At 36.7% G+C, this 72,089-nt stretch overlaps 3 protein-coding genes, 1 non-coding gene and 1 pseudogene across 4 annotated transcripts; 1 reads left to right on the top strand and 4 right to left on the bottom strand.

Annotated features, from left to right (window-relative positions):
- Positions 1 to 5,925: 5,925 nt before the first annotated feature.
- On the top strand, positions 5,926 to 12,851 carry LOC122279107 (WPP domain-associated protein-like). Its single transcript, XM_043089447.1, has 6 exons — positions 5,926 to 6,167; positions 6,548 to 8,990; positions 9,483 to 9,609; positions 11,220 to 11,321; positions 11,909 to 11,987; positions 12,189 to 12,851. The coding sequence occupies exons 2-5, from the start codon at positions 6,619 to 6,621 to the stop codon at positions 11,969 to 11,971; spliced, it is 2,664 nt and encodes an 887-aa protein (XP_042945381.1). The 5' UTR covers positions 5,926 to 6,167; positions 6,548 to 6,618; the 3' UTR covers positions 11,972 to 11,987; positions 12,189 to 12,851.
- A 1,084-nt stretch (positions 12,852 to 13,935) lies between these two features.
- Positions 13,936 to 27,725, bottom strand: LOC122279108 (N-acetyl-D-glucosamine kinase-like). Its single transcript, XM_043089448.1, has 7 exons — positions 27,429 to 27,725; positions 24,868 to 25,015; positions 22,434 to 22,625; positions 21,911 to 22,039; positions 20,644 to 20,813; positions 20,031 to 20,161; positions 13,936 to 14,240 (listed from the first exon to the last, which is right to left on the bottom strand). The coding sequence occupies exons 1-7, from the start codon at positions 27,667 to 27,669 to the stop codon at positions 14,163 to 14,165; spliced, it is 1,089 nt and encodes a 362-aa protein (XP_042945382.1). The 5' UTR covers positions 27,670 to 27,725; the 3' UTR covers positions 13,936 to 14,162.
- A 12,965-nt stretch (positions 27,726 to 40,690) lies between these two features.
- On the bottom strand, positions 40,691 to 44,969 carry LOC122278507 (annotated as a pseudogene).
- Positions 44,970 to 55,875: 10,906 nt separating this feature from the next.
- On the bottom strand, positions 55,876 to 55,984 carry LOC122280193. Its single transcript, XR_006229780.1, has one exon. It is a non-coding gene; the product is annotated as a small nucleolar RNA R71 (small nucleolar RNA).
- A 2,738-nt stretch (positions 55,985 to 58,722) lies between these two features.
- Positions 58,723 to 60,053, bottom strand: LOC122278061. Its single transcript, XM_043088136.1, has one exon. The coding sequence runs from the start codon at positions 59,952 to 59,954 to the stop codon at positions 59,016 to 59,018; it is 939 nt and encodes a 312-aa protein (XP_042944070.1). The 5' UTR covers positions 59,955 to 60,053; the 3' UTR covers positions 58,723 to 59,015.
- Between the last annotated feature and the right edge of the window lie 12,036 nt (positions 60,054 to 72,089).

Raw genomic sequence — 72,089 nt, forward strand, 5'->3', positions numbered from 1 at the left:
GTTTTTTATGCATAAAAACAGAGTATCCCAAAGCCATCTAAAGCCCATGGGAAACAACAGGCCAACGGTGCCTTTGCACCACCCGAACAACCATGTTCAACCAACCCCCGCCTGTGAGCCACAAACCAGCCACGACGTCGCAACCTGCACAAAAAGTGCTATTGAGCACCTCTCAGCCAGCTCTCATTTTCCGTTTCTCTCTCTCTCTCTCTCTCTCTCTCTCTCTCTCTCTCTCTCTCTCTTAGTGATCAACTACCTAGCACCGCACTCGTCTCCACCACTTCGAGGCTGTCCTCACGGTAAGCCTCCTTCGCATGACCCTGGTCTTGTGACTGTATAATATCCTTGCAATCCAAAAACAAAACAAAACTTGGGTTCTAATGTTTTCGTAGAGTGTCTTACGTAAAGATGGCAAGAAGTCTTATTTTTGTTAAATTACAACTTTGCCCTCTGTTTTTACAAACCAAAGCTTGAGTTTTTTTTTTTTTTTTAAAGTATATTTCAGTCACTCAGTGGATAGATTTTTTTTTTTTTAATAACATTGAGTCAAGTATTTTTGTAGAAAATTATTGGATTTATTTAAGTGGGCTTGTTTTCTACTTGGTTTCTTTTTTAGTTTTATTTTTTAGTTTTTATTTCAATGGGTGTGTTATGTTAAGTTATTTTGAAGTAAAATATTTTTGGGTTGAGTTCGGGTTTGAAATTATTTTGGATTGGGTAATATTTTATTTCAGCCACCTTTCATTTTTAAATGGGTTGGGTTTTGATTTCTTAAATAGACTGATGTTTGTGTTAGAATTAGGTTAAGAATATTAAGTGTATAATTGATCGTTTTGGAAAATGATGATATTTTAGGAATTTTTGAGAATTTAGGTTCTTAAGGAATTAGAATAGATTATTTAGGCATCTTAGGCTTAAATATTGAAATACAGGAATTACGTGACTATTTTATAGGTGAAGATTAATATTTGTTCGGCATTGATGATGAAATTTTTGAAAAGCTAAGAAGTTCAGGTAAGTGGGATTCCTACGCTAGACTTTGCATAAAAAGAAAATGAAACGAGGTTGACTTTTAAAATATGTATCTTTTGGTTTTTTAAAAGAAATATGAAAAACAACCTCAATTGTTTGTTTCAGCATTACTCATGAACTCTGTATGAAAGAGAGTATTTTTGTCATGACTGGTGTAGACATGAGCTTATTTTCTGGTATTTTGTTTTCGAACTTGTAAAATAGAGAGAATATGAAATTTTGTTCATAAATTATATTTTCATGATCTGATTCTGTTCTATTCTGAAAATGTTTTGTATTCTAATATGATATGATGTGATTTCTGAAAACTTTTGACATGACATTTTGAATCGTGATATGGATTGTGCATGGTGATCTGTTTGAGCTACCAAAGGTGCTAATAGTGGCTTCTGTTTGGGTTGGTATCAACTTTTCTATTTCTGGTGCACTCACTTTGGAAGTAAAGTGGTTTTCTGCGTGGTCTTTCCAGTGTGCACAATCAGGCTCCGAGAATAATAAGGGGAAGATTCATATTCTGTTTCTTCTCGATTGGTCACCATGATTTGTACAACCCTACCACGAGGGTTAAACATGGAATTATGTTATGATGTGATGTTTCAGTTATGCTGTGCCAAAGGAACTTTGAATAAGAATATTTTTTCTTAAACTTTCGCTCTAATGTTTTTGATAATATGTTCTGATTCTGCATTTTTAAAATAAAAACCATTTTGTTATGCATTTTGAATTCTGTAAATGCTCATGTTTGCACAATAGTATATATTCTTTACTTACTAAGTTGTTGATAACTCACCCCTTATTTACAAATATTTTTTAGATAGTTTTGATGGTTCAGCTGGAGAACAAGAGTAGGAAATTTTATCAAGGTGTGATGATTGAAGTGTAATAAGTGTCTGAGGGTACAAGTGCTTATTTAAGAGTCGTAGTTAGTACATTGATTTATTTTTGGATATTTTTATTTGATGAGTTAAGGATATTTTCAAATTTTTTGGGAGTTTTTAATTTATGTTATTGAGAATTTCTTTGTTGTTCCTATGAAGGAACATGGATATTTGGGTTGAGTGAATAAATCAATATCTTATGGAGCTATCTGGATTTTATAGTTGTGATACTGAAGTTAATATTAAGTAATAAGAGCTAACTCTGCGGACCTCCAGGAACGGGACGTTCATGCTGACTCAGTGGCCTCTCTGCTGGCAGGGCTAGAGGATGCTTTGTTACGAACGCACTGGGCGCAGATTTGGATATCACTCGTTAGACAATCACATGCACAATCATTACCCGTGGTATGACAAAGGGAGGTAGGGTGTACGGATGGTCCTTAGGGGAAATCATGGTGCATGCATAATAAATGGATATGTTTGGGCCATTTTCTAGGAAACTGGTGGATTGTAATAAATTGATATGTTTGGTTCATTTTCTAGAAAAATGGTAAATTGTAATAAATGGATGCGTTTTGGGTCAAATAAATTTTTGGCGTGTGTTGGTAAATGTGTTATTTTCGGGAAAAATGAGTGGATTTGGTTCTTGCATGTTTTACTGTGTGGCTGTGGACATATTAGTTGTATTGAATCTAATTTAGTCTCATGGATGTTGTTTGGTTGCTTACTTGTTGAGATTTCATGATCTCATTGTGGTATTCCTACCTTATGAAACCGTTGACTTTAATGTAGAGGAAGATGTTGAGCCTAAGGAATCGGCTCCGCTGGAGGAATGGCTTACTGATGTTGCTTGGTGTTTGTGGGATTTGCTTCCCTTATATTATGTATATGCCTTTTATTTATTTTGGTCGAATGACTGTATAACCTTTTTGAGAATTTTCATTTTGCTATACTGTTTTAAAATTATGGTACTTAGATGGTTACCCTTTATTTGTCTGTTGCGATTATTATTAATGCACACTTAATTGCATGTTGCACACACTCTGAGCACTTGTCATTGGGGTGTGTGACCCATGTAGACATCATCCCTGTGTTACGACTTCCACATGTTCGTACATGGGGATTGAGGGCACCATGTATATCTTTATTGGTTTTGACTTTAGCTATAAACTCTAGTTTTAGTCAAATTATGAACTTGGTAATAGTTAGGTCATTGCCAATTCTTACATGCTCCTAACTACAGAGGCATTCTATATATTTATTTAAAAAATTAAATAAATGATAACAAAATATAAGCCTAGTTTGATTTGGTAGATGAGATGCGATTTTAATATAATAATTACAACTTTGTCAAACTCCCACATAAAATATAATCAACAATTTAACTTTTTAAAAAATTTTAAAATAAAAATAATATTAAAAAATAATATTTTAAAAATTTTTAATTTAATTTTTAACTTCTATCTCGTCTCTTCTTATCTCATCTGTGTAATCAAACAAGAACTAAATATACTACAAGACTACAAATCACCTTAGGGAAAATGGACAACATAGAGGAATATAAGAGTTGGAAGGAACGCAAGTGATTGTAAGATATAATACATTTTGTCTTCTACAAACGAATAATACTCTGGGAATTAAAAAATTTTTGACATGAGAATGGATCACTCAATTATTTATTAATGAATGTAACATAATATAAGGGTTCTGCTTGGATTCGATTCTTATTGAATCAGATGTCTTAAATGAGAAAATTATATTAAAAAAACAAAATAAAATAAATAAGATATAAATGAGCTAATTAAATTAAACAAAATAATTATTATGGGCCGGTTGCGATATATAAATGGTGAAGAAAGTTGGCATTCCGGGCCTAATCCAATGAAGCCCCACATGAGCCTGGTGAGTATAGTTTTGTTTTCATTATGTTTGTTTATGGTTTACTCCATGGCTGTACTTATGGGGAAAACTTTTATTTGCAGCCAATGTACAGGACACACTCTACTCGATGCTGGCATGTTAGATTGAAGAAATTTAAAATTCAATTTTTTAAACTTCTCATAAATTAGCTCCAACCATTAACTTACAAGCACTAAACCACTGAGGGTGGTGGCTCAGTTGTCCATAAATTTGACAGTGGGCATTAGGTCCTGGGGTCGAATTTCGCAATCGGAAGTGTTTAAGATTATTGGTGATCTATTGACTTATAAACCATTAATGCCCTCGTGGCATTGGGGTCAGGATATAGTTCAAGTCCGACTTATAAGGAGTGTCTACAGTTCTCGTTGTCTAGGCCCCTCTTGTCTGGCTCCCTAGCAGATTGGGTGTGAAAGATTTAATAAAACAATGCTAAAAAGGAATCCAGTAGCTTGCTGCTCTAAGCATATTTGATTGATATATATATATATATATATATATAGAGAGAGAGAGAGAGAGAGGTTACACACATATTGAATTGTTTACACAAGTACATAAAACTTATCTCTACATATACAAATATTAGATTGATTATAAGATAAGATAACAACTATCCTAACAACTAGCTTAACAACTAGCCTTTATCCTTATCATCAGTTTTGTGCTCATCTTTATCTTTATCATCAGTTTTATCCTTAACAGTGTGCTACTATGGTCACGTCCTAGTAGGGAAGCCATTTTTATTGTATCCTCCAACCCTTTTTGGCGAGGAAGAAAAAAAAAAAAAAAAAAACTTACAAGCAAAAATACTTCCTTCAGAGAGCTATCTTAGCCACATTTTACACATTCAACTTTGAATCTACTTTTATCCTCACCGGGTACTAAAGAAAGTTAGCATGCCTCAATACTATCTATGAACTATGAAGCTCGGTATCACTAGACTTGTTTCCGCCCTCTCAACTTGCATATTGCAATTAATCTTGGTCTATGAACCACACAACTTATGAATGAAAGATATTTACATTTATAATAATATGCACAGTTTAAACAGATTAGAAACTATATATTTAATAATTGGACTATATTATATAATTAGGCGTGTAAGCATTTTTGCAAAAATAAGAAAAGAGCAACAAATTATGAACTGTTATAAACCGATTTGTATGACCATCTTTAGCCATCAATTAAGACCATTTTTAACCATTAATTAAAACTATCTTTATCCATTAATTATGATTTAAACTTTACATAAATCGCTTTTGTACTCGTATATATATGTGTATTATTCCCTTTAATAGGATGATGTTTTCAATATTGAATAACAATATTTTTTCTTGTAATATCATTTCTCTTTTAGTTTCATAACATGAACACTAATATATCCAAGAGAACAATGGTTTATTAAACACATATGTTAACCAATTTAAAGCTATTGTTTTATAAACTTCATGACATTAATCTATAAATTTGGTTTTCTTTTTCTATAATTCATTAAGTCTACTTTTGAAATTAATTTGTTGGTTTGAGAAACAAAAAGTATTGTAAAATTAAAAATCCTTTATATCCATAGATCTATTTTTTTTTATAAAAAAAAAAACTTTATCTATTCCATTTAATTCATACGGAATAAGTTACTTTGTTAACAATTACTTTGTTTATACCTTTACGTTAAGTCATGCAGATCATCTATCATATCTCCAGAATATGACAACACAAGCTTTAGAAAAGGAACGAATCATACATGATTTTGGTACATATGTAAATCAACTTGGATAACAGAGTCAAAAGAAATTGAACGTACTCTCTATCCTCACCCGTCAATGAAACAACGACATAAACCGTTAAAAATCTTTTCTTATCAAACTTCCCAGTGTTGTAATTATATAAGTGGATAAAACACTGATTTGTATGGATCAGTTATTTCTGTTAACTTTATATTAGGTTTATTTAACTTATATAAATCTATGACTTGTTATAACTCTTTTTTTTTTTTTTCATTTTTTTATTAATTATTTTCTCATATTTTCTCATACACACACGATACAAACAGAGTGAGACAAAATATAATGCTTACAAGGTACATATCCCAGAAGTAAAATACTAAATACAGTTTGCTCGGGGGTTGATTTATATTCTCGGTCGCTCCCGCTCAGCAAGCCGCCCTACACCTCTATTTGACTTATCCAAATCCCTAGAAAGCAAAACTGAATTGTCAGTCAAAAGAATCAGGCAGGCTTTCCTGCCTGCAGCACATCTTCTATAATTTTCCTGGAAAAACTCTATCATCGAAAAGCCAATCCTACCGTCCTACGGTCTTCTGGGTGTTCATCTTCTTCGCTAGTAAGTCTGCGTGTTGTAAATTCTGTCTGCCTGTCTGTCTGTCTGTCTCTATAGCATGTTTTTTTGCAAGCCTATAGGATGGAGTAGTTAATGGTTTGAGCTAGATTTTTAGTTCATTTTGGAGTGTGGGTATGTTTGCTGAGAAAATGCGGGACAACAACAGTGGTAAAGAGTAGACTTTTGATAGCATGCAATAGAAGAACCGCCTTGGTTGCTTTATTTTTCTCAAATTTCTGTGTGACCCAAGAGACCTTGTGTTATTTGGCTCATGGTTACAAGAAATTTAGGTACCCAGTAAAGTGTAGAATAAGAAATTATGATTTATAACTGTTTCTGAATCTTTTTATAATGAGGTTCTTCTTATTGTTTTTCAAATATAGGTAGTTTTACAAGTCCGGTGTGGAATATCATCCGCGATTGAGCTTTTCATAATTATATATATTTATATATTATGGAGATTTCAAGGGTTATGGATGCTGGGGATGCTGAAAGCTGTGATGGGCCGGTGCAGCTTGGTGATAATTTTCGAGAAAGTGAGAAATTGGGTGATGATCTTCTTGAGGATTTGGAGTCATATTTGCAAGATATTAATGATCGGTTGACTATTTCGAGGATGGTGAGTGACTCTGTCACAAGGGGTATGGTCACTGCAGTTAAACAAGAAGCGGATCAGAAAATTGCTCAGAAGGAAGTGGAGGTGGCTCAATTAAAGGATATACTACGTCTTCACCACATGTGTGTGAATGAAGATGAATCCTTGGGGTCTCCATTGACATGCCATGAGGTAAAAGACTCGTGTCATTGCAGGATGTCTTATAACTTCAAAGACACTTTTGTAGAGAATGAGACAATGAGAGAATCTTTAGTAAGCCTTATAAATGATGCTAAAGATCAGTTCAACATGCTCAAGAAAGAGATTGATCGCACAAGAGGATTTAGTTCTATTAGGAGGATTGGTTCAGGTTCTGAACTGCTGGGATTGAGTGGTATTCTTCAAGATAAGGTGTCTGAAAGATTGACTGATGTGGATATAATTTTTGAAAGCCTCCAAGCTACATTAGACAATGTCTGCAAACAAGCGGAAGGTATGCTTCAGTTGTCTAACGTATCACTCTATGCATGGAAGCAAGAGCAACAGTTTCAATCAGAAATTGAAGATATGGTAATTAAGAGTTGCATTGAGAGTCTTCAAGTGAAGTTTGAAGAAAGACTTTGGGATCAAAATGCTCAACTTTTTGGTAATGAAAGTTTGAGTTGGCTTGAAAAGTTCCGAGATATTTCAAGTTTGCGGCATGAATTGGATGCCATTTCTAAATCACTGAATGTTAATGAAATTGGGCTAACTTCTCTTGGGTCCTTAGAGATTGGTGAGGAATGGAGTAACGATAAAAGGTCTGACCATTTCCACCGCAAGGTTTTAAGCAATCATGTTTCATCATCAACTTTGATCTGGGAAGGAAATAGAAAACATGAAGATTCAAATGCTAATATCCCAGAAAATTCAGATCCTGCCCAATTAAAGCAAATGTCGCAAGTTGAATTGATTGCCGAGATGACCAATATGAGGAGAAATCATGAGTCTAAAGTTGAAGAGATGACTGAAGAAAACTTTCGCCTCAAGCGGGAATTATTAAGGTTGAGGGAAAGGGGATCTTCTTTGCCACTGAAGAAAGATAAGGAGTTTGATATGTTGAAGAAGAAAATTTCCCATTTCATTTCAAGATTAGATGACATTCTCATGGAAAATGAGACACTATATGCATTCAGTGAAAATGCTGAAAATATTTGCAGTTTGAAGGACAGACTGGAATCCCTTGTTTTACAAAATCACCAGCTTAGAGATTTGCTTTCAGATAAGAAAAAGGAAGTCAGTTGCCTCTCATCACAAGTTTCTGATGCTGAAGATAAAATTCCAAAGCATCATCTTATTGAGGCAAATTTGCTATGTGCCATAGAAGATGCACATTTTAAAAACTCAGTCAGTGAGGATGTATATAAATGTGTTCTTAGGGAGTTGATGTGCCAGGTTAAATTTATCACTGAAGAATCAGATTTACAGGGTAATACCTTGCAAGAAATATATAAAATTATATTCAAAGAAGCTATTCATGGTGCTAAAATTACAAGCAAGTATGAATTTGCAGATTTAGATATGGAGTGTATTATCATGCTAGAGCTGCGTGGAATTATATTTACAGAAGCCTTGAAGGATGCTAGAGAGATTGTCAATAACTTGAATGTGAAATACACTAATGAACATAAAACACGAGTTTCTCTTGAGATGGAGGCACTAGAAAAGGCAAAAGCCCTAGAATTAGAGATTATGGATAAGAAAAGGTTAAAGTTAGAGATAAGCTCACTGACAACAGTAGTCGAAGAAAAGGAGAAGTTAGTACAGGAAACAACAGTTGCAGTGGTAAAAGAAAAGGACCGATTTGAACTAGCTTCACAAGAGCTTGAAAATTTAAGGGATCAGGCACATCGACAGCAGATCTTGTTTTTGGAGAGAAGTGAAGAGTCAAACGTCATAAAGGGCAATCTGGCTGAGGCATTAAAGCAAATTGTGCAGTACAAGGCAGAGATGTGGGAATTAAATCTGAACCTTGAACTGGCAACGGTAGACTTGCGGAGAGTTGATGACGAGAGAAGGATGCTTCATGCCATCACACAAGAGAAGCAGAAGGCTTTATCATTGGTCCAAGTTAAAGAGATGGAGTATCAAATGCAAATGGAATCAATAATTGCTCTTGTTGAAGGATTGTCAAAAGCAGTTGTTGGTTTTGAATGTAGAGCAACAGAGAATATATCAAATATCAGTCTGAGGTAGTTTTCATTGCTAACTTTTGCTTTATTGTATTAAAGCTAATAGTTACTGTTGGGTATATGTTTGGCTTATTTTTCCTCTGGCATGATAAGCAAGATTGTGGATAGCTGGTTAAATGTTGTTGGATATCTGTGCCTTATATGATTGAAATTATATGGGCAGGGAGTTATAATCAATTAAATGATTTATTTTAGCTCTTTTGGTTACTGGAAAGAGGTAGGTCTAATGAGAGCAATGTTATGTACACAACTGTCTTCTTCTGGAAAAGAACGATTCATTTGGAAACACTCTTTTATTAACCAATATACTGGACCTTAAAGAAACAACTCCCCATAGGCTGGAAAATCATGATTCATTTGGAAACACTATTTTGGATGGCATTACATGCATTTAGCAGTTGGTTTCATTTTATTTCTTCCTTTTGTTCATCTGCAATATTTCAGGTGAACTTAGACTGAAAGCTAATTTAAACAATGTGCCTTTGTGTTCAGGCTGGAAAATTTGATTTCTGCATATCATTTTCTTATCCCAAAGGCTGATATACTCCAAAGGACAGGGTTACTGTACAAGCAGAGGCTTGAGAGGAAATGTTCTGATCTTGAAAAGGCTGAAGCTGAGGTATGTACATCAGAAAGTTTACACTAGCACAAGGTTTTTAGATTTCGTGGAGATAGAACTGAGTCATGTCTTCTACTTCTGATAAAACTTTTTTTCGAGATTTGATTGTCGACAAAACTAAACAACATGATGTGGAAGACTGCATTTGGTTTCCACAAGATAGGTGACCGTGGTATACTATGGTTCCACAATGCTACATTTTACGATTGAAGTCCATATGTGATTTATGACCACATACTCTCTCATTTAGCCGTTGAGGTATTATTATTAGCAGCAAAAATTTAATTAGTTGTCTATACTTATAAACCACATAGTTAGGGGTCACTAGCTTTAACTTAACCAATCAGTGGATGAAAGCTAGGATAAGAAGGTTAGATCTCCTAATCTGTGATACTCCATATGATAAGGATAAAGGGAGGTGATGTATGGGATCCCACATTGCTTGGGAAGGAGAAGCTATTGCTCTTTATAAGGTTACAATTGTATTATTGATTAGTAATTTTGGAGTATAGGCCATGTGGTGGAGATTTCCATTGGGGCGTTACAAATAGTGTCAGAGCCTATCACAACCAGAAATGTGGGACTTGAGCCGTGCCGCCTACAATGAACTGACTCGACGAGGACGTCAGGAGTTTAAGGGGGGTATATTGTGATATCCCATATGGTAAGGAGGAGGGTAGGTGATGTATGAGATCTCACATTGTTTGGGAAGGAAAAGTTCTTGCTCTTTATAAGGTTTCAATAGGGCTCCGATTGCATCATTGACTAGTCATTTTGAAATATAGGCCATGTGGTTTGGGCCTTCCATTTGGGCCGGTACATAATCATTGCATCTATTACTCCATATTGAAGAGAGAGAGAGAGAGAGAGAGAGAGAGAGAGAAGAATACATGCAACTAATTGTCTAGGATTTGCCTTAAGTTTCATTGGATATAACTTAAAAAAGAGGAAAACTACACTTTGCACCCCTAAATTACCATCCTTTTTGCATTGTTCCCTCCAAAATTTCAATTTTGGTATTTGTCACTTTCAAACTGCCAAAAAGATCGCTATTTGCACTCTCTAGGGCCTGAAACATCCAACATGTGCCTACCTGAACATGGAAAAGACAAATGCATACTAAAGATACTTTGGAAATCTCAGTTTAGATGGGGGCAGTTTAGACATTTGTAGGTCTTTGAGGGTGCATGTTGTAGTTTTTTGGTAGTTCGAAGGTTACAAATACCAAAATTGTAAGTTTGAAAGCCACATGACAAAGGGAGTTGTAATTTAGGGGTGTAAATATAATTTCCCCTCGTAAGAATGTCTTTGAACTACCTCTTAAGGTTGATGACAAGTTTGTTAATTAATATCTGAAAGGGTCTATGTTTTCCTACTGGCTGGAAAATGATTAGATAGAGACGGAAAAAATGGCGTACGTCCTGGAAGTTAACTAGAGAATTTTTGTTAAACGTGGATTGAATATATCAAATCTTATTACAGAGTGCATAAGGGAGTATCCGGATGACCATCATTAATTTTGTCTATAGCTTTTATATATGATTTTAGAATTTGGATTTTGTTATCTTGCTTCAGTAGCAATTTTATTGGATTTTATCTTTGGATTTCAGGTTGATCTGTTGGGTGATGAGGTTGATGCGCTTTTAAGCCTTCTTGAGAATATATACATTGCACTTGATCATTATTCACCAATATTGAAGCATTATCCTGGAGTAAGATTTTTTTCCCTTTCCATTGATTACATTATCTTCATATTTTTGGCAGTCTTGCCTAGAAGATTTATTGTATGGAATTAATCAAGTTTCTAATTCTTGTTAGTGAAAAGTGTATTGCACTTGATCTTTTTGGCAGTCTACTATGTGTTTATATCTTCAATGGCCTTAAAGTTTTTATGATTCTTCATTATTGTAAAGTGTCGACAATGAGAGATATTAATGTAAAATTCATCGTATTTTGACCACCCTTAGTCTTTTCGGCATAACCTTCTAAAGACACTGCTAAAGTTTTTTTCTAAGGTTTTTGAAAATGAAAAATAGAACAGGCATTGGTGAAAAAAGGTTTCATAAAATTGTTTTGAATTGAAAAGAATCTCATGTCTGCATGGTCAACTTTCAAATACGTTTTTTCTTCATAGAGGAATAGATTATGCTTTTTGTGGTGATCGATCCATATTTCTATGCCTACCATTAAATTTCTTGTACCGAATATTTGTAATTGTTGTTGTTACTTATAAAAAAAAATATTTGTATTTTGTTGAAAAATCAGTCTAATTATCTCTCATTTTTTTTGCTTGTCACAGATTATCGAGATCCTGAAGCTGGTAAAAAGAAAACTTGGTGGGGAATCCACAAAACCAGTTTGATTTGTTCTTTCACTTGGTAATGATAACTAACTTAGTGGTCTCACGCCCATGACCCTTGGAAGTTATGAAACCTTTGTGATATATTACTTGGTTTTTTTGTAGGTCTTGGAAGAGTCTACCTTAATTTATTCTTTATGAAATTATTACTTCGTTTTCTTTTTGGATGCTCTTTGATAAGGATGCGTCTTAATGTCTACTGTTTTTTTGAACTGAACAGATGCAAGGCTGCCACATTATTCATTCCGGTCCCTGCTGCTGCATCTCTGGATATTGCAGCATTTTGTTGGAGACATTGGCGGGCATCCTTTGCCTTATCAAAACCAAGTGAACAATACAAGAACAGGCTGCCATAACTGAGCCTGAAAAGATGTCAATTTGAGATGTCCGGTGGGCTGGAGGATTTTCTCCTTGAATTACTTGATGTACACTTGTAGGAAACTCCTTGCCGAGGGCTTGTGTGCCCTCAGGATTAGTCGGGACGTTGTTCCTAGACACCCGGTACCAATTAAAAAAAAAAAAAAGAAAGATGTCCGATGGTTCTTAAAGAAGGATTTCTGTAGAGGGTAACTAAGATGCCCAGTAGCTTCTTTTTTTTTTTTAAGGTTGGGGGGAGGGTAACTAAGATGCCACATTATGGCAATAGTATTTGCAGAGCATAGCTTGACAATATAACTCGTCAAACTATATTCTTTTTGTCAAAATATTATTTTGTCTTTGGGGAGCCGTGGGATGTTTCCTGATGTCCAGTGAACTAGAGATACTTAGGTCTCTTTATTTACAGTTACCCTTCTAATGTTGCAATTTGTAACCTCGTTCATACACTTTCATAATCTTTAGTTATACATGGAGGAGAAGCCTGGTGGATACAAAAGTTATTTCATTTCCCTTGATATATCATTAGAAGACTGGCTAGTGGCTCCGAACATTTTGGTCGTTTATAAGAAGATGTGATGCGGATAAACCGCGTGTATAGGCAAGTCTGGGAATATCGAAGTATGTGTGTGCAAAACAAAAATTTCGCATATTTTAAATACCATACATTTTTTATTCTAAGGGCCTTATTTTTTTGTCTTTCTTTACAATTTTGTTTATTACATGGGGTGGGAAGTTCGAACTTAGTTCTCCCATTTAGAGACCAGGCCTTCGCCATTTGATCCAGAAGACCTTGGCGTCTTTCTTTATGATTGAGCTACATCCCCCGCCCTAAGTGCATTCAATCATCATGTGCTTGAACTCGACTCATCTACACGTATAATTCCACAATCGTATCGTTTTTCACTCCTTGTATACAATCTTTCTAGCATTAATCAGTTTACTTGGCTCCCTCTACTGCTAAATAAGTTTATAGTGGATGCATGTAATTACAAATTAGGTAGCCTTAATTCATATTAAAACAAAAAATAATTTGTACAGCCCTGTACAGGCTCTTTAAGAAAAAAGATCAACTAAATACAGTTTTTCAATTTTCACCATGGTATTCACAATAGAATTCGTAACATCCTATCGAAAGGTTGACCCATGATCACTTTATATTTGAGGAACATTATACCGTACACATGACCATTGGAAATTGTCTGCATAAACTAAAGCTCTAAGCTCAAGATAAGAACAAAGACTACACCATGATTTATTGAAGGGGGTAACCACAGCTTGTACCTCCTAACCAATACATGATGCTCTGTAGCATGCACCATAAACTATCGACATCGATACATTGTATCATTATGTGACACAATCTTAACCCTCAAATCTTAAAGGAGAGTGGTATTTAACAATTGGCAATATATATAGAATTGAATATGCAAGTTTTGACTAGAGGGTGAAGTGTAATTTATTCATTGTCAAACCAATGCATGAAAGCCAACTGAAATTCATATTCTTCGGACACTTTTTAAAGATGATAACCGGTGTAGAGAGGCACCGCAATCAGATACTACAGAATCATATTAACTGAAATACTAGGATTAAGAAGCTCGCTAATTATACGTGTAATAGAAAGAAATAAACCATCAGGATCAATTCTGGTGCATTTTACATATTGTATATTCATACCAATTATCTTTTCATCTTCTGTAAGCGGTATAGAGTTCCACAGTATCTTTTGCAACAAGCCAACACACAAAAGAATCACTGACAAGAACAATATTCTTTGAATATCTATTGCAGTAAAACAGTTGAAGGAACTCCTTTGTCAGCTATTATGGTGCCTTTCTGATTCTTTCAGCAAGAAATTCATGGCCAGCAAAGCTGCCCCAACGGCAGGCTCTACCTGATGGGTCAAATTGTTTTGTTAAAGAAAATCTTAGAAGAAAAAGAAACAGCATGCAGCAATTACTTAGTTTTAAGCATCCACAAGATAAAAATAGTGGATTACTTTTAGGTATGTACACTTTTTCTTTTTGTGAAAACTACTACGGACTAAAGCTCCTCAAACTTTATAGAGATTTCACAAAATTAGTAAGTGAAATGCTCCCTCATACCCCTTTCAAAAAAGCATCCAAAACTTTAACCAATACACTGGTGTGAGATACCACCAAAACAGCAATAGACTCATAGCAAGGGCAAGGAATGATGAAGATGATGTTGAAAAACAGTGGGGTGGACGGAACCCCTCCCCCATCCTGCAGCCTCTTGCCTGTACCACCAGGGTGGAGGAAGAAACCCCTCCTTCCTCCAGTACAAATACCTTGGGACCTCCATAGAGTGGGGGCAGGGGCCCACCCTGATGCACAGCCCATCTGTGTAGTGGGGGGAGCAAGATCAGGGAAGGTTGGCCCCACCTTGCGTTGTGTTTTATTTTTTGGGACAAATGTAACCCCACGAGTTGTTAACTACCATAGTGGCACGCATGCCAGCACTTTGACTAGGATTCTAGACAGAAATATGACAAAATGACCATTCTTAAAAATGCATAAGAGTGAGGGTGTGTGATTTTCACAAACACATCTACTTTTCAGAGAGAACCTTATGATTTTAAATTCCAAGTCTTCCATCAAGCATCTAACCCTAGGGGTGGGCAGCGGGGCCCCGGAACCCGCTGCCCCGCCCCGTTCGCCCCGCCCCCGCATAGGGCGGGGCGGGGCGCCCCGCACCGTTAGGGCCGGGGCGGGGGCCCCCGGCCCGTATCCCAACCCCCAGCGGAGGCGGGGGACGGAAACGGACCCCCCCGGTCCGTTTTTCCCCCGCCCCGCACCTATATATATATAATATAAATATATAATATATTATATATATAAGTTTATAACCGGATATATAAGAGAAACGGCGCCGTTTTGTGGTGGACAAAACGGCGCCGTTTCAATTAGTGGGTTTTATTATTAACCCACTAATTGAAACGGCGCTGTTTCAACAAATACCCTAACCCATAACCCAACCCCCCCCCCCCCCCCCCCCAATCCCCTGATTCCCCTCCCCTCCCCTCCCGAGTCCCTTCACCCCCTTCGGCCTAATCCCTTCGGTGTTCCCTCCTCCCAACAGCAACCAGTCCGGCCGCCGCACGTATTCCATCATCCCTCTCTCTCGCACGACGCACGAGGCCGGACGCACGCCGCACGGTAACATTTCTCCTCCCCTTTTGATTTTCTCCGTTTGGTTATTATTTTTTATTTTTTATTTTAGTTTTGATCGGAGATTGGAGGTAGGATGAGGTTGAATCGGAGATGGAGGATGGGATTGTTTGGATTGTGTGCTGTGGATTCTTCGGATTGTGTGATTGTTTGGATTCCCGATTCAATGGATTGTTTTTTTTTTTTTTTTTTGTAAATTTCATTGTGATTCGGACCCCTAAATTGATTTAGGGGTTTCAATTTAGGGGTTAGGGTTTCGGATTGGGGTTCCAATCCGAAACCCTAATTTTGATTTAGGGGTTGAAACCCCTAAATCAATTTAGGGTTTCGGATTGGGGTTCCAATCCCCAATCCGAAACCCTAATTATTTATACTAATATATATATATATATATTTGTTAATCATATACATATATATATTTATATACATATATAAATTATTTATATACATATATATAAATTTATGGAGTTGTGAAACTTGTTTGAGATAGTAATCATCATGGACGCACGGTATGATTTATTAGGGTTTTTGGCATCTTTCTTTTCTTGGCTAGGGTTTTTGCTCCTGAAAGTATGAAATTAAGTTTTTGGCAAATTTGCACTTTTTGATCTTTTTTATTTTTCATATTTTTTAAACATCTTTCAAGATTTTAAAAAATTAAAAAATATACCAATATACTAATATTAATGTCAGTAACTATTAAGAAATGAATTTTATAAAATTAAATATATGAAAAGTAAAAATGAGAGAACAAAACTATGAAGCATATTATCAAGCACTTTTTGTTTTATTTAAAAGTTTTAAATAATTATAACTATTAGATAATTAAATTCAAAAAAAATCAATTTGAAAATTATATAAAATCAAAAAGAGAAAAGAGAGAAGAATATAATGCCTATTAAAAAATGTCTATTAAAGTGGCCTATTAAAATAATGCCTATTAAAGTGGCCTATTAAAATAATGCCTATTAAAAATATGAAGCATCTCTCTTCGACTCTTCCTAATCAAATTATTTGGAATTGCTTATATGAGGTGTAAAAACTTATTATAGTGTAGCCATTCATATTATCATCATTATATATAAAAAGTACTTAATACATCAATAATAGTTATGTATGTAGTTTTTGCTGATTGTGTTGGATTGCACTTTGAATTTTTTTTTTTTTTTTGTTGGAAAATCAGGAATGTCTTCAGATTTCAGTGATAGCTCGCCTTCCCCAGCCAACACCCCTACCCCAGAAACTAACCCTACTCCTACCCCTATAACGAGTATACCTTGCCCTGCTCCGAAACCCACACAGGGCAAGAAACATGTATCTATAGTTTGGCAACACTTTACCAAACTAGAGGGTAGGGACCCCAACAACCCACAAGCTAAATGTAATCACTGTGGGAAAATGTATGGATGTCACTATAGGAAACATGGTACATCCCAGTTGAAGGTCCATCTAGAGAAACAATGCAAGAAGAGTCCAATTTTAAAATCCTTAGTAGAGAAGGGCCAATCTAGACTAGATTTTAAAATGGCTGATGGGAGTAGTGGGGCCGGGGGGCCAACATTGAAGGGGTATACGAAGTATAACCCCGATGAGTGTAGAAGGAAGTTAGCTCGTATGATTATCATGGACGAGCTGCCTTTTCAGTTTGTGGAGGGTAAAGGGTTCAAAAAATTTGTCCAAGAGTTGGAACCCAGATTTGTACTTCCTTCTCGTCACACCGTGGCAAAGGATATTAAGAAGATGTACCTTCGTGATAAAGATGTTTTGAGGGGCCAACTTGCGGGTTTGGTAGTTTGCCTCATTACCGATACTTGGACTTCTATCCAAAATATGAATTACATGTCATTGACTGTGCATTTTGTTGATGCTGATTGGGTTCTGCACAAAAAGATTATTAAATTTTGTCAAATAACTGATCATAAGGGTGAGACGATTGGGAAGGCATTGGAGGCCGCAATGAAGGAGTGGGGGTTGGAAAAGGTTTTGTCTGTGTCAATTGATAATGCGTCGTCTAATGATGTCGCATTGGGATATCTAAAGAATTATCTTAAAGATGCAAATAAGACATTCTTGGGTGGTGAATACTTGCATGTTAGATGTGCTGCACATATTTTGAATTTAATTGTGACTGAGGGGTTGAAAGATGTTGATGACTCGGTTGCACGAGTTAGAATGGCTGTGAAATGGGTGAGGTCTTCTCCTTCTAGATTGGAGAAATTCAAAGTTGCTGCAAAGGCTGCGGGCATAACATCGAAGAAGGGTCTTTGTACTGATGTTCTTACCAGATGGAACTCAACCTTCTTGATGTTGGAGGCGGCCCAGGAATATAAGGCAGCCTTTCAATTATTGGGTGATGAAGACATCCAATATGTCAAATACTTTGATGAGCACGGGGGATCACGAAAGCCTAATGATGATGATTGGGTGGTAGTTTCTACTTTCGTTGATTTTCTTGGATTATTTTATGATGTCACGTTGAATATATCTGGTTCTTTGTACCCTACATCCCATGGGTTTTGTCAACAAATATGTAGGGTAAAAGAAGAATTAGAAGATATGCGTAGGGGTTCCAATGAAAGGATGAGGGGGATGGCAAGTTCCATGATGCTAAAATATGACAAGTATTTGGGAGATTTGACTAGAATGAATATTTTCTTATATGTGGCTGTTATTCTTGATCCCCGTCTGAAAGTTTCAGACTTGTTATATGGGTTGGGACTTGTTCACGATCAGGTATGGACTGACATTATTGGTGAATTGGCTCGAGATACCCTGAAAAAATTGTATGACGAGTTTATGGCAATTAAGGGTGGTACTACATCGAAGACACATACACCGACCCCAACTCCTTCTACAGACATCGTGACCGGGCCTCCTACAAAGAAGCGCAGAATGCCGTGGACTAAGACCCTCGCACAGAATCCCACACTAGTCCATCAATCTACGGAGGTCGTTTCTGAGTTAGACAACTATTTGTCAGCGGATATGGTCCAAAATGATGATGATCATTTCGATATATTAGGATGGTGGAAGAATGCCTCAAAGAAATATCCCATCATTTCTGAGAGTGCCCGCTGTATTTTGGCCATCCCTATTAGCACCGTTGCCTCAGAGTCAGCTTTTAGTACCGGAGGTCGTATATTGGATCCTTTCCGTAGTTCATTGTCTCCTACAACTGTAGAGGCATTGATATGCACACAGAGTTGGACGATAGGAAAGGATATTCATGTTCCGGATATTTTAGATTTTAAGGAGACCGATGAGGGTGGTGATCAGTCTGGATTTGGACCACCTGGTAATTATTTTTTATTTTATTATTTTAATTTTTTTATATTCATTTCCATTTCATCTTAATTTTTGTAGTAACACATGAGACGTCTAGCACCTCTGCAACATAAAAATGTGCTCAAGCCCGGGCTGCCCCAACTGTCACACCCCTTGACTCAAAGACAAGCCACAGCTGACAAGCCTCTTTAGAATGATCAATTTTTAATGATTTGTAAAAATTTTGTATTCAATAATTTGTAATGTTGATACAATGTCCTTTGGACACTTTTATGTTTGTAATTTTGTAATTGTTTAGCCTTTTAATTTTGTAATAGCTTAGTTATTATTATTAGTTTATTACGTATTAGACTCTTAGACATAACACTTTTTTTTTTTTTCTTTTAAAGTGTTATGGGCTGAAAAATGAAAATGGCCTACAAGGTATTTTTGACTTGTGGGCCATTTTGGCCCATTGCTGAGATTTCTGGGCCCAAAATGGCCCAGAAATTGCTTCTGGGCCATTTTCGGCCCAGAAATTGCTTCTGGGCCCAAGGCCCAGAAGGGGGGTGCGGGGGGCCGGACGGACTGGCCCCCCACCCCGTACCCCGTCATGCGGGACGGGGTACCCCACCCCCGCACACCGGAGGCGGGGGACGAGGGGGATTTTCCCCATCCGCCCCATGCGGAGGCGGGGGGGGGGGCTACCCCGCACCGTATGGTGCGGGTAGCACCCCTATCTAACCCCTAGGAGTTGGTTTAAGTGGTAAATGCATTGGGCTTGCGGGTATGCTCCTCTTAGGTCTAAGGTTTAAATCTTGTGCAAACAATCTCTAGGGGCCATCCGACTGGAGGATTTTCCCCTTCAAGTACCCGAGGTGCACTTGTGAGAAACTCCTTGTCGAGGGCCTATGCATCCCTGGGATTAGTCGGCATGTAGTTCCCGGAAACCCGGTGCCAATAATAAAATAAAAAAAAAATCTTCCATCAAACACCTAATCCCAAGTGACTGGAGACTTGTTTCTGATCACCGGATCTATTATTTAGAACATAAAATTGAAGCCTCTTCTAAGTTTTGGATGAAGTTAGTACTCTTATTAATAAAACATCTAGTTCGCAAAAGTACTTTTTAGTGTCTGTGTGTACGTGTAGAGAGAGAGAGACTTTGACCAGATTACCAACTGAAACTTTAGCAATGATTTCATGAGTGGATAAGGAGGAATGCTAACCTTTGGTCTAATTGGATAAGCCTCCGGGTATTGTTTATGAATGCAATTAATAACTTCTTTTCCAATATCCCAACTTTTGTTACCTTCAAGCACACCACCAACCATTACAATTGGGAAAGAGCCATTTCCATCTGCACTAAAAAATCATCATACATCTTAAAATGGTTAGGGACCAAGGAAGAAGTGGGAAAAATTTAAATATAGATATAAATAGAAAAGCATTTATAAAGCATGTGTATCTTCTTCTTTTTTTGGGGGGGAGGGAGGGAGAGAGGAGGGGGGTGTGGGGGATGGGTTTCATGTGCTCTTGTTTTTAATAGGTTATCTAGAAGTTTTATTCATAAGAGAAGGCAAAGCCCAAGTACACAGAAACGATAAAAGTTTTGCTTTTATGCTCATATATACATACATCAATGCATAAGTATGCATAAATGTATATACTCATGTCAATGTATCATACCTTTGTCATGTAGTAATTCATAAATTAAACTGCATGTATATACACCATAGCATCCCAGTAATCAAACCTGATTGGACTCAGGTAATTTAATTATCAGATAAATCATTTTATCTGACAATTCAACCTTTTATAATAGATAGATAAATTGAGCACCTTCACCACACAAGCAAAGTCTTCGAGCAACAGCTTTCACACACACAGCCAGTTCCTGGACTGCTTCAACCAGTATCTTATTTGCAATTTGATCACCTGCTTCGGCGCAAGACACCACTTCTGGAACAAGTGCTGCAATGCGTGCCCAAGATGGATCGGCATAAGTCCACCTAAATCCAATGAAAAAAAACATTAAATCAATGGCTAAACTTCATATGCTGAATGAATCCGTCCTGTGATATTCAATGAGCTAAAACAAACCAGTTAGCTCACATGGCTATCATTTCCTGAAGAGTGCTACAGTTCTTTGCTTCAGATGAAATAAGGCTTCATATTTTTTTGATAAATCAATTGAGCTAAATGGTGAAGTATTGTGATACTTTGGACACACTGATAAGACGTTAACAATTATCCAATTGAAGTAATACAGAAAATAATTACATTAAGTAGCAAAATCCTCCTCTCGGCAGAGAAACCCCTATCAAGGAAACGTAGGACATATCTACAGAAGAAAGAAATGATAAGCCTAGTGTAGTGGCAATTTCTTCATATCAAGGCAAGGGATTTCTTAAAAAAAGAGAAAATCCAAGCTGATACAACACAACAATGGGTCTCTCTCCATTCTCGTCCAAGCTGAAGCCCCCAAAAGACAACCCATCTCCTTTTCTCATTTTTTTTTTCCCCACCAGAGAGGGAGAAGCCTCAGTTTCCTTTTCCCTGTGCTCATGTTTATAAGTTTTCTTCCCCCTGTTCTTCACATTTTTTTCTCCTCCAGGTCAGTTCCAGCCCGATCTATTGCCTTCTAGTGATCTACTCATGCGTGCCGCTCCATTCAACCCCCCAACCACCGATCACTCGATTCCTCCAAGATGAACTACAAAACAACCGGTGCATGAGGCTCGTGTTGGCTTCACATGCACTTCCATTGAAACCGCCAAAACTAGGTCTCTCTAATCTGACCCACCTCACCCCAACACTGCCAACGGATTGTCCACCCACATGGCACGACAATAGTGAGAGAGTATCTTTTTACTACCAACAACTCGTATTCACCAAGCTAGCTGTCCATCTATGTTAATGTTTTTCCTAACAAAAATTCTGAGAAAGAGGAATTAGGTCTCTCCAAAGACCAGTCCAAAGCAACGAAATAAAACCTTAGGTTGATGAACCCTAAACCCAAGCAAGTGAGACCCATGTGATCTGAAAATTTGATTAGCAATTATGAGCACATATGACAACAAATTGCAAAGAGTTTCAAAAGAGATACCCTATCAATTCATCAGGAGAAGAAAGGCCAAGAGCCTTCAAAATAGTATCTGTAAGCATCGTCTGTTGACCACGACCATCATGAGCCTTCACTACTGCTGATAATGCCTGTGCAGCAATCCCATAGCCACTACAAGTTATCACTTATCGTCATCCATCAAATTTGTGTAAATATCAATATACGAAAATTCAAAATAATCTGCAACAACAATAATGCTTCAGCAGAATCTTTATCCATTGTATGGGGCTCCTTAAACACAAAATTTTGCTAATTTAAGTTTTGTTGATAAGAGTAATGAGCACTCAATGATTGCGTATAGGCTTATTGAAAACCATTCAAAATGAAAACAACATTATTGTTTTCCAGAACCTAGTTTCTTCGGATCATTTTCAAATCATGGTAGTAATACACCGCCAAAACTTCCAGTTACTTGTGAAAATGATGTGTACAGATTAGCTAAATAACACATCCTCATCATGGAGAGCAATGAACTAAAGCAGACAAAGATTATTTAAACACATACCTTCCCCAATCACCTAAAAGAGGTCCTGCACCTGCAGCTCGTGCTTCTCTACCATCTTTAGAAAAACCATAAGAAATGCATCCTGTACCAGCAATTAAAACACATCCATGAAGCTTTCCCATGGTCCCACTGGCCAGAGCTGCTAGGGCATCATTGTGAACATATAGCTTTACATGGCTAGGGAATATATCCCTGAGTGTACAAGATTCAAAACCAGTTTCCCAGTCATCAGGTACCAATACAAGTAATAAGAAAAAAATATACAAGACTCACCCATACAAAATGGGACATAATTTAGGTGCATTCAACAGTGCAGGCAAGAATGCATGAGTGTCTCAAAGCAACAATCTAGTGGAAACAAAAACTCTATGTGTAGTCACTTTTGCGTACTATTTGCGCACTCCAATAATATGATTGGCTGCATCACTTTTTTTTTTAATATAAAATAATTGTTTTAGCCAATCACATCAGTGGAGTGTATAAAAAATACGCAAAAGTGATTGTATGTAGCAGAACTCTAGTGGAAAAAAGGGCAAAAGAACACAAAGCATCAAAGAATAGCAAAATCTGGGGACCCTTATGCTAGCCAGATATCAAAGAGCATTGGTCATCAAGGCATTGCAACAACATCATTCTCGCATAGGTAAAAACTTGTCTTCTTTATCTGTTTAGAAGATGTCCTATCTTACCCTATACCTCAATATTTGATATGTACAATAAAATTTAAAACAGAAAGAAACATAGGCAAAACAGATATTTAGCATTTTTCATTGTCAAAATAGAGCTCCATATATTTATGATGTTGAAAGAAATACCATTAATGACTATTCAGGCATTTCCCAAATCTAGCTAAAACTTTCATAGAAATCTTTTAAACTACTTTTTCATTTATGATATACCTCATTGCTCCATCTGCTGATACAATTGTAAACATCATACAAACTATAACCTTTGTTTCTGAACCCGGTAAGAGGAAACTTTAGAGAAACTACAAAGGTTTTTTTGTGAACCTAATAAGAGGAGTATCTGGACGCATGTATAAAGGACAAGTCGAATCAACTGAGTTGAAATGAATATTTTATATCCTTCTGTGAAAGATTTTTAATACTAGATGTTGCATTTGCATGGACTTCGGGTTCCTCATCATTAAAAAAAATCTTTAATGCTCCACCTTTTAAAGTGTTAGAGCATGGGAAAGACACGCCGCTCTTAAGAAAACCATACCCTTGGTCTAGAATATAAGACACCATCTCAAGCAACCAATAGGAAAGTGATACAGGAATGCCAAAACCCTAAAAGCCCACATTCACTTTGAATTAAATCTTCAGTTCCCTACATTCAGATTACAATGTTCTTTGACGTCATCTGTACAAGGAATTTGTTCTCTCTTTTACATTTGTTTATATCTATACATACAGTCTCTTTGTTTGATAAGTACCTTTGAAAGGAACGATGAGGTTTGCTCTTTCTATAAGTCACTCACACAATCGCAAAACAATCACTTTCCATGGAGAAGATTATAGAGAAAAGAAGGCACCCCCCAAAGCCTTCTTTGCTTGGATAGCTTCTCTGGGTAAGATTTTGACGATGGATAATTTATGGAAACATAGGGTGATTATAGTGGACTGGTGCTGTATGTGAAAAATAAGTAGGGAGACTGTGGATCATCTTCTACTACAATGTGAGGTTGATAGTGTTATGGGAAGATGCATTCACATGATTAAAGCTAGCCTGGGTTATGCCTACCACTGTGGTTGAGCTTCCAAGCCAGTTGGACAAATCTAGGTGGTATTCCACAAATCACAATTGTGTGGAAGATGGTTCCTATCTGTATTCTGTGGTGCATATGGCAAGAGCGTAATGACCAAATGTTTAAAACAAGGAGCGCTCATTGGAAGAGCTTAGATTACTTCTTGTTAGAACCTTATTTTTATGGGTCAAAGCTGTTGATTTCAATGGCCTTGATTTTCATGATTTTCTTGTTTCTATTTCTTCTTCCTAGATAGGTGTCACCTCTTGTATACCATCTTGTGTACTTGGGCAATGCCTATGCTTATTAATACAATTGTTTGCTTATAAAAGGAACAATGAGGTGCAGAAGCAGTGGAAGTAGGACGCTCCAAAGCATACAGAAAGGTTGTTATCCTATGAGTCTATAGGTTTAGGAAAGCACTTGCCTAGCCTATGGCCCTATGTAATTCATACTAGAATCATGGAAGCATAGCCATTGGTTGAAAAAAGCAACTGCTTCCTTGTTAAAAATGGAATTCAAGAAATTTTAAATTTGCAATAAAGGATCAATTAGGCATCAAATCTCAACTTTGAACACACAGCAGAATTCTTTTTTTCTTTTGGATATGTAACATATAGCAGAGAGTTAAAATATAACTTTACAGAATAAAAAAAGGCCAAAATAATATTCAGAACAATATACCTTAGCCACTTTAGTATTCTTTCCTGATCCCTTGGATGGTTAACACCAGAAACACCTAAACAAACAGCACGAACAGCAGACCAAGTTGAACCCGATTTACAGAGGGTTTCAGCCATAACCTGTTCCAATGTATTTTTGGAAGCGGTCTCTGTAAAATCAGCAGATGGAGAAAAATTAAAAACTGTCAAACATGAGAACTATTATCAATTTCTTCTCCATTATTTGAGAACAATAAAGAAGAATGGGTTTCCATTGTTGAGTGCTTTTTTTTGTTTGTTATTTCCATAGTTATAGCATGACCTGAAGAATTTAGTGAACACTATTGACGAAATTTACTGAGCTTGTGTTATATTGTTATATTGCATAACATGATTACCACATGCACTCATCTAATTTAAGTAAACCAGGATTACCGGTAAAGAAAAGTGATAAAGAAAAGAACTTATAATCAAGACATGGAACAGAAAAGTGCTTCTGGAGCTTATATGGCCAAGATTTTTTTTGATAGGCAATCAAGAAATTTTATTCATAGAAGTAGGCTAAGCCCAAGTACAGCTTATATGGCCAAGATATGATTACAACAACAATGAGATTGACCAAGCTTTATGCAAGACCACAAAACAAGCTTAGGTGAAATGACAAAGGCAAATTTGATAACCAGTAAAACGAGGAAGAAAAGCTATTTAACTTTTTTTTTATTTTTTTTTTATAAGTAGGATGGAATTTTATTCAACGAATGTAATAGGCGAAGCCTATGTACACAGGAAGTATACAAAAGAAAACACGTAATTACAATCTAGAAAGAGGAAAAAGAAAACAGAAAATCATGAGCTGAAGCTCCATTAAGCACTATTGCAGAAAACCATTGAAATAAAGAAAATACAAAGAAGTTCCAGATTTCCTCCATAGTTTGCAACTTATTATTAAAGCATCGCTCATTCCTTTCCCACCAAATACACCACATGAGACAAAGGAACCACCTTCCACACAGCAGCCACTTGAGGAGAACTTTGAGACCCCAACCAGCACGCAAGTAAATCCACTACTTTCATATGCATCACCCAAAACCGCCCAACTCTACTGAAAACACCATCCCACAATGCCTTTGACACCTCGCAGTGCAGAAGTAAATGGTCCAAAGATTCACCAAGTTTCTTACACATGAAACACCACTCCATAACAACAAAACCATGCTCTCTCAAATTATTGATCGTCAAAATGTTTCCAAGTGATGCTGTCCATATGAAAAAAGCGACTTTGGAAGGCACATGAGACCTCCAAATACGCTTCCAAGGAAAAGGAGAACAATGCTGAACCGTCAACACCTTATAATAAGACCGTACCGAAAAATTTTTACTACCCGTATGCTTCCATAACATTCTGTCCCTCTCATTACCCCCAAACCTCAGGGAATATAAGAACTGAAATTTTTAGACCAAGATGAGATTGCACATGGAGATGGCTATTCATGCACACAAAAAAAAGCCAAGACCTATAATTACACTCATGATAAGGAGGATTTGGTAATGGCTGAGAGCATTACTAGACTAGTTACAGCAAAAGAAAATGGGCTTAGACTATGAGAAAAGACATGGGAGCCTATTGAATTTAATTAAAACAGACAACCTGATATCTAGTCTCTAAATTTCCAAGAATCAGAAAAAGAAGTTGTAGGACTTTTTTTGATGAGATTCTTGAGGATATTTCAAAAACGTTTGGGAAATCAAACATTAATGGGTAATTTGAACAGGGCCCCTATCAGGCCAACAAAAAGAAATGAACTCTTTTCTTGAACAGAAACCAGTGCTTTAGGTTTACACAGGGAAACATCAACACTTTGGCTAGATCCATTGGCTCAGAACTTGCCAACTATTTATAAAGATAAAACTTTTGGGTAGACCATGGCTTTTTTTAATGCCCTGAAACCTCACCAAGGCAGGATCCGTCAGATCCCTCCCAGAGAATAAAGCTCTATAATACACGACCTCCTGTAATCCAGGAGAACTCCTAATGCATAATTGAAGCCGGACTGTGTGAGTCAACACCTCATCCAAGCTCGCTATTTGACTGCTAGGCTGCACCCTGATCGGTCTAAACTAAGAAATAGATTGGGGCGATTACGGAGGCATAAATCAGGGAAAACAAATCTAAGCGAAAAATAAAAAGGGGTTAAGAAACGTCGCCAAATTAGCAAATTATTAATTTATTAAACAATTCAATGGACTATGCGCATGAAATAGTACATCAGTGCAGATTTGATCGAATTCTGTTCGAGATTAAAAGGCTTTAAAAAATTCAGGTACTCCAAAGTCGCACAACAATTGGAAATTTTAAAAAACTTCACATTTGGGTCAAATATAAGACAAGTACAGAAGCTAAACACCATGGAGAGAAGTAAAGAAACCCAGACTAACAAACACAAAAAGCAATTCCAAAAGCCAGAGAGTTCCATCAAGTCAAACTTTTCAAAAGTACAGCTAGAAGACATTCTGTTTGGCTCTCAAGAAAGACAAGGAAAACAGCTTTTTTAAATTTATTTTTAGAAAAATAAAAGCAGGTACCTCCGACGCTATTGTGGTTGGAGCAACCGGCGACGGCCCGTGCGAGAACGGGGGGAGGGTCTGCGAGGTCGTGGTCGGAAAAGGGGAGCAATGGCATGCACACACAGACGGTGGAGGTGGCTCCACCGTCCAAACCCAATACAACGTCGGAGACACGCCCGTTTTCATGCGCTGCTTCTGCCTCTGCTTCTTTCTTCTCGGAGGCCTCTACTTCTCCGTTTCTCTGTCTAGCATCCTTCATGGAAACCAACGCTCAAGAAGACAGAGGAACGTGAAAAGTTGAAAACTTTCAAAAAGACGGCTTCTTCGGAGTATTTATAGTATTAATATAGCATTAGAAAAAACGCTTTTTAGTTGAATTTTAAACAACATTAGTTTATTTTGTTTTGCTTCTTTTATATTTTATATTTTATGTATTTTATCTTTTAAAAAAAATTATTTATTTTAATTTTAGTTTATTGTTTAATATTTGTAATTTTTCAGATTTTTTTTATAATTTTATAATTTTTAATATTTTATGCTGATTGTGTATATATGATAGGTGCCATTTTATGAGTGGTGGTGAGATGACATGTATTTACCATGTCATCGTACTCTGTTATCAGTTTAACAACTTAAACAGAGGGACCTTTCCGAAAGGCACCTAACCGTAACGATCAATTTAAAATTTCCTAAATCAAAATATCAGGAAAAAACAAAAAATCAAATTTCAAGCACACTAACAAAAATGATTATGTAATTTCATAACCTATTAATACCTGACAGCCGACAGGTTAGCAGACATTATCATGTCATTATTTTTTAGGAAAACGAAACACTTTTCAAGAAGATCTTTCCTTCCTTGGCTTAGACAAAAGGCTATTCCAAAATCTTTTAAAGAAAACTGGTTGCAAATAGCCAAAATAACATTGGAAGAGCCACCCTTAAAAATAAAATTAGAAAGGTCAAGAGTTTGCATAATTGAAAAGGTTAAAAAAAACCCCATGCTTCAGCCAAATCAACATCAGAGCAAAATAGTATAGGTTTCATCAAAGTCAATAACAAATCCCCTTCCCATTCCCGAAGTAAAATGCCAATTCCAATCCTATTAGCATGTTTCTGGATAGCAATACCCCAATCGATCTTTATATGTCCATGTGGTGGAGACTCCCATTTGACTTTAGTATTTGGAACTCCAGCCCTCGGTTGACTAATATCCTCCAAAGCTTTTTTAGGAAAACAAAACACTTTTAGAGAAAGCTGCATTTTGATTGAAATTTAATGTTCAGTGATCAAACTTCAGTAGAGATGTAATCACTCCAATTTGATTTGATTGTAGATATATTTTAAATTGAATTGATATATATCAATTTTGACTGATATATATCAATTTTGATATTTGAAAAACTAGTATCGCACTGGTTACACTCTTAAATCGGTGCTTTCAATTTTACCGATTCTGATCCGGTTTTTAAGTATATATAATATTGTATATAATAATATAATGATAATATATTGTGGTATATTATAATATATATTATAATTGTACTATAGACTATAGTGATATATTATAATATAATATATAGTGATATAAGATTTTAAAATTTAATATTATATTAATTAATAATTTATCATATAATATAAATTTATTTTATCTATAGTTATATATAAAAATTGTATATAATATAAAAAATCATATAAAAAATATTTTATACAATATAAAAAATTTAATATATATATGAATCGATCATCTTGTCCAATTCAATCCAGTGTTAAAACAAAGGAGAATCAAAATTGGACCGATTTTGACTGGTTTTGAGAAAAATGAAATCGGTATCGGACCGAACCAAACTCGATACTGGACTAAACTTATTGGTTCAGTCTGGTCTAGTCCGATTTATTGGTTCATTGGTTTTTTTTTTACCCCTAAACTTCAAATTGGAGAAGAATATGGCTCTTTTAGCTAATATAGTGAATCTCAAACCCAACTCATTTAATTAAAGAAAAGTGGAGGGTCGAATGGGCTTTCACCCAGGAGGGCCGAGTCCATACTCCTAGAAGCCTTTGAATGAAAAAGACTTTAGCCCATAGTTAGGAACTAAGAAGGCCAAGGCATGAGAAAGGGTCCTTGTGCCCGTCTCCAAAAGAAGTTAGGAAGGTCCTTTTAGGGACAATCTTATCTCAATAAAGTAGGCGCATAAGAGATTGAGATCGCCTTGGAAATCATGACGGCGTACGAATAGACATGCCCCTGCCCGGATAATCCGCAAGAAGCCATGCCACATTAAATAACCATTCCTTAAGTCAGTGAGAGATCGACTGCGTTAAATGATCGAATAAGGGATCACAAGTAGGATAATCCGACAAGAGATCCTATCCCTGACAGGATCTCAAATAAAGGCCGCCACCTGCCTTAGTCGAACACAACCCAAGGCACTGGCAGAGACAACTGAATTAAATGCACAGGCATGGCATGACTGAACAAAGGACGAACACCCTTGGCACAGGTGGTTGTCTTGAGAGGAAGATATAAAGCCTGAGCATAGGTAAAACTAGAACAGAGACTCAAATGCTTTTACCTCCAAAGCTGTAAACTATACAAACTTTATCATCAAAAGATACCTTGGGGACTTTCAGCCCCACCCCAGCTCTTGATGGCAAGTTTCAGGTAGCTTCAGCTTGTGTTACGAAAAACGTTCCTAACATTTTGGCGCTATCGTTGGGATCGTTAATTTATTGTATTTTGACATGATTTTCATATGCATGCCGCAACACACTTTTGGGTAATCCATTAGTGAGAAGTTGTGACAACAGGTGTTCGCATAAAAAGTAAGATGGAAGTGAGATTTGCAAGAATGTAGGAAAGAATCATTACATGACTTTAGAAATGGAGGATGTCCAGTGGGAAAACAAAGCTTTTAGGCGGAAGGAAAGATGAGTCATTGCGTCAAGCTAGGCAGAAAGGAATGACACAAAATCACAAAACACAATCAGGGCCATCCTCGATGACGAGGAAAAAGGAAAGATGTACCAGGACCTACGTTACCTCAGGGATAAGTATAAGGAGATGGCCAGGAAAATCAGCACACCTTCCTTAGCAGTACTGACCTACCATATAGTGTAGAAATAATGGTGGTACCCTTGCTATTAAAGTTCAAAGTTTAGCAGATAGAGCTATATGACAGGTCTGGTGACCCCCTCGAACACATGGAAACTTTCAAGGCTCACATGATTCTCCATGGGTTTCCTGGGGAGATTGCTTGCCAAGCTTTCCCTTTAACCTTGAGGGGGATGGCGGGGGGATAGTTCGGAGCCTTACACCCAAGCTTGATCGGTACTTTTGAAGAACTTGCTAGGCTATCCTTAATGTAGCTTATGACAAGTAGAAGGAGACAGCCAGCAATGTACCTCTTAATTGTCAAACAGTAGGAGGACGAGAGTTTGAAGACATAACTATCTCGGTTTAATAAAGAACACATGAAAACTGATGACTAGGATGAGAAGATCACATTGGTTGTGCTCTTGGGAGGCGTATGGCCAAGGAATCCATTTATGACGAAGCTTGTTAGGAGAACCCTGAGCACATTGCAGGAGTTCATAGATAGGCAGACAATTTCGTCAATTTCAAAGACGCACTTGGAGCCTTGGCCCCAAGAAAAATTGAATTGGAGGAACCAGAAAAGAGTTCCAAGGTGCAAACAACCAGCATGGCCCTAAAGAAGCCTAAGAGGAGTTAGCATAGTAAGAGGTGAGACGGAGATGCACCTTCTAGGAGGTGGAGTTCAAGGTTCACTCATCTGAACCTACACATGCATATGGAAAGTGAGGAAAGCTCATGAGGTGGGAAGGGTTGAACTGAAAAAATCTGTCATTTTTCCACCTAACATCAATAGGGAGGGTCATAAGACGAACGACTGCTTACTTTGAAGAGGAAATGAGCTAAAATAGGGAGTTAGAGTGCATAGTCACTGAACACTCAATGCCCCCACCTAGAAAATGACCCACAAGCCGATCTCAAAGGTCGCGCAATAGCTTGACTGTGGAGTGATGGAAAGAGATGCAAGGAGATGCCCACAAACCCTCTTGCCAAAGCCTCGAATGGGAGAAAGCACCATTGGGCGATATCAGTACCATAGCGGGTGGATTCACTATGGGTGGCCCAACTTCCTCCAAAAGGAAAGCCATGCTTGGAAGGCTTGGTACAAGGAAGTATACTTGACAGAATTGCCCCCAAAGCAAACAAAGTGCCAAACAGAAATCACCATATCTTTCGACGACAAAGATAGTGAAGGGGTCTTATACTCCCATGACGATGCGTTGGTGATAACGTTGTATATTGCCAACTATACCACCTAGAGAGTTTTGATAAAAATGGTAGTTCAACAGACACTCTCTTCTGAGATGCCTTTACCAAAATGAAGATTGAGTCTGATAGACTGGGCCATTCATCCATGCCATTGAAAGGGTTCTCAGGCGAGGTGGTGCAACCTATAGGCGTCTTTACTCTACCCGTCTTTGTTGGCGTAGCACCTCGCCCCATCACCACCATGACTGACTTCCTAGTGGTAAAGGCTCCCTCATCCTATAACTCCATACTCGGACGCCCGACCCTAAATAACCTAAAAGTTATAACCTCCACTTATCATCTAAAAATGAAGTTCCCGACAGAAGTGGGATCACGACAACCCTTGGCAGCGTTGGCCCTTGCCCACAAAGCTGAGTCCTTAGATGCACATTGCAAGACTTACATGAATAGTTTGGGAGCAACAATGGTCCCTTGGCTGTTCGACCCTAGCTTAAAAAGTTGAGTCCCTAAACTCGCATGACGACAAAAGATTGAACATAGCCCTGTGGCTACTCCAAACTTCGCCCATAAAACCAAGTCCCTTAGCTCTTGCGGTGATTATCAGGCAAAGTTAGTCTTACTTCGACCCTTGACCTTCTAAGCTAAGTGCCTTGCACTTTCCTCTAGTGGTGGATGGGCAAAGATAGTTCCAAGATAGGAATGCGTCGACCCTCACTTCTAGTTCGCACACCTAGGCATGTGCAACATAGAAATCGCCTAAAGATAAAAGCATAACATATGAACAAAAAGTGCATCCAACTTCAGAATCACTTCACTAGTTCTGTAAAACCACTCAAATTTTGGTTAATCAGTAGTTCCCTAAGTTTGCTTTGACAAATAAGCTAGCCTTAAGGAACTGCGGGTATCCACTCGGGGTAAAAGTTATAAACCTAGATTAACAAACAACATATTAGAGCAAGAAAGGGGGAAATCAAATTCAAAATAGGCACATCATGAGTTCAATTCAGGGATAAAATGATTACAAAATATTACATTTAAAGAAAAAGAGAGAAATAAGAAATTTGTCTTCAGGGATGTGGCAATGAAGCAGGAAAGGCATCGAGTATCACGGTTCCTTAACATATGATGCTTCAATCTCTTCAGACCATACAGAAAGCCTTGGGCCCAGAGCCCATGTCTCATCATGGTCACCCCTAGACTTTGCAAGCTAGGGAGAAAGGTGAACAATCTCCTCCTAGGAAATGGTCAACTCAACCTTTAGTTGAGTGGCTTTATTCTTGTAGTTGATAGAGTTTTGCCTGTGAAATTCCATCATCTTGCTAAGCTTGAGGAATTTCTCATTATGCTCTATTAGGTCCTTGTTGGTAGCTACAAACCGAGCTTCCAACTCGGCCAATTGATTGCGAGTAATGTCAAGAGTTATGGATAGCTCCCGACGAGAGTTCATGAAGTCAAATAATTGGTTAGCATAATCTAAAGCCTGCTTGTTGACCCCTTCCAACTCCTTTTTTAAATGTTAAAGCTAGCCCTAACCTTTGTTTCGCTCTATCTCCAAAAGGCTGAATTCGAAGTGTTTCCTTGTCACCTGTTCCTGGGATTGTTGAAGTTTGTGGCATAAGTTAGCCACTTCATCCAACATGTGGGAAAGAGTAGCCCAATATGAGTATGAGGTCCCCATAACATCCCTCTTGCCCAAAAATCATAAATAACTTAGTGGTCTCTCCAATGTAAGCACAATGGGCGCGAACCTCATCCTTTGAGTAAAGTTGGTGGCGCATGATCCACCCAGCGAGATCATTGACTCCCTAGAACACGAAGAAAGTTAGTAACAATATGGGCCAAAGAGATGTGATGACATAGATGAAAATAGAAAAGGCTTATTGGATATAGGTATGCCTTGAAAATATCCTTAATGTCCCGAATCGACTCCTATATCCAACTTCGGGGATGTGGAGTAGGTTTTGGGGGGCGTGACCTAGAAGGGAGAGAACCTGAAGGGTCAGGTAGTTCCAAGAAGTGAAGAATCCTATCAGTAAGAGAAGGTCTGAGATCATTCAACTGAACCTGGCGTTGGGATGGAGAGGTCAGGGGCGACAAAGGCACGAAGGCAGCACTTGTTGTCTCACCACCCTAGAGGAACCTCCACGGTAGAAAGGAGAGCTCTAGAAGGCGGGGGGAAACATGGTTTGGACCCCCCTAAGAAGCCTTTGTGCTTAAAGGATGAACATTAGGAGGTGCAATGGTAATTGAGACCTGAGTCTTGTCATGCTCAGTGCCAGAAGGGTTGTCTTGAGACGAACCTTGAAGATCAAGTGGGAGATCAAAAGCCTCCCCACCTGCTAAAGTGGGCACAACATATGAAGAAGAAGTATTGCGATCTTCCTAATGAGGTATCTCCTCACCAACATTGTGCAATTAGACTACGTCGTTAGAGACCAAATACATTTCCTCTAAGGCCTCAAAAGGGGTGTCTAGAAGATGGTTTATAGAGCCTTCCTGAGTAGGTTTCATAAAGGTGGGGTGTAGCTCCATGCCTATATCCCTCTCCTCTCCTTTAAGAGGCCTGGAACCTCGACCACGCATCTAGAAGAGTTCTAGACTGTGCCAGTTGGCTCTTGATTGCTGAACTCAGAAGGTTCAGTCTCCAGGATTAATGCTGAGTCAGTCTTGACCTTCTTCATGACCTCCTCCAAGTGGTCTTTGGGAGTTGAAGATGGGCGGGTAGGCTCGTTGCTCTTGGGAGGCGACGAAGCCTACAACCAAATACTGTCTGATGGTATTAAACCACTACACTCAAGGATTGACAAGGACTGCCCAAGAAAGGGAGTAGTAGCATCACTAGGACTTGAATCACTAAAAGATTGGTCCTCGTGATGGATCGAGTCGTCTACACAGGGCTTCCCCTTCTGCTCCATTGGGATCCCTCCTTTGCCCATGAGAACTAGGTGGATCGTTCAAAAAGTAGCGCCTAATAGCACTATAGCAAAAAGGCATCACCAGAAATCAATTGATATTCTCCTGGTAATGATGGCATCAGTTGAGATCGCCTCTCAGTTTTGGTCCCCCCATGGGTAAAAAACCATGCTCCATAGCACCCGAATAGGAATCTCTCGGTGATGGGCTTCTCCCTTTCTAAACTCCCAATTAGAGCTTGATACAAAGAAAGAACTGTTTTTGCCGGTCTTTAACAAGGGAGTTGTGGGGTTCAATGTCTTAAGAGAATGAACTGTTTTTACCAGTCTTTGCCCTTTGGGAAGGAACTTGAGAATGAAAGGAACATGAACCACGAACCTCAAGAGCTAAAATAGGAGGTGTTGCATCTAGCCATGAGGAGCGAAGAAAAGATAGGGAGCAGAAGGAAGAAGAAAAGCAAGAAATAGGATTTGGACGAAAGGATGAGGGTGAGGATGTAATACTCGGCTAAGGGCCCAAGCCCAGCATAGTGCAAAGCCCTTGGGGATAGGTTTGAAACCCCTTACTTATTTCAGATGATGTCGTTTAAGTGAGTAACTTCCCTTCAATTTTTTTTTTCTTCTCATTTTCGAGATTTTTCCCCCATTTCCGCCTTAATGATCTCTTTTCCCTCACTTTCACATTTCAGCGGTTACCTCATCTCTTGTTATTTTTTTTTTTCCCTTGAGTTAACTTCCTCTTGTTTTATTTCACCTGTAGAAGACTATCAACTCCTCTCTGATGAAATTTTGGAAATTTTTGCTTCTCCATGCCGTGCAACCCCCATTACTTCCAAGCTTTTGTAGATTATTTCTTTTCCTCTCTCTGGTAAGTCTCTCTCTTTCTTTTTTTTCCCTCCCTCTCTCTTTGAATTTCAAAATCTATTATTTTCTCTTGGTGTTCATCTTGTCACTAGAAAATTTTAGTATTCGACTTTAAGCATATTTACTTTTTTTTTTTAACTTATTATTTTTTTTATCCTTGCTATTTTTGCTTAGCCATATGATATCCTCTTTGTTGGAATTTTTTCTCATTGCCATCAATATCCCAGACTAGCTAGTGAACCAAGGTAAGCCCCCGTTACTCTCTTCTTTTCTTTTGTTCATTGCTTAGTAAAAGGAGGATTTTTATGTGATATTTTTTTAAGTTTAGTTATCTTAATTATTTTTGTTAAAGTGTGGTGTTTTGGGTTGATGTGCGGTGAATGGAGTTGATTGGTGGCTGCTCAGAGTGGTTTATTGATTGTGTGTGTGATGTGTGTTTGAGGTGGTTGTATTGGATTTGTTATGAGTGGCATAGATGCCTGGGATTGAAGTGTTGGATGATTAAAAATATATGGTGGTTGTGTGGAACTTTTATATTGAAGGTTGGAGTTGACATGGTTCTTTGAGTTAGGTTTTAGATGTAGGAGTAACCGTTGTTGGTTCGGAGATATATTTATTGTTGATTTGGTGTTGGTAAGAGGTAGCTGTTTGGGTTGAGTTTGACTGTTGGGAGGAAATTTTAGTGGCTGTATTGGGATTTAAATGCTAATGGTTTAAGAAGGGGACTGTTCGGGTTTAATTTTATGAGAGATATTGAGTTAAAAAATGGCTGTTTTGGATTATTACTCAATAAATAGTAGCTTATTGGACTGGTTTATTAAATGTTTGGTATATGTTTTTGTTTAGGTAGTGTTACTACTAGGGTTTCAACTCAAGTTGTAGATATTACACGAAATTAGGTAAGTGGGGTTCCTATACTAGCTTTGCACAAAAGAAAGAAAATGAGGTTGACTTTGAAAATTTGCATATTTGTTTTTTGAAAAGAAATCTGAAAACGACTTCAGATGTTTGTTTTGCATATGCATAAATCCTATATATGAGAAAATATTTTTTGTCATGACTGGTGTATACATGAGCTAATTTTGTGCATTTTGTTTTCTAGAGTGAGAAAAGAGCAAATACGAGATCTTTGCAAAATGTTGCTTTTATTCAATAATGATGTTCTAATTTATGAGATCTAAAAGTTTTGCTGTGAATAAATGAAGATGTTTTTATTCTGATGTCATACATGTGAAATAATATGAAGCTACTCAGTATTCTATTCTGATATGATGTGTTCTCTAAAAAACTTTGGCCTGAGTTTTGATTTTGCAACTGAATATGATCTATTTCCGACGATATGTTTGTCCTTTTTCTGTTAAGGCCTAGCCACGAGTATAATGGTGGTTTATAACCCTACCATGGGGGTGAAACATGGAATACGGCCCAACCAAGGGTATAATGGTGGTTTATAACCCTATCACGGGGGTGAAACATAGTATACGGCCCAGCCACGGGTATAATGGTGGTTTATAACCCTACCACAAGAGTTAAACATGATATTTGTCCCAATGTGATGCTATGAGATGATATGAATGTGGTATTTTAGATTAATTATGCCAAAGGATTTCACTTTTTTGGAAAAAGTTTATTTACTAAAAAGATCCGCTCTGATGTTTTGTAACAAGATATGTTTCTGCATTCTGAAAGAAAATGTTTTGTCCTACATTCTGAACGTTATAAATGCTCATGTTTACATATTAGTATAGTCTTTTTACTTATTAAGTTGTTGATAACTCACCCCTTTATTTCTATAATATTTTTCAGTTAATTTTGATGATGCAGTAGAGGAGTAATAGAGAATGTGGTAGGAATAGTTGAGGGTAGTGGTTGAATACCTTAGAGTATGAGCGTTGTTGGAAGATTTATTTATTAAGTAATTTGATTTTAGTATGTTCAAATGATTATGAAGACTTATGTATTATCTCAGTTCTTTATGTTAATAAAGACATGTGGAGTAGTTGATTTATTGTATTTTGGATTTTGGTATTGAGGAGTCGATGAATTGATATATGTAGTTAACTATATTAGAGGAATTTTATGTTTGGTTTTGGAGTCTATGCAAATATATTTTTGGGATATGAAAGACATGTTAGAAATTTGTTGAAGTGCTTATCAGGTTATAAGAGCTAACTCTCCGATCCTCCGGGATCGAGGCGTTATAGAAGATGATTAGGGCCTAAGAAAGAAACGAAAACGATGGGAAACTAAAGCCAGCGAAGGGACAAACTTAAATAGGAACACCCAAAAGATCATACATCTTCAGCCGCAGCTTGACAAGTGTCACAAGAATAGATACCGAATGGACGAATCCCCTAATTCACACTACATGAAATAATGTGGGATTGAACTGACCCACACCATCTTGAACATGGAGAGATGTACCGATGTGAAATTGAAGAGATTGGACCCTGACATAATTAAAAATTCTTGCCACACTCGTGTGACAGGAATTTGTGAGGTAACTGGAGGGGTGAATGGGCTCTCGCCGATACTCCTAGAAGCCTTTAAATTAAAAGACTTCAGCCCATAGTTAGAAATTAAAAAGGCCAAAGCATGAGAAAGGGTCCTTGGGCCCATCCTGAAAAGAAGCCCGAAAGGCTCTTTGAGGGACAATCTTACCTCGAAAAAGTAGATGCATCACATATCAAGACCGATGTGGAAAATCAGGATGACGTATGAATAGACATGCCCTTGTCCGGATAATCCGCGGGAAGCCATACCACATTAAATAACCATTCCCAAGGTCCATGTGGTAGGTATGTCATTTATTGGGACGATAGTAAGAGATTGGCAGCATTAAATGATTCGATATGGGATCATAAGTAGGATAATCCGGCAAGAAATCTTATCCTTGACAGGATCCTAGAAAGAGGCCACACATTACCACTTGCCTCGGTCGAACACAACCCAAGACACTAGCGGAGACAACCGAATTTAATGCACATGCATGGCACCCCTAAATGGAGGACAAATGCCCTCGGCACGGATGAAAAGAGACCGTACCTTGAGAGGAAGATATGAAGCCTAGGCATAGGTAAAACTAGAATAGAGACTCAAATGCTTTTCCCTTCTAAGCTCCCTGTAAATTGTACTAACGTTATCATCGGAGATACCCCGAGGACTCTCAACCCCACCCAACTCTTCATGCCACGGACGTGTAGCCGACATTACAAAAAAGGTCCCTAACAAGAAGTGTTACATAAACAAAGGTATTAATAAAATAAACCCAAATAATGACATGACTTCATGTGATCTGTTAGATCAACTTTACAATCTTAAGTTTATAATCTAATGTATTACATCAAGTCATGTTATTTCGTGAGTTTACTTTTGTAAAATCCTTTTGTCTTTAAAATATTTCTTTTAATTAAATAGGTTAGACCGCTTCATCATACCCGAGAAACAAATTGTGTCAAATGTTATTTCAAACAAACAAATCGCTCAAAGAGAGTGGCATTAGGCACAAACAGCTGTTTTCCAAGAAACAACCTCTTAAACACAGTGATTTTGACACAATGGACTCTTTCTTCCCCCATCAATGCCATCATCATCATCATCTCGCCCTCATAATCTCATCAAAATTTTATAGATAATCTTTTAATCATTCTGACTCATGAAAAAGAGTACATATTTAAGCCTAGTAAAATTTAATAGAATGTAGACATGCCCTTAGGTCTCCCCTGCTATGTGGCTCTTCTTTGTAAATTTAAACTACGTAAGGTGAGACAGAGGGTCAGTCTATTGCCTTTGTTTTCTCCTCGTGACAGTGACCCACTCCACATCATTGAAGGCATTTTTTCCTGATCAAGACAAATATTAAATATCGTTGAGTGTTGAAATAATGGTTCTTAAAGCAATTTGACATGTACTAGGTCTTGAATTCAAATCTGAATATGCATTCAATTTTCTTAGAGCATTTTCATCCTGTTATCTAAAGCACTATATCCCTTATAATTTGGGGTTTATTTTAGAGTTTTGATCAAAATGCACCCCACATCCGGATCCCTATTTTAGGAAAAAGGTTTATAAACAGTAAGTTTCCATATTTGGAGACTCACTATTCATTTCCTAAATCATTTTTATCAATATTTTATTCTAATATATAAAATAAATAATTTTTCAATCATCTACACTTTCTCTCGTACTCATATTTACTATAGTTTTAAATAATAATTTTAAAAATAATTTAATTAATTACAAAAATATAAAAAAATTAATTTTAAAAATATTATCATATTCACAAAAAAATAATTTAATTTTTTGTTTAAAATATTCACTAGAGTAATAGTTCAAAAAATAAGAAAAAATATTGAATAGTTAAATTTGTAAATAGAAATGAAAGAAAAAAGTAATAAAAAAAGAATAGAAAAATATTATTTAATAGAATAAAGATAGAGATGGAGAATGAGATGTATGATGTTTTTAAAAAATGAATAAAATTTAAAAAAAAATTTAAAAAATAATAATTTTGAATTAAATTATAGAAACGAAGATAATGAATTGCTCTTATATTATTAGTATTGACACTCTCTACGAGGAAGTGCTCATGCGCCGTTTCAAAACTGAAAACTGACGTGATTAGGGAGGAGACTTTCAAGGTGGGATGCGTGGTCATCAATGATGGCTGGATGCCAACAGATTTGACAATCAATCATTGGAAACTAGAAGGACAAGTCACAAGTGCGTGAGGAATGGAGAAAAAAAGGAGATAAGTGAACGCGGGAGAAAGGGGAAAAAGGTCGGCCGGCATGGTTACTGTTGAAGCTTGATTGCGGCATGCCCTTTTACAGGGGAGCTGGGCGAGAGAGAGGCAGTAAGTGGTTTTGGATGTATGGATTTGTGGATAAGATTTTAGACTTGATCTTTAAATTTTAAATATCTTGTTTAGATCATATATTAAAATTAAACAAGATATTTAAAATTTGAGCTAGATTTACACTAAAACCAAACAAATCATTGTTGATATAAAATCCAAATTCAAATCCCTATCGATAATTCAATGTCCAGTTGTTTTAAAAAAGAATGAGATTTATTATTAAAAAATTAATTTTTTTTTCATATAGATCCATATTTACTAATTTTTTTTAAAGAGATTGTACGGCACTTGAACACTCCACGACTGCAAATATCATTTCTGTATTATAAAAATTGGACATTTATAACCAAATTAGTTGTTTTGATATAATGATAAATGAAATTATCAAAGTTCCACAGCAAATCACTTGGAATCACAAAACAAACTAGGCAAGATACCCCTAATAACACAGGTTATAAACCATGAAAGACCATGCAGATCATCTTTGCTGGAACATCACAACTATGCATGAGATATAATCATAGTTCTTTCTGCAAAAAGCCTCTTCGATAAACTTCTCTGATGCTTTTTGAGCATCATTCAACTCTCCGATGCAATCAAAAGCTTCCTGGTTTGACATCACCTACAACAAACATGTATTAGTCTCTTTTGACATCAAACGCTATACCCTCCAACTTCAATGCATTATGGTTGATGGTATGTTATCTATTCGATTAGTATATGATGTGCTGCCAATGAAAACAGGGTAGTGGATGATGGTTTCAAATTCGCAAAAAGATACTCATTTTGACTGTTTTGAAGTTTTTAGCAGTCATTTCCAGCTTTTGACAAAGGCCTGTTTTGAAAAGGCCTGGAAAATAAAAGCTTTAGGTTCCCTGTTAAAATGAAGAATTTATGATAGTTTTGAATTAATCAACATGAAAATCGAATGGTATTGATATTGATGGGGGATTGGATGGTGAAAGGGAGGAGACAAATTACTTGGTTAGCATTTCAGATAAGCAACTTTAACTATGTTCGGTTTTTCCAAAAACAAACTTGAGTGTTAAAGATGATGCTTTATTTAATTTTGTTCATGCTAAAGTTTTTCGAAGACTTGAAAGCTATGTTGAAAATAAGAAGCATGATGTTGTGTAGTTAAACTCGTACAAATAAAAATTTTATGGCAATATGATTATAGTATAATTTCTGGAAAAATTCTCGTGCAAACAATAATTTTTTTACACACATGTAACTTCAAGACTAGAAATGGTAATTGGAGGGTGCAATGCATCAACTTGTGTAACTCGGGTGAAAGATACCTTCCAATCAGCACAGCTAAAAGTGCTTATCTAGAAACTTTTTTAAGTGCAAACCTAGATCTTACCTTCCAAAGGCCATCACTTGCCAAAATAATGGATTCAATATCCTTATCAATCTTCCCAACCTTTACATCTGGTTCTGAAGTGACGTGCTCCTTCAGTTTCCCATCTCCAAAGGCCCTGGTCATTGACAGTTGTTCGTCCACACAGGAAACATTCCCTACAATTATCTTGGAATATTAAACTCAAAAAGAAAAACCTTTGCAAACAAACTGAGAATTAACAATGATTTTTACATTCACGCATGCAGGTTGGAAACATGATGGGTGATATTTTGTCGTGAAACCTCTCATCCTGGATATAAGAAATACTTGCAAGCAATTTAAGTGAAATAGATTCTATGCATTGAGATGCTTAAAAAAGTCAGATGTATGGCTGAAGCTAAGAATCTAAAGCCAGTCCAAATTCAAGCGGCAGATAACACACCAGCTCAAGCAGATCAGAACAAAGGAGATGATAACAATGACATGTGATGACAGAACCTTTGGATGTATCTGCTAAAGCTTTTGAAACCAATTTTATTGCAAATACAATCCCAGCTCCCAAAGAATTTGCAAAACCACCTGCATCCAAAAATATGTCTATCTCAGCTTTCCTATCATCTACCATCTCTTCTAGCTTCGCTACCTCTTCCATGTCTCCTGCCCTTGCTCCTACTCTCCCCCCAGCTCAAACCTCATAACTTCAGTTATTTCTATGCATGGTGCGTGTATGACAAATAGAAGATAATGTCGGACAAAGCAAGATTGTAATGTTAGTTTTACTTTGGTGACACTGGATTTAAATTTGTATATGATTCATATAATTGAAGTGGTCCTGAACTGTTGTCAAAAAGACCATAGATAAGAATCTTTACAGACTTAAAGACTCATTTCAATTATTTGTAAATATAAATGATCCAAATAATCAAATTATTGTGCTTATAAAAAAAAATTATCCAAATAATTGTATTTTAAACAGACATTCACTGTAGTTCTGAATAATTCAAACAGAGTGGAGTCAACTTTGGTGAAGCGTGGCTGCCCCATTTTGAATGAAGTCCAATGTTTGACCCAGACTCCTGAGGATAAGCCTTCATTCTGAACACATCCAAAGCCTGAATTCATGATGCAAATGGACCTTTTGACTGAAGGAAAAAAGAAAAAAAAAAGAAAAAAAAATACCATATACGATATGCAGCATCAATCAATGGAAAAACAATATGTTTAAGGTCTAATCCAGATGACTAATCCTAACTTAAATATGCTATAGTTTAACAGAACACATACACCCAAAAGGTTTTGAAATCTCACAACAATATCGTCAAAATAATATACATGTTTTTCAACTGCACATTTAAATCTACCAACACTGTAACTTAGATTACTACAAGTACCTGGCTTTTCAGAAACAAATCCACCTCTGCTCTCAACAAGCTCTTTCTCCTTCTTTGGCTCATGATCTATCGTAATTTGTTTTACTACACCATTTCTGCATAAAATTGCACGAATCATCCACATTAGCTACAATCAGGGTCTCTCTATCAATTAGTATTGCTGTAACAGCTGTCGAGCCTCCTCGTGAACAAACTCTCTCCAGAATTTCATCATCTATAACTTCATATGCAGTCTTCATCGAGTGTTTAGGGTTTGTCCAGAAATTAGGCTATTCATAACATTATTAACACAATCAAAATTTCCTCTAAAACGTGTCCTCTCTACAGAGAGATGAAATAGACAAAGTCAAAATTTAAGGTCCATACCTCACTTAGGATCTTATCAAATAAATTGCATATAGTCCTAATTCACGGCCATTGACCTCTCTTGTTTTGCCATGATATAATCTTCCATTTGGTGGTCCATTTTTCCTTTGATCAAATAGAATCCTTGACTGAGATGTCGATGTATAGGATTCCCATCATCATCGTCTTTGGTGTCTTCTATAGAAGTACCATGTCCAGCTTCGAGTTCCTCCTCATTGTCATAGTCTGCATTATCTATGGACCTACCATGTCCAGCTTCGAATTCCTCCTCATTGTCATCATCTGCATCATCTATGGACCCGCAATGTCCACCTTCCTCCTTCAATCATATGCCACAGTTAGATAACTACTTAGACGTATATTCTATTGAATGGGAAAATTAACATGCAATGCCTGGGAAAGTTTAAAAAAGAGCAATATATGGTGTGCTTTTTATCAAAGCCTCCCAAGATCATGGAGATAAACATTCACCCCATTATTTGGCCAAGGAAACATGCATCTAAAATATTATATAGCTTAAATGTTCACTCTTGTTCTGCTTCTAACATGTTTGTGTTGCAGGTGGAGACAAAAACAGTGAACAGTGCACCGAAAAACACCAAATGCACCGTTGCACCGTTTGCTCCTTTGTACTATTAGGCACCTCCCCAACTCCCCCTTGAATCATGCAGCAAATTGCTGCATCGTACTGATATGCTCTCCTATAAATAGGAGAGCTTAAGTGAGCATCAGATAGAGCGCAGCAGAGAAGTGTAGAGAAGAAAGAAGAGAGTGTGTGCTGCGTGTGTGCAGACAGTGTAGAGAGTGGGTGAGAGAGAGTTTTCTGTAAAAATAGTTTTATAGTGAAATTACAGCAGCTGTGGACGTAGGCAATTGCCGAACCACGTTAAATTTCGTCCCTCCTTTATTTAGAATCGTCTCTGAGTCAGAACAGCTCCCAACAACTGGTATCAGAGCACTGGTTCGAGCTGTCCGAAAATTCAAGTTGTTCAAAATCAATTTTGGACAACTCCACGGTGTTCCTCGCGTTGAGACGAATCCGTTGCCGCAAACGGAATCGAAAACGGAGGTCGGACGAGGCTACACGCACCCCTAGGAGATCGGCGCGTGCATCTGCTGCAACTCACGCGCCACACGCGCTCTGGAGGTTGAAGACGCGTGAACCACACGCGCTCACGCGCCCCCACGCGCGCTAGAGGTTGAAGACGCGTGAACCACACGCGCTCACGCGCCCCCCACGCGCCCTAGAGAGGTTCGGCGCGTGTGTCACATGCGCCTCACTCTCCCCCACGTGCACAGCACTGTACGCGCGTGTACTACACGCGCCCACGCGTTGCCCACGCGCACTGTGTAGCGCGTGTATCTCACGCGCCTGACAGATCAGAACCGTCATTTTTTCAGATCTGTTTTTGGCTAGATCTAAGCCATTCGGAGTCCGATTTCGACGATCAAATAGTGTTTTCCAACTATTTGGATCATTCTGGACTCATCCGTACGGTCGAAATTTTGAGATTCGCCATTAGTACATTAGATCTGAACCATCTACGTGTTACAGATCATTTTTTGGGCTAGATCACGCTAGTTGGAGTTCCATCGCGACGATCAAATAGTGCTGACAAACTATTTGGATCATTCCGGACTCGTTTCCAGCTAATTTGAGTGTTTCGGACGCAACGGTGATCTTTGTTTGTTTGAATTTGAACTCATTTGTAAAGTTATGGCTGGAGAAGAAGCTAAAGGTGTTGGTATCGAGAAATTTGACGGTACAGACTTTGCCTATTGGAGAATGCAAATAGAGGATTATCTCTATGGGAAGAAACTACATCTTCCACTCCTAGGAAGAAAGCCAGATGACATGAGCAATGAAGATTGGAGTTTTCTTGACAGACAAGTGTTGGGAGTCATTCGACTAACACTGTCAAGATCAGTTGCACACAATGTGGGAAAGGAGAAGACCACGGCGGATTTGATGAAAGCTCTATCGGACATGTACGAGCAGCCAACAGCCAATAATAAAGTGCATTTGATGTACAAGCTATTCTACTTGAGAATGGCAGAAGGAACTCCAGTTATTCAGCATCTGAATGAGTTCAACACCATCATCAATCAATTAGCTTCAGTAGGGATTGAATTTGATGATGAAGTACGTGCACTGATTGCTCTAGCTCAATTGCCAAAGAGCTGGGAGGCCATGAGAACAGCTGTCAGCAATTCTTATGGCAAAACAAAGATGAAGTATCAAGATATCGGGGACCATATTCTTAGCGAGGAAGTTCGCAGAAGAGATACAGGAGAAGCATCAACTTCCAGTTCTGCCTTAAACCTCGAGACGAGAGGTAGAGGAGCTAATAGAAGTTCAAATCGGGGCAGATCGAAGTCCCGAAGAGGCAGAAGTAAATCTAGGTCCGGAAAACAAGTACAGTGCTGGAATTGTGGCAAGATTGGCCACTTCAAAAATAATTGCAAGGAAGCAAAGAAGAAGAATGAGCATGACTCTGTTAATGCCACAACAGAAGATCTCCAAGATGCCTTACTTCTTTCAGTCGACAACCAAATTGAATCTTGGGTGTTAGATTCAGGAGCCTCGTTCCACACTACAGCACACCGAGAAATCATGCAGAATTATGTCACTAGTGATTTCGGGAAGGTGTACTTAGCAGATGGTGAAGCGTTGGAAATCGAAGGCATGGGAGATGTACCAATCAATCTGCCCAATGGAAGTGTATGGTTGCTACATAAGGTGCGACATGTTCCCAAGCTCATGAGGAACCTGATTTCTGTAGGACAACTTGATGCTGATGGGCATTCGGTACTATTTACCGGTGGCACGTGGAAGATAACAAAAGGAGCTATGGTAGTAACTCGAGGCACAAAAACAGGTACTCTATACATGACTTCAAGTATTAGAGATACTATTGCAATTGCTGATGCAAATGCCAACCTATGACATCAAAGGCTTGGTCATATGAGTGAGAAAGGAATGAAAGTACTATTATCCAAGGGGAAGTTACCAAAGTTGGAATCAACTGATTTCGACATGTGTGAAGGTTGCATTTTTGGAAAACAGAAAAAAGTTAGTTTCCTGAAAAATGGTAGAACTCCAAAATCTACAAAGTTGGAGTTGGTGCACACAGATTTGTGGGGGCCATCCCCAGTCGCTTCTCTTGGAGGATCGCGGTACTATATTTCATTTATTGATGACTCAAGCAGGAAAGTATGGGTTTATTTTTTGAAAAATAAATCTGACACATTTGATACTTTCAAGAAGTGGAAAGCCATGGTTGAAAATGAAACATGCTTGAAGTTAAAATGTCTGAGGTCAGACAATGGAGGGGATACATCGACGGAGGGTTCAAAGAATTCTGTGCTGCAAATGGGATTATATTTCAGAAGACTATTCCCGGGACACCGCAGCAGAATGGCGTAGCTGAACGCATGAACAGAATTCTCAACGAACTTGCCAGAAGCATGAGGCTGAATTTAGGATTGCCTGAATGTTTTTGGGCTGATGCAATTAACACTGCAGCCTATTTGATTAATCGGGGACCTTCAGTTCCCTTAAAGTTCGATCTACCAGAGGAAGTCTGGAGCGGAAAGAAGGTAAATCTTTCCCATTTGAAAGTTTTTGGCTGTTTATCATATATTCACATAGATTCTACTGATCGTAACAAGTTAGAAGCCAAATCTAGAAAATGTTTTTTCATCGGTTATGGTGATGAAGAATTTGGCTATCGATTTTGGGATGATAAAAATCGCAAAATCATCAGAAGTAGAAATGTGATATTTAATGAGCAGATTCTGTACAAAGCTAAGTCACAAGCTGAATCTGAGGAACAGCCAAAGAAACCTGAGGTTGTTGACTTTGATGTTACTCGAGTCAACACTGATCAGAACGAGGATCAAGAAAATGATGATACACAGATCGAACAACGTACACCACTCACTGCTACTCGAAGATCTTCAAGGACAATCAGGCCACCACAGCGGTTCTCACCATCTCTATACTACATCTTGCTAATAGATAGTGGTGAACCGGAAAGTTATGATGAAGCTCTATGAATTGAAGATTCGATCAAGTGGGAGAAAGCCATGCAAGATGAGATGGAGTCACTGATATCAAATCAGACATGGGAGCTAACTAAGCTTCCAAAAGGCAAGAAGGCTTTGCACAATAAATGGGTGTACAGAATTAAGGAAGAGCACAATGGTAGCAAGCGCTACAAAGCCAGAATGGTCGTGAAGGGGTTTCAACAAATGGAAGGTGTCGACTACACAGACATTTTCTCTCCAGTTGTAAAATTGACAACGATCAAGCTAGTGTTGGCAATTGTGGCTGCAGAGAATCTACATCTTGAGCAGTTAGATGTGAAGACTGCATTCCTTCATGGTGATTTGGAGGAAGACATCTATATGCACCAGCCACAAGGATTCTCAGTGAAGGGAAAAGAGAATCTAGTTTGCAAACTGAAGAAGAGCTTGTATGGCCTAAAACAAGCTCCACGACAATGGTACCGGAAGTTTGACAACTTCATGTGCAGTAATGGATTTACAAGACTGCAGGCCGACCATTGTTGCTATATGAAGAACTTTGACAACTCTTATATTATCCTACTGTTATATGTGGATGATATGCTCGTTGCAGGGTCAAGCATCGAGGAAATCAATGAACTAAAGAAGCAGTTGTCAAAGCAGTTTGAGATGAAGGATTTGGGTGCTGCAAAACAAATCCTTGGTATGAGAATTATTAGAGACAGGTCTAATGATACTCTCAAGCTCTCGCAGGAGGAGTATGTGAAGAAGGTGCTCAGAAGGTTTAACATGGACAAGGCGAAACCAGTGAGCACACCCTTAGCTAGTCACTTTCGACTAACTAAGGATCAGTCGCCAAAGACGGAGGAAGAGCAAGAATGCATGGACAGAATACCCTATGCATCTGCTATTGGTAGTCTTATGTACGCCATGGTCTGTACAAGGCCAGATATTGCACAAGCAGTGGGAGCTGTGAGCAGGTACATGAGTAATCCAGAAAAGCAGCATTGGGAAGCAGTCAAGTGGATTTTAAGATATCTACAAGGCTCTTCAGATACGTCACTATGCTTTACAAAAGCAGGTTTAAAACTACAGGGATATGTAGATGCTGATTTAGTAGGTGACGTTGACAGCAGAAAAAGTACTACTGGATTTGTGTATACGCTGGGTGGTACAGCTGTATCGTGGGCTTCTAAGTTACAGAAGATTGTTGCTCTCTCAACTACAGAAGCGGAATACGTTGCTATAACTGAAGCAGGGAAGGAAATGGTTTGATTGCAGTCATTCTTGGAGGAATTGGGAAAGAAGAATGAAAAAGGCATTCTGCACAGTGATAGTCAGAGTGCTATTTTTCTTGCAAAGAATCCAGCCTTTCATTCCAGAACAAAACACATACAGTTGCGATATCATTTTATCCGATCTCTTCTCGATAGTGGACAGCTGATACTTGAGAAGATTCGAGGAACAGAGAATCCAGCAGACATGTTCACAAAAGTAGTTACTGCTGACAAACTGAAGCTGTGTATAGCTTCAGTTGGACTTCGTACTTGAAGGCATGACTTGTAGTTGCTGTGATAGTTGCTATGAAGATATGTAGACTCATTTGTCTCCAAGTGGGAGATTGTTGCAGGTGGAGACAAAAACAGTGAACAGTGCACCGAAAAACACCGAATGCACCGTTGCACCGTTTGCTCCTTTGTACTATTAGGCACCTCCCCACCTCCCCCTTGAATCATGCAGCAAATTGCTGCATCGTACTGATATGCTCTCCTATAAATAGGAGAGCTTAAGTGAGCATCAGATAGAGCGCAACAGAGACGTGTAGAGAAGAAAGAAGAGAGTGTGTGCTGCGTGTGTGCAGACAGTGTAGAGAGTGGGTGAGAGAGAGTTTTCTGTAAAAATCGTTTTATAGTGAAATTACAGCAGCTGTGGACGTAGGCAATTGCCGAACCACGTTAAATTTCGTCCCTCCTTTATTTAGAATCGTCTCTGAGTCAGAACAACTCCCAACAGTTTGTACATGACAGATTGTTCTTTGAGAAATATCATTCTTGAATGGCTTTTTGAGCAATGCTAGCAAATCAATGTGCACTTTGTGCAGGTTCCTCTGTACAAATTGACAGAAGTTTCACCCAATAACTACACTCATTATGATCTTTCCCTTACTAATTTTCCCCTGCAAACTCTGGGTTTGCAATTCCAACAGAATGATACAAAATGATCATATTGGCATCACCAAGAAAACCCTGGATTTGAAAAGAAAAAAAAATAATTAAGAAAAGAGAGACCATATTGGTATCACTTGGGAATCTTGCACACAAGCATAATGGAGCCAAACCCAAGGTTGGACTAATGGAAGCTACGAGAAAAAATTTGTGGTAAAATGTTGCCTGACTAGGAAATAGTTGTAGGCTGATGTAGAATCATATAAACTTATTCTAAGTCCAGAAACTACAATAACTAGATCTCCTGAATGACAAAAATTTTGAACCAAGCTTTTTCAGCATCGAAAGGAATCATACATCTTGTTGAGACTAGCAAAAGAAATGTCATTGACTTAAATCTACAAGTGCAACAATTGAATGTCAGGTGATTCATCAAGCAGCAGAGGCATGTCATTGGGAACTAGAATAAAAGTCTCCAAGAAAAACCGCCACCTCACTTCAAACTTCTCTTGCAGTTCCTTCTTCAGGAAAATATTTTGTCTTCCGCAATCTTTCCAAATAAAAAGGCATGGGAAAAACTTAGCATATCTTTGGGTGCAATACAGATACCATAAGTCCAATATACACTATACACTTTACGGAAGCAAAGGATGGAGAACCAAAAAATTTCAGTAGTCGCAGAGGAAGAGGTCAGCTAAATCACATAATCTCCATGTAGGTTTTTCAGAAGAGCACCAAGTCAAGGGAATGGTAAATATTTTAATGGCTGCCTGGCTGGATAAAAAAATGGAAAAAGTATTATATGTTTTATTCAATGATCATTGGACTTAAACCTGCAAAAGAATATTTTGCAGGGTTAAACACCATATTCACTAATTTTAACTAAAAAGATATCTACTAAAATATTAGGTCATATGTCGACACAAGATGATAGCACATAACTGCATGGACGTTGCTCTGGATTGAAAGATACTGAAGGATGGGCAATTTTACTATTTTTACACCAAATTTATCATTAGTTTTTTAGATTATGAGCAAAGATTTTATGACAACATGGATGTAAGGTTCACTCTGCAGTTAGAAATGATCAATAAATGAACATCAAAGAAATGTCCATTTGAAGTACTAAAAGCTTATACATATACGGCCATCTCTTTTCAAGATGGATTCACTTTTTGTGCAGGCAGGACAACCCATGTTCATATATTTAATGAACATACAGATAGCTCAAACTATTAGGAGACATTTGAAAGGCAGAGACATTAACTGAAAATCTTCAAACTGACCAAATGAGTTATTATTAAACATTCTTATAAATCAGTAACAGCTCAAACATTCAATTTATCAACTTCTACCTGTTTTTATTCCGATAATCCAAATGATGACATAGTTTTAGAATGTATGAGTAACATCTTCCGTGAGACAGGCCTAAGTGAATTGACAAATATGAGGAATTTGCTTGGGTTAAATGTTGAGCCTCGAACTAATAATGACATTCATTGTGGAAAATCAGAATCAGCTAACATTCTTGTTCTACATGTTCATCACAAGATATTCAGGAACACAGAAAACCTGATACACTGGGAAGTTTATGAGACACATATGAATCACCTTTATGATATCAATCCACTCATTACTTTAGTCTAGCTCCCCAACTTTCCCCTATAACTCACAACTTCGAGCGGCAGTTTAACCATGTACAACAACAATTTATTTTAGGTCCAGCCATCATCATCCCTGACTAGACATATCATAAAGCTTGCTATAAGTCTAATTGGGACCAATTATGAAGAATGGAATAAGTCTCTCCCCATCCATATAGCAATTATGAACCTGGATTTGGCTTTAAAGGGTTGAGGCACCTCCTAAGCCCCTGATAAGACTCCTGTTAAGGATAAGTCTCATTATGAGACTTGGGAGAATTCAAGTAGGACTCCTCTTATGATCATGAAGTATCCAATTAATAAGTCCATTAAGCAGGCTATACCCTGACACTGATAAAGCTAAGGATTTTCTAGAGGCTGAATCCCACCAAGAGAATCCTTAAGTTTATCAATATCAGGTATACTTCGACTAATGGCCTGGTAAATTGTAGACTTCATTGTCATAAGACGAGTCCTACTTGATTCCTCCCAAAGCTCATGATGAGACCCATCCTTGGCAGGAGTAGCATCAGTGGGCTTTGGAGGTGCATCAACCCTTAAAGCCAAATCAAGGTTCATAATTTAAATTGATGGTGAGAGATTTATACCAATCTTCACTATTGATTCCAGTCCGTTGAGACATATAGGCCCCATTTGGATAGTGAAAGTGTTCATCTTATCTTATCTCGTCATTACAACTTTTTCAAATTTCGACACAAAATATAATAAACAATTCAAAATTTTCAAATCCTAAAACAATAATAATATTAAAAATTAATATTTTAACAATATTTTATTCAACTTTCAATTTTCATCTCAATTCATCTCATCTCATCTCAACTCACTATTCAAACGGCACTTAATCCTAACAATGTCAGCTCCCTATATTCTTAATCCATAGATTATGATCCAATTAATTAACTACGTGTGCTTCCTTTGTTTTAGTAGGCATGGTTTGCCTTCACCCGCCTAAAGAAGGAATTCCATCAGCAAGTTTTCCAAAACCGAACTTAATAGAATTGCAACTTTCCAAAAATCCCCGTAGAAAATCAAAGAGAGAAAGAAAGGATTTTATATTAAAATTGTTAAAAGTGAATATAAAGAAAGTAGCGGAAGAATCTTTATACACGATGATACCATGTAAAATTGTTAAAAACTGTAAACTGGAAAACAGAGGATTTGAAGAAAGAGATCTGAATTACTTCTCATTATCATCAACGTAAATGTAAAAGCTACACAATGGTTCTATTTATACACTTGAGATTCATTAATGTGACTGTACAATGCTTAATATCTGAACAACTAACTTTAATGTGACTGTACAATGCTTAATATCTGAACAACTAACTTAACTGTCAACTAACAGTAGATGAAGCCCTTTGTTTGGCTTCTCGGGATTTTAATTCCAATTCCTCTATATGGTTTTGTAATTCCAACATAGTTCGTCGGTCAAACCAACGAATCTCTTCTCATAATAATAGAGAGATTTTTTACTAGTTAGACTTCTATCAAAGCTGCGGAACTATCGACTTTATTAGAAAGTAGAACTACCAACTTTTAGACCAATTTCCAAGTTATCTCTTCATTACTTATATAATTGGAAACGCAGGTATGCATAGGTTTTCTGAGAAAGGACCCGATGGAGAGCTCATCATTGCGGATGTGATCACTGCAGGAATTTCCATAGAATTCTAACCACTCCCCCTAGGTAAGATCAGTGAGCAGGTTTTGAACATCCAACCTGCTTTTGGATAAAGTGGACAACAATTATTCAATTTTTACACTTGCTCTAAAACTAGAAGAGCTCACTCGCACAATTTCAGGCTTAGGCAAGAGAAGTCATTGTACCTAACTATGAAACTTAGTACCCCTACATCTACAATTAAGCATGCATAAACCTTATCTGTTTTAATTTTCAATTAAGTTTGCCGTATTTTCCATTATCGAAGCCAACAAACATAAACATGCTGTCAGAAATAAAACCAAACATGAACCCAGTGAACACAGCATAGATTATACAAGTTAAGAGCATTCTTAGTGGTACCAACATAAAAGGGACGTAAATGTAACAGTACCGAGGACATAAATGGTGTACCTTCTTTACATAGAGAAACTAATGGAGGGAGGCAAATCTCTTTCCCTTACTGAGGAAATCTATTGCTGCACAAGGTGCGAGTCCCGTGCTGGATTTGCATGCGGACACCGCATTCATCATATATAGGATAGACAACGACGATTACACGTGCTGATACTACGGTCCGTCAAAGATCGTGTCTCCGACTGCTTTACTGAGACATTACAAGTGGCAGTTGTCCCCAGAGTAAATTCTTGGTAAAAAAGTGAGCAATAAAATGAATTTTTTTATGATTTTTATAGTAGGGTCCATGTTTTTTACAATGGATCTGTATGAAGATTGTATATTGAGAGCTGGTATTGATAAAATGTTAAAAGTGTATGATTAAACTGTTAAAATGAATAAATTGTTAATTAAAAATGAGTTAAGCATTTTATTACGTAGTAGATTATAGTACTTGATTCAACTGATAATTCTTGATATTATGCACTTAAAAAGATTCATAATGCAGCTGGTTGTAACAAGAATATACATGACACTTACATTGTTAAACTACGTCAGAATTAATATCTCAATTTTACCCTTATAGTGATGAACACATAATCCTAATTATTGTAGGAAATTTTTGAAAGAGAGGCTACCAACTGAATAGATACTTTTTGGGAGGATTCACTCGTGTGCCTAAGGGAAGGATGGAGAAAAGATGTTATGGTCCTAAAGAGGGATCAGTAATGGGCTTAGTGGATGCCAAGGGATGTGGCCGACAGGAGAAGGAGAGGACGTACGCACTTGAGGGTTGGAAAAGGGAATTGTGGCAGACCTGCTCAAGAAATAGAGGCCAGACTTTTAACTTGAAGGGGGAGACAGATGAGTGAGGGACTTTCGTTATTTTTTTGTGAAGTAGTTTTTTTTTTTGCTTTGTTCTAGGTGAAGAATAGGGGGAGGCTTCTTTTCATTTTTATCTTTGAATAGTAATGTTGATTTCCTTAGTATTTTCGTTTATTTTTACATTGAGTATGGAAGACTAGTTTTATAGCCTAAGCCAATGGAATAGCTTGAACTGGTTGTGGTTTCATGTAATGGAAATCGAATATGCTCTTATTCATTCTCATTTACTGTTTTGTTGATGGATTTATATTAGAAATGGCTTGAATCTCTTGTTCAAGATCTCTTGTTGACAAAAGGCACATAGATGCTTGAAAGAATGCAAGGATTCAATGCTAACTTGAATTTCTATCTCCATTTATGCATTTCAGAAAAACATGTTGAAAAACTTTGCACATGAATTTCGAAAGTCAAATCCTCCGATTATAAATACTTTGGTTGGACTAATAATCAAGAAAACTATAAGTGATCGAGATTGCGAGAACCACAACCAACTAAAGCTAGATCAGAAGCTTAGGTTTTTATTTCTTTGACCAAATCGCAATTTTATACTACAAACTTTGTTTCCTTTCTTTTGCTATAAATTTCAGTTTTTTCATTTTACATTTCATATTAACAAACGCCATCTTGGAATGGCACCTCTCATCTACAAATCACAAACCCCTTTCTACCTTTGTACATGTTCCATTTTACATTTTATTTTCAAGAGTATTAAAAACTTAAAAACAATATTCATGACAATTTTCATTTGTTCATATATCATAACTTTATCTCTCAAACACTCAACATAGATCCTTTGTCCCTGAAGAATACGATTATGGACTTATCCTTAATACAACTTGACACTTCTACACTTGAAAGAACACATTTGGAGCAAATTCAAGTTTTTGGTGCCATTTCCAGGGACATCAGTGTCTATTAAAGTGATTTTCTTTTGCTGATATGAAGTTTCTGGTGTTGTGAACCTCTTCACAACTTTGGTGACCTCTGAACTTTAATTTCTTTTGTTTATTTCATTTTCTCTTTCATTTTCAATTTTTGCACTTAAGTCCATAATCCTATTGTTGTATCTTTGTTTCATAAATTTGCGGCTGCAACTTCATTTGATCTACTGCTGTAATGCAATGGAATTTGTATGTCTAATTGGATTCTTGATCCTAAGGATAGATTGGTTAGGATTGTACTCTGATTTTGTATCCGTTTCCATTAGTTCACTTCTAAAACACAAAGCACAATGGCTGAAGAAGACCATGAAGAAAGGATGTTTATTAATCAAAACAGGACATTTAGAGAGTATCTTCAGCCTGTTAGGACTAGCATGCATTTTTGCATCATTTTGCCTCTTAATGCAAATGCTTTTAACTTCAAACCTGGAATGATACCTTTAATACCTTATTTTCATGGCAGAGTCTGAAAATTCATATTTTCATATAAAATAGTTTGAGGAAGTTTGCTCAACTTTCATGGATCAAACTTGCACTGAGGAAGTGATTAGACTGAAGTTATTTCCATTTTCTCTAAAGGACAAAGATAAAACGTGGCTGAACTTTTTAAGGCCTAGAACTGTAGGAACTTAACAAGAAATGCAAACCGAGTTCTTGAAAAAGTTTTTTCCAATGCATAGAACTAATGCCTTAAAAGAGACAAATCATGAATTTTTCTCAAAAAGATTTTGAAACCTTCTATCAGTATTGGGAGAGATTCAATAACTTGTTAAATGCATGCTCTCACCATGGTTATGAGAATTGGCGTGTTATTAGTTTTTTTTTTAAATTTTTTTAATGAGGGTTTGTAATAAAAAATGAGGCAATTTGTAGAAACCATGTATAATGGAAACTTTTTTTTAACAAAGAACGAGAAAGCTTTTGAGTATTTTGATTATTTAACTGAAAATGCATAATTTTGGGATACATATGATGTTTATGATAGGTTTAAAAGTTCAAGGACCATCTCAAGGGGTGGGAAATATAACTTGAAGGAGGTAAATGGTTTGAATCTAGGTTAGTTATGATTTCTAAGAAGTTAGAAATCATAGAACTGAAGAAGGTGAATGAAGTACAAGCTATACCTCATATGACCAATAGCTGTAGTATTTGCGAGGACTAAGAGCATTCAACTAATGATTGCCTAACCATCCCAATTTTTAAGGAAGTTCTCTTGGATCAATTTAATGCTATCAATATGGTTTCTAAATTTTTTTCCGGTCCTTATTCGAATACCTACAACGTGGGATGGAGAAATCCTCTTAACTTTAGTTGGAGGGGTGAACAAGCTGCTGTACTTGTGCCCAACACAGCTGAACATTCACAATTTGTACAATACACAGCCCAGGGGGGCTAGGACCATCTTAGTATGCCAACTACATGCTTCCAACTTAGAAAAAAAAACCTTGAAGACATTGTCCAACAGCTGGCTACCAATTTGTAACAATTTATGCAAAGCCAAGCTGCTATCAATACTATGAATTCACAAGCAATCACTGACATCTGAGATTCAATCACCAGGTTGACCACAACCTTGAGTGCTCAAAAGAAAGGGAAGTTCCCTGCATTACCCCAGCCTCATCCCCAAGGCCAAAACAAGCAAATTCAAAGTATAGTTGGAGATTCCAATGTCAAGTAAGTTAAGGCTTTTACAACTTTGACAAATGGTCAACCCTCAAAATGGAAATGCCTTTAAAGTAAGTGGACAGCGCCTTAAACCATTCTTGACCAACTTCTCTCTAGAGGACAACACCCTCCCTCTGCAAAAACCCATTTCTTCTCTCTAGAGGACACCAACTTCTTTCCTTTAATTTCTTTATTTTCTATTTTGTGTGTTTTGTCTTTTGTTTTTGCAGGTTCCAAAGTCAAATCCTCTGATTATAAATACCTTAGCGATTATAAATACCTTAGCTGGATTAATAATCGAGAAAACAAAAAGGGATTGAGATTGCAAGAATCACAACCAACTAAAGCTAGACCTGGAGCTTAGGTATTTGTTTATTTGACCAAATCATAATTTTATACTACAAACTTTGTTTCATTTCTTTTGTTGCAAATTTTAGTTTTTTCATTTTTCATTTCATATTAGCAAACGCTACCTTAGAATGGCATCTCTTATCTATAAATCACAAACCCCTTTCTACTTTTGTACATAATCCATTTACATTTTATTTTCAAAAGTATTAAAACCTCAAAAACAATGTTCATGACAATTCTCATTTGTACATATACCATAACTTTATCTCTCCAACACTTGACTTAGATCCTTTGTCCTTGTGGAATACAATCCTGGACCCATCCTTAATATAACTTGACACTTCTACACTTAGAAGAACACATTTAGAGCAACGTCAGGTATAAATTACTATTCTAAACAAACTAGCTATAATATGACTCGTTTATAGAAACATGTATAGGTTTATTGAAAGTGTAATGCTATACAACATACTCTCATACTACTTTCATCTTCTAACACATTTTATTTAGTAGAATAAAAGTAAGATGGTTGTGTAGTGTATAGAATCTTCTTTATTGAAATTATCATAATTGATCGAACATAAATTACAACTTGATGATTACCCGAGTTCGAATAATAATTGAGTAAAGATACACCTAAAATCTTTTATATAACTATATTTTATATTAAGGATATTTTTATAAAGTGATATTATTTTTATACAAATTATTTTTTAAAAATATCCTTCGTTTAAAAAAAGATTGAATAAAAGATTGTATATGTATAATTTCTCCCTCTTGCAATGGAGCCTAGTAGTACGCGTGTGGAAGAAAATGATGGGGTTGTGTTGGATTCTGGAGTAGTTTTAATTAAGGGGAGATCATTGTGCAACTGGAGTTTCTTCACTTTCTTTAGAAATTTGCAGGCCCTCCATATCCAATAAACCACGATGATGGGAAAACAGAGCTACTCTGTAACATAAATTCGAAGCCGATTCTTCGAGAGTATCCGTTGTAAGCCCTGGATACTGTATAGAATAGTTACTCGGCTCAACATATCATGCACATGTAAAAAGTGCAGGTCTCGGTTTTCTGACTTTTGTTAGCTGTATCAATTTGGTAAAACCATCTGCAATTTGCTGACAAAGCATTTCCGACTGTGTTTGATCCAGAATCCATACATGGGTCGGGAACAAATAAACCCAACACTACAAATTAACTCTAGAAAGGAGTTTTGTTTGGATGAAAAAGAAAAATAGTAAAGTAATCCAACCAAGTAGGGAAACATGAGTTCTTATTTTACAATAATGACGACTTTCACTTAACGGGCAACCAGAACAAGCATGCAACAATGCACCAAGATGCTTGTTTGATGTTGGGTTTTCTTTCAAAGCAGAGCTTGTAAAAGGAAATGTTCATTGGGAAACAATATCAAACATTTGCGGTTCCTTTAACAAACAACAGGCATCTTTTTCTTTTGGTTTGTATCTCTCACGACAAATAATCAGAGGAAACAAAAGCAAAAAGTCATACCCAAAGAAGAGAAATATTGCTCTTTATTTGTTTTCAATTCTGTTTTTTTACAGTAAAGAATTTGCCACCATCCTTTCACAACACACGCCTCCTTTGTAAATCCTTCAAAACAGACATCACCTCGACGACAAATCTTCTCTTACGTTATATATAAAGATATAAATATATAAATAAATATCAGGGAAGAATATTTGGTGTGTGACTATACTAAATGCAGCAGCTTATATTACAATGTTTCTTAAGTGCAGAATTACTGACCAAACTTTACCAAAACCATGCCCAATTTGTGAAATTATTTCTAGTCATCACTTAGCTCATCTTCAATGCCGGAAACGCTCAACCTCGCAGAGGCCTGCTTAGCCCACTTGACGATTTTTTCCGCCTCCCGGCTAATCTTCTCTTCCTCTTTCATTGCCTTCTTTAGCATCTTTTGCTGCTGTTTAGTCGAAAAACTGCTCAAAGCAGATAAGTACTCATCGTTCTTGCCCCAATCGAGATCGATACCTGTAGGATGATTTTCCTTACTATTATTGTGAGAAGCCTTCTTTGGAGAACACCAGAAGCAACCAATTTTCTTAGGCGGAGAAGGTGAGTCCCTCAACGAATTAGAAGAACCCACAGGAGAAGAAAACAACCCTGGTTGCGGCTTTAATTTCGCGCGCCTTTTCTCATCTGGGCCCTGCTTGGTAGTCGAAGAAATCAAATTTTCCAGCGACGAATCGGAGGAATTGGAAGGAGATGAAATCGACCCACGTTTCACATTTGTCCCCGAACCCCTTTTCCCATTTGGGTTCTCTTTGGAAGGTGAGAAAGCCTCATTTTCCTTCGAAAAATCAGAGGACGCACGAGACAAAGAGTCGTACCCGGATGGTGATCTTGGCCTTGGACATAATTTCTCATCTCGGCCCCGTTTGGAATGAGAGACAACTGCAGCATCCTCCTGTTTACCACTACCAGACAGTCCGTCGGCCTTAGCCGAGTTGTCATGGTTGTTGTTGTTGAAGTCGTTCTTCGTGTACGGATGAGGGGTTGAGTGTTTTGGTCTGGGGTCAGTGAGAGGGAAGGACTTGAGTTTGCGGAAACGGGACTCGAGATCTGTGGGGAGGAGGGAAGAGTCGGAGAAAGAAGCACAGTTGATGGCAGAGACTTGCTCGAGAACGCAGAGATCTTGAGCTTGGGAGATGAGCTCTTCGACGGCCGATTCGTCGGTGTCCGATAGGTAGGAGAAATCGGCCATTCGAAAGGGCAGATAGTTTAGGAGGAAGCTCTCACACACTCAAGTGGAATGAAGTGCGGATTCATTTGGGAAAGTGAAGAAGTTGCGCGTATGTACGTCTAACGGCTAAATTGGAATTATTATCTCACGCTCACGCTCTCAGGATTGTTTTCAACGGGTTGGGACCCACGCTCTCGCTTTCTGGTGCTCAGCCCACTGTCATTTTCAAGACGGAACAGTATTCACACTTTTGGTAGCGGATCAATCATCAAAGGAGCAGCCGTGACTCAATTCTCTATCCTTGTTTTCTTAAAAAATTTCTTCCTGGTTTCTCAGCCATCAAACAAAGAGCCAGAGCCAGTGGAAATAAAACTAACTCAAAAGCCCATCACAAGCCGAGTAAAGTTTCAAAACACAAAATCAAATTCTCACAAACACTGTAAATAAAAAACAAAAACTTAATCAAAATCACAAATCACAAAAATGACATTAGGATAGTAGAGCATTGGCATTCGCTTTAGCCATTTCTAAAATTTAATGAAAATACATATTTTTTATAAATTTAAAACCTCCTTAGTTATAACTGTACGATTAATCATTGGGTTAGTCAAAATAATAATATAATATTATTTTTAATTTATTTTTTTTCATATTTTACAATTATACTAATCATATTTTAATCAAGAATTTAATTTGATATTTAAATTATTGTTTTTCAACTAATTTTTTCCTTCAATCTAATTAATCTCGATTAATATTTAAACCGTGGTGGTATTAATCCTCACGTGACTGATAAAAGATATGCAAGTGACAAGAAATTCAATGAGAAAGGTCCAGCAAGTTTATTTGTCAGTGGAAAAAAATATATATATATAAAGAATTTTCAAATAATTTAACCTCAAACAAAGTCACAACCACGACCTATTGTGTGTGTTTCCTACCTTCACATCATTATCCGATTAGGTGTCCTACCATCATTATATTTCCACAAATCACAAACTAGAAATAACAAGCAATCTAACCACAATTTTGAAATCCTAAAATACCATGAGCCATCACAAATAAAGCTAGACAAAACCACAAAATAGAGCCATCTATGAGGAAAAATCACACTAAAGAAATAACAAGCATTCTAACCACAAATTTGAAATCAGACCATGAGCTATAAGAAAACCACAACAAAATCTGAACTCAATCTGGAAAAATGCACCTCAACCCACAAAAGTATTTACAAACTTAACAAGTCACAATTCAGATCAAGTCACAATCTAGCCCACAAAAGTTACAAAACTTAACAAGTCAATCCAACCCACAAAACTCAGATCTCATAGTGGCTGCCCAACCATTAAAGCTGGAAATTTGAAATTAGTATTGTTGCCCAGATGACTAACACAAGAGGGGGGGTGAATTGAGTTGTATTAAAAAAAATAACAATTATAAATCAAATATATAATATAAAATATAAACAAAATATGAAATAACAATAAATATAAAGAGTAAGGGTAAGAGAGAAGCAAACTCAGTATGTTAACGAGGTTCGGCCCCACTGCCTACGTCCTCGCCTCAAGCTACCCCTTGAGGATTCCCAAATTCACTATTCAACCTCCTTCAGGTGGAGATAGAAACCTATTACACCTTTGAACAACACCGCTACAAAGGATCCGTGTAGAACACCCTCTACACTTGCAATCACCTTACACGTGGTGATTCAACTATTTCCCGTGTAGAATACTTTCTACACACACAAGGGTTATACACACCCTTTTTCTGATACAAAAGCTGATAGTGGGTAGGTTATCAGAAAACACTCCTCAACGAGTGAAATAAGAACAATACAGCGCAAGCTATATCTCTCAAAATGAACAAGGATTAAGGCTCAATGTTTAGAGAAGAGAGAATGAAAGCTTTGAATGAATGTTGTATGCTCTTGGTGTTGTGAATGTGAAGCTCTCAAATGATCTATTTATAGGCATATGAGACTTCATATTCAAATTTAAAAAGATTCACATGTCAAAGACAACATCATTCACTTTTTCAAAAAATTCAAATAAAAGGTTCTTCTTTTTCAATTGTCAAAGACAACATCATTCACTTTTTCAAAGAATTCAAATAAAAGGTTCTTCTTTTTCAATTGTCAAAGACAACATCATTCACTTTTTCAAAAAATCAAACCTAATCTTTTACTTTTGACATATGACAAAATGAGCATATTTTCATTTTCAAAAAATTCAAACCTAATCTTTTACTTTTTGTATAAGTCTAAAAAAGCATCAATCACTTTTGAAAATATTCAAATAAAACATGCACATGCAAAAGATGACAATCAATCATCTTTAATATTTTCAAAGTTCAACTCTTTAATCAAGGCATGCATATGCAAAAGATGATAATCAATCATCTTTAATATTTTCAAAGTTCAACCCTTTAATCAAGGCATGCACATGCAAAAGATGACAATCAATCATCTTTCAAAATTTTCAAATTTAATTTTCAAAAATATTCATGCACATGTGGAAAATGTATTTTAATGCTTTATGATAAAATATTAATTTTGAGCATTAATCCTAATTTCGAATTTTGAAGAGATTTACAACATTACTCTATAATTTTAATGTGAACTTGTTCCCTTCTTGCTCATGCTTGTTTCCTTGATGTGCTTGACTCCATTGTGTAGACAACTTGAGCTTGAGACTTCTTTATTATTTGAATTCATTTGTTATCATCAAAATCCATGTGTAAATATATAATTACACAAAACTTGAAATCTTGGGTTCAACAATCTCCCCCTTTTTGATGATGACAAATACTTGATAGAACCTGAAACCTGTATTAATACTTAAGCTCCCCCTGAGAATGTGCGTTAGTTTTTCAAGCAAAAGTATAAATATAATTCCAAGCATATATAACAAGTTTAGCAATTTAAACAGTGTTAATGTTCTAGTCTAACACTTCTCCCCCTTTTGGCATCATTAAAAAGGATCCGCAACAAGTAAATGGACTGAAGAAAACGATGCGTTTAATAGTCACTGTAGATAGTTGAAAAATGGAGCCGTCCGTGACCCGACAAGTGCTGCAAAGCCTCGAGGCCTAACTCTATGAATTTAATACGGCTGAAGATTTAAACAATCGCCTGATGTTGTTGACAAGCGGGATTGAAGGCTCCGAGTTTCTATAAAAAAATGATCATTTTCATCTATCGGATGCCAAAAAAATAATCACTTCTTGACCTGAGTTCTGTTTTTCCACAACGATAGAATGGCTGAGCAATTCTCTTCCACTAATGTTCCAGACTTGAATCAGGAACCCTTGACGCATCAATCATCAATCTTCTCTCCTGAGGCCGTCAATACCATGATAGGAGCAGTGAACCGTTTTTCTAATAAGGCTGATTCTGAGATTATTGCAGAATCAAGAATGCTCAGTAATCAATATGCTGCCTCTGTTACGATCATGTCTCGAAGGTTAATGGCGAGGGTGAGTGAGATTGATCATCTTAACATGCAAATATCTGAGTTACGACAGAAGCTTGCTAATAAGGATAGTGAGAATAAAAGGCTAAAGCAAGAAAACCAAGAGTTGAAAAAATTTGCAGATTGGTATGCTCATGATCTGCAACCACGAATAGAAGAGCTGGAACGAGAAAGGGTTCAGATACAAGGTCAACATCGGCAGATAACAGCAGAAGTTCATCGTTTACTAGAAAAATAGGGACAATCTACTGTTAATCTCGCTGGCTTAGTAAGAAAACTTTTGACAATGTGTGTCCAGCATATCTTGTATTTCTTTTGACTAAATAAGATTTGAAGAGAAAATAGTTTGTCTTATTCTTTATGCTATCTCTATAAAAATCAGTCCTGAAGTTCATCTAATCCGCATCAAGTTTTCATCTCATCTCTATAACTCATCTGCATTCCTTCAGCATTCTCGTTTTAAGCCTTCTATTCTTTTCTCAATGGCTCATTCTTCTAACATTTCTCTAGATCCATCCATGAGGCATTCTGCATCTCAACCTCTTGTTCTTTCTGCAGCTACCATTGGTGCCATGTTGCAGCAAGAAAATAATAATCTGACTAATAAGTCAGATTCTGATGCTATTTATGACTTGGTGAGTCTTGGGACTCGCTACTCTTCCTCTATTGTGGCTTTTTCTCAGCGGCTACAAGCCAAAAATCACGAAGTTGAAAAGCTCAAAGAACAAATTGTTGTACTTCAACAAATTGTTCAAGAGTCTCACACAAGGGAAGGAATCATTCGGCAGAAGAATAAACAGTTGAAATCTTTATTAGATTCTTCATTCCGCTTGCCGGTTCCCATGAATAAGAATGACATGATATTGTATGAAGAGAATGAGCGTCTCAAACATGAGGCTAAGAATCTCAAATTTATGTAAAAGTATTAAAAAAAAATCTATCTCTATTTTTATTGACTCTGGTCTATCTTTTAAGAGATATTCATAGCATGCATCATACCTATTTCTCTTCTGATCATACATAATCTATCTTCTGGTAAAGGTTTTGTGAAAATATCTGCTAACTGATCGTGTGTGTTTGTGAACTCTAACATTATATCACCTTTTTGCACATGATCTCGAAGAAAATGATCCCTTATTTCAATATGCTTAGTTCTAGAATGTTGTATTGGGTTCTTTGAAAGATTTATAGCACTTGTATTATCACATTTGATTGGAATGTGATTATACATGAGTTTAAAATCTTCAAGTTGTTGCTTCATGTAGAGAACTTGAGCACAACAACTACCCGCAGCAACATATTCTGCCTCAGCAGTAGATAGTGCAACAGAATTTTGTTTTTTACTAAACCAGGAAACTAATGCATGACCTAAGAAATGACATGCTCCACTAGTGCTTTTTCGATCTATCTTACAGCCAGCATAATCTGCATCTGTGTAGCTGATTAGATCGAAAGATGTGTGCTTAGGGTACCATAACCCTAGGTTAATTGTAGCACTAAGATATCTAAGAATGCGCTTAACTGCAATTAAATGTGATTCTTTTGGAGATGATTGAAAACGTGCACATAAGCACACACTAAACATAATATCTGGTCTACTGGCTGTTAAATATAATAAGCTACCAATCATACCTCGATATATCTTCGAGTCAACTGGCTTACCGGATTCATCTTTATCAAGTTTAGTTGATGGGCTCATTGGTGTTCCAATTTCCTTAGCATTTTCCATCCCAAACTTCTTCAGTAATTCCTTAATATATTTTGATTGATTGATGAATGTCCCACTTTTTGCTTGCTTAATTTGCAATCCGAGAAAGAATGTAAGTTCACCCATCATGCTCATCTCAAATTCTTCCTGCATAGTCTTAGCAAAAACTTGACACATATTTTCATTAGTAGCACCGAATATTATATCATCAACATAAATCTGAATCAAAAGAATATCATCATTTTCATATTTAATGAAAAGAGTTGTGTCGATTTTTCCTCTTGAAAAACCTTTTTCAATCAAGAAACCACTGAGTCTCTCGTACCAAGCTCTAGGAGCTTGTTTAAGTCCATATAGTGCTTTTGTGAGTTTGAAAACATGATTTGGGGAAATATGATTTTCAAAACCTGGAGGTTGCTCAACATATACCTCTTCATTTATAAAACCATTTAAGAAAGCACTTTTAACATCCATTTGAAAAAGTTTGAAATCTTTATAACAAGCATATGCAAGTAGCATTCGAATAGCTTCTAATCTTGCGACAGGTGCATATGTCTCATCATAATCGATTCCTTCTTCTTGATTAAAACCTTGGGCTACAAGTCGAGCCTTATTTCTAGTAATGACTCCAGACTCATCTTTCTTGTTTCTAAAAACCCATTTTGTTCCAATAATAGTATAATTTTTGGGTCTAGGAACAAGTGTCCAAACATCATTTCTTTCAAATTGATTCAACTCTTCTTGCATAGCTAGAATCCAAGATTCATCAAGAAGTGCGTCATCAATATTTTTGGGTTCAATTTGAGATAGAAAAGCAGTATGATTACAAATATTTCTAAGAGATGATCGAGTACTTACACCTTGTGAAGGTTCTCCCAAAATTTGTTCCACTGGATGATCTTTCACAAATTTCCACTGTTTGGTTGCATCTTGTATTAAATTTTGATGATCTTTCCTGATGGCTCCATGTTGAACTTCCTCTATTGCTTTCTCTTTGTTGAGATTGAGACTTTCTGTGTTATTTATACCTTCTGTTTCTTCATCAATAGATTTCTTGGAGAGTGGAGAATTAGATTCATCAAATACTACATGCATAGATTCTTGTACAGTTAAAGTCTTTTTGTTGAATACTCTATAAGCTTTACTATTAGTAGAATACCCGAGAAAAATACCTTCATCAGATTTTGCATCAAACTTGCCTAAATTATCTCTGTCATTCAAAATAAAACATTTGCATCCAAATACATGAAAGTAACCAATGTTGGGCTTTTTCTCATTCCAAAGTTCATAGGGGGTTTTATCTAATTTAGACCTTAACATAACTCTATTTATAACATAACATGCAGTACTTACCGCTTCGGCCCAAAAATAACTAGGCAAGTTGTTCTCATTGAGCATTGTTCTTGCCATCTCTTGAAGAGATCTATTTTTCCTCTCTACTACCCCATTTTGTTGAGGAGTTCGAGGAGCAGAAAAATTATGAATAAAACCGTTTTCATCACAAAATGTTTCAATATTTTTATTAACAAACTCTTTTCCCCTATCACTTCGGATACTTGAAATAGTATAGCCCTTTTCATTTTGAATTCTCTTGCATAACTTGGTAAAGGCATTATGTGCCTCATCTTTATGAGCAAGAAAGATGACCCAAGTATATCTAGAGAAATCATCAACAATAACAAATGCATAATATTTTCCTCCTAGACTTGCAACTCTATTTGGTCCAAAAAGATCCATGTGTATCAGTTGCAATGGTCTAGTAGTGGAAATATGTTTCTTAGTTTTAAAAGAAGTTTTTGTTTGTTTACCAAATTGACATGCATCACAAATTTTGTCTTTAAGAAAATATGTTTTTGGTAAACCTCTCACAAGATCATTTTTTGAAAGTTTGGAAATAAGTTCCATGTTGGCATGACCTAATCTTCTATGCCATAACCAACTAGTTTCATTTTGAGCTGACAAGCAAATAGCATCTTGTGAGGTAATTTCTTCAAAATCAATTGTATAAACATTATTGTTTCTAAAAGCAATAAAACAAATATTACAATCATGATCATTCAAAATAATGCATTTATCCATTTTAAAAGTAACTGTAAATCCTTTATCACATAATTGACTTATGCTCAAAAGATTATGTTTTAAACCTTCAACAAGTAGAACATCTTCAATTATGAGAGAAGATTCATTACCAATTTTACCTATTCCCACGATCTTCCCTTTCGAGTTGTCTCCAAATGTCACGTGTCCTTCTTCTTTAGATCTAAGATCAAAGAACTTAGTCTTGTCTCCCGTCATGTGTCTTGAACATCCACTATCTAAAAACCACTTATTTTTGCTTGTGGATGACTTCATGCATACCTATAAAAACAATTAAAATGATTTTTCTTGGTACCCAAGTTCTTTGGGTCCTTTATTTATTAGTATTAGAAGAAACAAGATTTTTAGGTACCCATATGGCCCTAATAGTCATTGTATGATTTCTTCTAATAGGACAAGTATGATAATTATGACCATTTCTATTACAAAAATTACAAATAGCATGTGACATATATGAAAAACTTGAATGATTATAATAATATCCTTTTTTGACAAAATTATTTTTATGAAAAGAATTTTGAATATTAGTCTTTGAGGTAGAATGATTATCAAAGAAATTTTTATAAGGTTTGTATTTTTGTTTTGGCATATATCCCAAACCTGCCTTGTCAAAAACACATCTTTGACTACCAAGAAGTTTTTCAAAATTTCTTTTTCCATTCGTAAAGTTTTCAACAATATTTTCTAAATCGGTTTTCTTCTTATTCAATTCAAGATTTTCATCTTTCAAAATGATACTTTCTTTTCTTAAAATTTCAATTTCGTTTGTTAAAGAAGAATTTTTCTTTTTCAAAGCAGTATACTTGATACCCAATTTTTCAAATTCCTCATAAATCTCTTCTAAAACATTTTGCAATTCTTCATATGAAGGATTTTCAATATTATCAAGATTTGTTACCTCAATGTCATCTTTAGCCATAAGACAAAGATTTGCTGATTCTTCATTGCTTGCTTCACTATCTGAGCTACTTGAATCATCATCCCATGTAGCTTTCATTGCTTTCTTGCCCTTGTTTCGATCTTTCTTTAGCAGAGGACAATCTGGCTTGATATGACCAGGTTTATTGCATTTATAACAAATTAAAGTGTCGTTTTTACCTGAATCTTTCTTGGAAAACTTTTTGAAAGATTTCCTCGGAGGAGTTCTATTTTTCTTCAAGAACCTCTGAATTCTTCTTGTTATCATCGCAACTTCTTCATCTTTATCGTCATTTTCCTCATTTTCATCACTTTCACTTTCATGAGGAACAGCTTTAAGTGCTAAGCTCTTCTTTGGCTTTCCTTCTTCTTCTCCTCTTTTCAATGTGTACTCATGGGTGATAAGTGACCCAATGAGTTCATTGACTTCGAGCTTCTTGAGGTCTCTAGCTTCAAGAATCGCTGTAACTTTTGATTCCCAACGTTTTGGTAAAGAGTTGAGAATTTTTCTTACTATCTCCACCCTGGAATAAACTTTGCCAAGAGCTGTCAAGCTGTTTATGATGTTAGTAAAACGAGTGTGCATACTAGAAATAGATTCATCATCATTCATCTTAAACATTTCATATTCATGAGTAAGAATATAAATTTTTGATTCCTTGACTTGCGAAGTTCCTTCATAAGTTACTTCCAAGTTATCCCAAATTTCCTTTGCCGTAGCGCAATTCATTATTCTATTAAACTCATTTCCATTAAGAGCATTATATAATAAATTCATAGCAGTTAAATTTAAAGTATAAAGTCTATCGTCTTCACGATCAAACTCTTCTTCTTCCTTTTTGACATTTACTCCACCAACCACTTTTGTTGGAATATAAGGTCCATTTACAATACATTTCCATATTTCTCTACCTTGAGCTTGAAGAAATATTCTCATTCTAACTTTCCAGAATGAGTAATTATCTCCACAAAAGAGTGGAGGCCGACTACTAGATTGACCTTCACCAAATGAAGCTGCAATGTTAGCCATAAGATCTTAACTCAAAAGATAGTTAATCTTATAATAGAGCTCTTAGCTCTGATACCAATTGTTGCCCAGATGACTAACACAAGAGGGGGGGTGAATTGAGTTGTATTAAAAAAAATAACAATTATAAATCAAATATATAATATAAAATATAAACAAAATATGAAATAACAATAAATATAAAGAGTAAGGGTAAGAGAGAAGCAAACTCAGTATGTTAACGAGGTTCGGCCCCACTGCCTACGTCCTCGCCTCAAGCTACCCCTTGAGGATTCCCAAATTCACTATTCAACCTCCTTCAGGTGGAGATAGAAACCTATTACACCTTTGAACAACACCGCTACAAAGGATCCGTGTAGAACACCCTCTACACTTGCAATCACCTTACACGTGGTGATTCAACTATTTCCCGTGTAGAATACTTTCTACACACACAAGGGTTATACACACCCTTTTTCTGATACAAAAGCTGATAGTGGGTAGGTTATCAGAAAACACTCCTCAACGAGTGAAATAAGAACAATACAGCGCAAGCTATATCTCTCAAAATGAACAAGGATTAAGGCTCAATGTTTAGAGAAGAGAGAATGAAAGCTTTGAATGAATGTTGTATGCTCTTGGTGTTGTGAATGTGAAGCTCTCAAATGATCTATTTATAGGCATATGAGACTTCATATTCAAATTTAAAAAGATTCACATGTCAAAGACAACATCATTCACTTTTTCAAAAAATTCAAATAAAAGGTTCTTCTTTTTCAATTGTCAAAGACAACATCATTCACTTTTTCAAAGAATTCAAATAAAAGGTTCTTCTTTTTCAATTGTCAAAGACAACATCATTCACTTTTTCAAAAAATCAAACCTAATCTTTTACTTTTGACATATGACAAAATGAGCATATTTTCATTTTCAAAAAATTCAAACCTAATCTTTTACTTTTTGTATAAGTCTAAAAAAGCATCAATCACTTTTGAAAATATTCAAATAAAACATGCACATGCAAAAGATGACAATCAATCATCTTTAATATTTTCAAAGTTCAACTCTTTAATCAAGGCATGCACATGCAAAAGATGATAATCAATCATCTTTAATATTTTCAAAGTTCAACCCTTTAATCAAGGCATGCACATGCAAAAGATGACAATCAATCATCTTTCAAAATTTTCAAATTTAATTTTCAAAAATATTCATGCACATGTGGAAAATGTATTTTAATGCTTTATGATAAAATATTAATTTTGAGCATTAATCCTAATTTCGAATTTTGAAGAGATTTACAACATTACTCTATAATTTTAATGTGAACTTGTTCCCTTCTTGCTCATGCTTGTTTCCTTGATGTGCTTGACTCCATTGTGTAGACAACTTGAGCTTGAGACTTCTTTATTATTTGAATTCATTTGTTATCATCAAAATCCATGTGTAAATATATAATTACACAAAACTTGAAATCTTGGGTTCAACAAGTATTAATAGTTACACACCTCCATGAGGTGTGGATGGAGATTTGTTGAATGTACCTTCAGAAATATTCAAAGAGTCCTAATGAATTTTCCTTTGAATATTAAGGAAGTAGGCTTGCTGCATGGTATTCATGCCAGCAAGATCCTTGCTCATCATCTTCTCCTCGAACTTTTTCTTATCAAGTTCTAGTTGTGCACCTCTATTGTGATTTGCCTTTATCACCCATGCTCTCCTCTCTGCCATGAACAATCGTCTATCCTTGGTCATTCCAGCTAACACCTTATTGAACTTCGCATCACATGATTCCTGGGACTTCCGCTTCCTCAAGTTTTCTTTCTCAGCTAGTTTTTTACCTGGAGGCCTCTCATTGTTCTCCTCTACAGCATCGTTGAAAACTTCACTTGACTGCTCATTGGCTAGACGTTTATCATGTGGTCTCCTTCTCGTATTCAGTGAAATCATGTGTTGCTTCCATTTGGGTTGCAAAAGACACCAACAATACTTCATTGTAAAGTTCCCATTCTCTATCTCTTTGTACATTATTTTTGCCTTTTCAATATGAAAAGTGAAGGAATATTGTTAGAAAATAAATCTTACCCACAAAATTACATTATTAAAGGAAAATAATACATACCTTGTCGTGCTCGGTTGCACCACTCGGGTGCAATGATTCTACTTGCGCTAAAAGTGCATGAAACTTATATGTGCATTTCTGGATCATGGAATAACGATTGACTAATGACCCTATTGAACGGTTCACAATATTTGGTTTTTTATACTTGTGATAAAGAAATTATGTCCCACATTTGAGTGGATTCTTTATCAGTACCCCATATGGCATCAATGTGAGTGTTGAGCCAAGTGGAGACAATGAGGTTATCCTTCTTTACAGTGAAAGACGCATCTCTTTGAATTTTTATTTTTATTTTGCCGGAGGCCTCTTTTCATCGTCAAGGGGGGTTACTTGGACCACAATATTAGAATATTGTATGTATGTTGGAGTGCTACTACAACCTTCTTCTCTACTTTGTAAGAGAGTGGTGAAGAAAAACTCATTTAAAACAAGCGTAACAAAATATTACAAGTTTCAATATTGTTTCAAATCGAAATTACATAAAATAAGGCAAGGGAAAATAATTTCCAACAATATAAGCAACTTTAAATCAATACTTAGGTGGAGCCATCTCTTCAGGCTCAGCCTCCTCCTCCTCATCTGTACCAAAGTCTGCGGTACCAAAGACGTTACCGTAGGTAAGTAATAATTCAAACACCCATAAGATAAAAATATATTAAACTCAACAATATGCATGAATAAGATGCAATATGCATGTGTCCCAAAAATCTACATTTTTCCACGCATGCAAAAATTTCATTTTTGGCCCACAATAAATTTCTTTAAAACAATTCATCGCCATTATCCCAGATAATGGCCCAAACCAAGAAAACCACCATTTTTTTAGAAAATGGCT

Source organism: Carya illinoinensis, chromosome 10, assembly GCF_018687715.1.
Source record: "Carya illinoinensis cultivar Pawnee chromosome 10, C.illinoinensisPawnee_v1, whole genome shotgun sequence".
Taxonomy (NCBI): domain Eukaryota; kingdom Viridiplantae; phylum Streptophyta; class Magnoliopsida; order Fagales; family Juglandaceae; genus Carya; species Carya illinoinensis.

Excerpts from the sequence above, each read along its gene's own strand:
- LOC122279107 (XM_043089447.1), top strand. The coding sequence starts at position 6,619 with ATGGAGATTTCAAGGGTTATGGATGCTGGGGATGCTGAAAGCTGTGAT. Across the intron at positions 8,991-9,482 it reads ATATCAAATATCAGTCTGAG|GCTGGAAAATTTGATTTCTG; the intron begins GTAGTTTTCATT and ends CTTTGTGTTCAG. Across the intron at positions 9,610-11,219 it reads TTGAAAAGGCTGAAGCTGAG|GTTGATCTGTTGGGTGATGA; the intron begins GTATGTACATCA and ends TTTGGATTTCAG.
- LOC122279108 (XM_043089448.1), bottom strand. The coding sequence starts at position 27,669 with ATGAAGGATGCTAGACAGAGAAACGGAGAAGTAGAGGCCTCCGAGAAG. Across the intron at positions 25,016-27,428 it reads CAACCACAATAGCGTCGGAG|AGACCGCTTCCAAAAATACA; the intron begins GTACCTGCTTTT and ends CTGATTTTACAG. Across the intron at positions 20,162-20,643 it reads ACTTTGCTTGTGTGGTGAAG|ATGGAAATGGCTCTTTCCCA; the intron begins GTGCTCAATTTA and ends TTTTTAGTGCAG.
- LOC122278061 (XM_043088136.1), bottom strand. The coding sequence starts at position 59,954 with ATGGCCGATTTCTCCTACCTATCGGACACCGACGAATCGGCCGTCGAA.